Source organism: Salvelinus namaycush, chromosome 39 (assembly GCF_016432855.1).
Source record: "Salvelinus namaycush isolate Seneca chromosome 39, SaNama_1.0, whole genome shotgun sequence".
Classification (NCBI taxonomy): Eukaryota; Metazoa; Chordata; class Actinopteri; order Salmoniformes; family Salmonidae; genus Salvelinus; species Salvelinus namaycush.
The window spans coordinates 21,150,742-21,222,830 of record NC_052345.1 but is presented as its reverse complement, the minus strand read 5'-3'; the positions used below and the strand labels follow the sequence as shown (position 1 = coordinate 21,222,830).

The 72,089-nt window shown below is 40.0% G+C and overlaps 1 protein-coding gene across 1 annotated transcript; it reads right to left on the bottom strand.

Annotated features, from left to right (window-relative positions):
- Positions 1-15,607: 15,607 nt before the first annotated feature.
- Positions 15,608-61,617, bottom strand: LOC120033018 (zinc finger protein 850-like; the record flags this gene model as incomplete). Its single annotated transcript, XM_038979304.1, has 4 exons — positions 15,608-16,084; positions 26,858-27,285; positions 37,119-37,900; positions 60,770-61,617. Coding segments are annotated over 4 exons (2,535 nt in total), but the record flags the coding sequence as incomplete, so codon positions are not given.
- Positions 61,618-72,089: the final 10,472 nt, after the last annotated feature.

Below are 72,089 nucleotides of genomic sequence, written 5' to 3'. Positions count from 1 at the left end.
ATTAAGAGACAGAGCAAACGTAGCTAGCTAATACTGCCTGGTACCAGTGCTGGTGTAGGCCTAGATAAGCATGTTTGTGCAGCGGTATCTTATCAGAGAGGAGTAAGCAAAGTATGAATATGTTGGCTAGCTAGCCGGCTACATGAAGTAAGAAAACAACATGTAATGTAACATCTAATTAGGGTCAACTGGAAACACTGACCAACACTTTGGTTCCTACCATGTCTTCTTCTCTGAGGTTTATTGTCAGACTACACTCATCAGGTGTATTGCTGCCACCTACTGTACGGTGTTGTGAAAAATAACCAAAACGCAAAAAAAATTGGGATTAACAAATCATACTAATTACGTAAAATAAAAAATAATCACGAACCAAATTCACTCCATTACCCTGAATTTCAAACAAAAATGATACTTTTCAGATCCCTACACAGGTTCAGAAACCTGGGAGGGGTGGAACGTCATCATTCAGTACTCCCTGTAACATTTAGTCTGTGAAGTCCTGGAGATCCAGAAATCTATTTGCTGCCTTCACAATGATGTCTAGCTTCTTAGATGTTTTATTAGTTTATTATTAATGCAATTTATCATTGCGGCAGTGAGGGCAATGCAAACGCAACTTTGTTGTAGAAACTCCTCCAAGCTAATGTGGAAACTGCTAGTTTTGGACGAAGGTTACTAATGATTTATTAATGCAATTTGTCACTTGCTCTATAAACACAACAAAGCCCACCTTGTTCACTATTAGTGTGTTGGGATCCTTCTCCTGCATGGCTTCACTGCAGACTGTGGGACATCCACTACCATCTCCTCTACTCACTCCTTCAGATATTTTCACTGCCTTCTCATAGGACACCTGCTGGATGGGCCTGATCCTAGCTACTGCGACCTCCTTCATCCTTACAGGGCACTCCAGGAACTCGGGAATGTGATTCCCATCACAATTACAACATGCTTCACCTGACTATGACATATTTATTCCTTTGACAAACACTTGCCACATGTCAAAACTGCAGCGGCTTCTGTATATCTCACTTACCCAGGTTTTACATAAGATGGGAGAACCACTTCACCAAACCACAGTAAAACCTTCCGTCTATCATTCATTTTAATCAACGTGCGTCTACCTGAAATGTTTAACCTAAACCACACAAAGCTTTCTCCTTTTGCGCTGTTGACACACAATCAGTATCATACCGCTCCTGGTCACTCGAACCAATTCCACTTTACCCAATTCATCCTTCACCATCTTTGAGTCCGTTAACAGGTCACCCACAAAAACATCCTTGCTGATGATTCCCACTCCGACCCTAAACTGCTGTTCATTACTCACTTTAGCCCTTTTCACTCCACCGTTCTTCACCATCCTCCAATCAGTCTCAGCAACTGTACTCACGCCAAGAGAATCCCACAATCCATTGCTCCTCCAGTCATCCCTGGACTTCCTCGCTCTGTGCTGTGAAAGATGTGAGAGTTTGTTCTCAAAGTAGCATATATATTGTTCTCATTCCATCTGTATTGTTCTCATTCCATCTGTATTGTTCTCATTCCATCTGTATTGTTCTCATTCCATCTGTATTGTTCTCATTCCATCTGTATTGTTGTCATTCCATCTGTATTGTTGTCATTCCATCTATATTGTTGTCATTCCATCTATATTGTTGTCATTCCATCTATATTGTTCTCATTCCAGCATCTGTTGCTTCACCAACTTGTTATCCCTTTCGTCTGCACTACTTTCTGTCATTTCCCTTCCTGATTTCCCTTCCTGTCTCCACCATGCTCCTACTCTGTCAGTAATTCCTCCCTGGTTTATTAATTGGTAGTCAAACAACAATATATTCAAGGTGCTGCACATTCTATTCCAAATCTAGAATTAGAGTCGTCATTATGTTTCCATGATTTCAATAGTTCACCAGTTAACTAAGCCTATAATGTGGACACCAAGGATGTGGATACCAAGGCAGTTGAAGCTTAAACTGCTCCACTACAACCCCTTCGATGAGAATGGGGGCATGCTCAGTGTTTAGTCCCAGGGTCCTTAGCTTAGTGATGAGCTTTGAGGGTACTATGGTGTTGAATGCTGAGCAGTAGTCGATGAATAGCATTCTCACATGGGTGTTCCTTTTGTCCAGGTGGGAAAGTGCAGTATGGAGTGCAATAGAGATTGCATCATCTGTGGATCTATTGGGGCGGTATGCCCCACGGCTGCGGAGAGCGTGATCACAAAGTCGTCCGGGAACAGCTGATGCCGTCATGCATGTTTCAGTGTTACTTTCCCCGAAGCGAGCATAGAAGTAATTTAGCTCGTCTGGTAGGCTCGTGTCACTGGGAAGCTATCGGCTGTGCTTCCCTTTGTAGTCTGTAATAGTTTGCAAGCCTTGCCTCATCTGACGAGGGTCGGAGCCAGTGTTCAAGGGGTATATCAATCTCCCCAGGGTAGCAGTAATACGTTGAGAGATTTGTCCACAAAGGGTTACCCCTCCCATAGGTGGCTCATTATTGGGATTCATTGCTGATTCCTACCTGTAGTTCACTACGAAGTGTCTAGGGATACAGGTTAAGGGCCCTGTTGGAGATTGGTGGTTGGTAGTGGAGTCGAGGGAACAAGCAGGGTTGGACATGGCCATGTTATTATCCCACACAGTCTCTGTGGTTCATTTGAACCCCATTCCTGGGAATTAGATTTGATTGCAAATCGTCCCAGTCTGTTACCACAGAAGGGGTCCGTTTGTCCCATTTCCAGCAAGGTTACGAGGCGCTTTGTCATTTCGAGTCAGTTTATTTTGGTACTGTCCTTATGTAGCTTGTTTTTGGTCACAGAATGGCTGAATAAGTGCAACATTTTACCTGGAGCTAACTATGCAGAGCATAGCGCATGTGGAATGACTTTAGCTTCCCTCCAGGCCTGAGGGCACACACTCTCCAGTAGGCTTAAATTAAAGATACGGAAAATAGGAGTGGCAATATAGTCCGCTATTATCCTCAGTAATTTTCCATCGAGATTGTCAGACCCCGGTGGCTTGTCATTGTTGATAGACAACAATAATTTTTTCACCTCTTCCACACTGACTTTACGGAATTCTAAATTACATTGCTTGTCTTTCATAATTTGGTCAGATATACTTGGATGTGTAGTGTCAGCGTTTGCTGCTGGTATGTCATGCCTAAATTTGCTAATCTTGCCAATGAAAAAATCATAAAAGTAGTGGGCTTTGTGATGAATGAGCCATCTGATTCAGTACATTTTCTTACCAAAATTGTATGTAAGGTTCTCCAAAGCTTTTTACTATCATTCTTTATGTCGTTTATCTTTGTTTCATTGTGTTGTTTTTTTCTTTTTATTCAGTTTAGTCACATGATTTCTCAAGTTGCAGGATGTTTGCCAATCGGTTGTACAGCCAGACTTATTTGCCATTCCTTTTCCCTCATCCTTCTCAACCATACCATCTTTCAATTCCTCATCAATCCACTGGGATTGAACAGCTTTTACAGTGATTTTCTTAATGGGTGCATGCTTATTAGTAACTGGAATAAGCAATTTCATAAATGCGTGCAGCGTCTGGTTGCTCCTCATTACACACCACAGACCAGCAAATGTTCTTTACATCATCAACATAGGAGTTACCCGTTTTATTAAATAATTGAGACAAGATAGTCTAACCATCAGAAAAAAACTCTTCCTTAGCATTCTCCTCCCGCTGCTGCTGGCCTTCGTGAATTCTGACGTTATGCTCCTGAAGTTTCCAGTAATAGGCTACAACAGCAGTCGGCAACCTTTTCCATTTGTAGTGCCAATTTATCTGACCATTTCTACTGATCTGGTGCCAGTTATGATTTTCATATTCACATTTTACTGGAACAGTTTCATTAATTTATAATAGTAATAATATTTTTAATAGTCTTTGTATCTCAAAATCATTTTCTATGATTATTTCTACATTCTATCTAAATGAAAATTATACAAATCTAAATAACTTTTATTGCCATTGCCAACTATGTAAAAATAGCCTACATAAAGCCAACAAATAAAAACAGCTAGAAAATATCCAGATAAAAATAAATCACATTGGCTGCGCATGGCCTGTCTACATAGTTGATACAATGTTTCAAGTTCTATCACCTAGGTCGGTCTGAAACTTGATATAAAATATTCTGGGCCGTCAGAGTTTCCCGCGCCATTGAGTTTGGGACAGACACAGCTGTAGGCTATTTGTGTAAGGGATAAGAAGTAATCAGGTATTTTATGACATTTCCACTGGATCAGAGCATTACATTTTTCCCTTTCATGTTGAGTGGTTATAAAGAGTGAGAGCTGGAAATATTTTACAAATACTTTGAGGAACTATTGTCCTTCGCCAATTGATTTTAGTAAGACTTTGTTTACTTGCTGTTTGAGGTGAAGAAAAAAATAATTTGAGAAGCTTCACAAATCATTAGTGGTGGTGCGTAAATACTATCAGACATCCCCAAATGAGTGCATTTAGGTGCATCGCTCTCTGCATCGCTCTCTGCATCGCTCTCTGCATCCGATGCTCTCTGCATCGCTCTCTGCCCTCTGTTTGCTAAAACGCAATTTTGTTGCAGAAACTCCTCCATGCTAATGCGGAAATCCCTAGTTATACCAATACCATAGACCTACTGTAGGACCCATAACTTCACCTAACAACAACATAGACATACTGTAGGACCCATAACTTCACCTAACAACAATATAGACCTACTGTAGAACCCATAACTTCACCTAACAACAACATAAACCTACTGTAGGACCCATAACAATAACATAGACCTACTGTAGGACCCATAACTTCACCTAACAACAACATAGACCTACTGTAGGACCCATAACTTCACCTAACAACAACATAGACCTACAGAAAGGTGCCTATATTGGAGACCAAAAGTTGTCTGGCACACTGCTTGGGATTTCAACAACTTTAAAAACGTATTTCTAGCATACAATCGTCGATGTTACTACTAATGTGAAAACAAGACAAAATATGACTATTGTTGTTCACTTGACTGTCTTAAGACAAATGTCAAATAATTAACATTCATTACAGACGTCATTGTTTGTACAACATCATGGCTACGTAGTTGGCATCACCTTTTTACAGTAGATTTTTGCTGTTGTGGGCCTTAAACCATCTGTCTGACTTTTTTTTCACACAGGAGAGAGACGTGACTATCGTGGATCCTCTGGGGAGCCTCAACAACCTCATGATGCTGGAGAGGCAGAGAAGAGTCTCTCCACATCAAAACACCTCAAGAAACACCTGCAGAGATCCACAGGGAAGAAATTTCACTTCTGCTCTGACTGTGGGAAAGGTTGCACATCTTCATCAGACCTTAAAATACACCAGAGAACACACACAGGAGAGAAACCTTATAGCTGTGATCAATGTGGGAAGTTTTACTATATCTAGCTCTCTGACTTCACACCAGAGAACACACACAGGAGAGAAACCTCATAGCTGTAATCAATGTGACAAGAGATACTTTAGTAAAAGATCTCTGATCAAACATTAGAAAATACATGAAGGAGTTGTTTCATGATATCAGTGAAATGTCACAATGTAGAATGTTTTAACATTGTAGTAGGAGTATTTTAATAATGTCACAATGTAGAATGTTTTAACATTGTAGCAGGAGTATTTTAATGATGTCACAATGTAGAATGTTTTAACATTGTAGTAGGAGTATTTTAATGATGTCACAATGTAGAATGTTTTAACATTGTAGTAGGAGTATTTTAATGATGTCACAATGTAGAATGTTTTAACATTGTAGTAGGAGTATTTTAATGATGTTCTACCTTATCGTTTGCCCTGTTCAATTGATTGCAGCATGATATGGATATTAGCCTCAGGGGAAAATCCAGGCTCTGAATTGAAAGAGTATTATTTAACAAAAAGTTACTAACAAAAAAAGAGCTGTGTTACACTTACTGCGTTGGTGACCCACTTTAATCAAAATGCAGCACTTCAAAATGTAGCCAACTGTTTTCTATAAGTTGAAAAAGCTGCTTGTTTAAAAAAATACATGTAATATGATAATTGTTGCAGATGTTTGTGTATATACACACATGAAAGCAGTATAATAAATTGGTCTATAATCAATTTTATTAACAATCTGACATGACTCCAGTATTTCTTGACAACATTCAAATGCTAATTGTCTTTATTCCACTACTGAAGAAGCATGACTCAAATCACCTACTCATATTTCAAACATCCAGCCTGACAAAATATACATGTTTTATTATTCCAGCCTCACCCTTAAGTTAATTATTGCCAATACATGTTAACAAAGGGGTGTACATTTGGTTTTGATTTTCATATTTACAATTTATGTAACATTTAGTCATAATTATTTATGCAACCAGCTGACCATTTTTGGGTACATTTATATTGACAATGTTGCCCTGCTTTTAGAATATCAGGATTCATTCTCAGATGTGCCAACCCAAATGCATGACATTAGGGACTGGGCCCCGATCCAACAACATGCCTATCGAGTGAACCCTGAAAAGAGAGAGAAGCTCCGCAGTGAGGTGGAAAGTTACTACGGATATTGCAGGTGTTGGTTGGTGACTGTCTCAAGGGTGGGCAGTCAGCAAGTTTTGCGTTTAGCCAGTGCTTTGCCATGGATCACAATTTATTTTGTTCCAAGGGGACGAGAGTTTTAGAACTTAGTGAGTTTTAGGAAGAGTTCTAGAAGCTTGTGGGGGGAAAATATAGGATATATTTGTTGTCGTAAAGGGGAAGGAGTTGTAGGCTTTGGTTTTTCCCTTTATGTTTTGAGGTTGGACCTTATCACTATAGCTCGTTAGCACGTAGGACGGACGCACTGATTGGTGTCACCTCGTTAGTCAGTATGTGTTACACCTGTGCTGGCTTGTCCATCTCGTTGGTGGGAAGGTGTTTCACCTGAGCTGGTCCAGGTTCTATTTAAGAGTGTCTGGCCCAGTGCTCCAGTTGCTTGATAGATGTGGAGAGTCAACACCTTTAGTTGCGCTACCTTTTTGGTTTGCTTCCTGTCTTTAAGTTTGTTGTGGGTTTTTCTTTTGTTTCCCTCTTCTTGGGTAGATTTAGTGGGTTTCATGGTGGGTGTCTTTTAGGTCCCAGTTGTTGTTACAAGTCAACTTTCAGTGGACACAGAGCCAAACTGCAACATTATGTTATAATACTTTTATTGCATCAAATGGTGTTTTTTTGCAACAGAATAGAGGGTTCTTAGAATTATTGTGTCTGTGTTCTACTGAGGATGGGCCTCTGGGAGATAACACTGACAGAAGATTTACAATGTCTTTTGGGTGATAAAACCTAAAGAGACCGCATTCCAGAGCATGAGTTAATGTTTCTGTTCTATATGGTACCAGGGAGAGATGAACCCAGGGCCAGACCCTGGTCTCTACACAAAGAGTACTGTTTTTACAGCAGATACTGTCTGCTGAGAATTATAAGTATCTTTCATACAAATCTTAACCTTGTGACCCGTTCTATACGTCTATTGTTGGTCATGTAGGTTGAAAGGGGTGTATCTTGGCTGTAAAAGACCTTTGTACTTTTGTCTCGTGGCTCTCAACGAATCATCTGGGGGTGATTTGTCGACCAGCCATCATTATCGTAGAGCACTCAATTGATTCACTTTATATGTGCGTGGTCTTGACCTGCTCCCTTATTAATAAGTGAATAAAGAGTTAGTTTAAGAATAAATCTGACTTGTGTGATAAGTTTGTCTCATTTGATATGAAAGAAATTAACCACATTTGGCGATGGGGATGTTAATCTTCACTTGGTGACCGCTCCTGACGACCCGGGTAAATCGTGCACAAGGGATCCCTCAAACATGGGATCTCAGGGAGACCACACTTTGGGAACGGAGCAGATGGTCCCACCTTTGATCTGAGAGGCAGTGAGCCGAGTCGATACAAAATCTCAAGACTTTTTTTTTTTTTAAGAGGTGAGCGAAACACGCAAAGTGTAGTAGTTAGAAATGCCTCGTAGGCTCTGAGTGTGTGTGAGGGGGGCACCTTGGAGGTGTAAACAGGTCCCAGTCAGGAGGCTCTGAGTGTGTATTCCTGTATTTTCCCAGTATGGGAGGAGTTGCTAGATTTATTGAATAAACCTTTTTCCATAAAGTTAGAGTGAACCAAGGTGGCTGACCAGCTGTTGATGTTGAAGAAGCGTCCCGTCCACTAGATTATACGTCACAGTGGCAGAATCACCTGAAAGACGCACTTCGCCATCTGCTGACTGGAGTTGGTGTCTCAACGGCTCCCTTTGAAAACGGGTGATGTGCCGTCAGAAACATTTATTATAGTGTAAAAATGTACTACAAAGTGTAGCTAAATAGAATAACTTTGGTCACTTTGGTCTTTGGTCACTTTGGTCACCCACTCAGCCCGTGACGTCCAAGGACGTCGAATTATAGGTGATATCAGGTCTGTCTGTTGTGGCCGCTATTTCGCCCCAAAACAGTCATCACAAATGTGGCTTTGTATAACTATGTAAATGTCTCTCGGACAAGGTGCATTTTATCAATATACACTCTAAAAAGTAAAGGTTCCTGGAGTATTCTTTAGGGGTTCTTCAAATTGAAACTGTGGGGGAACCCTTAAAAGTTATTTGAAGAACCTTTTGTGGGAACCCCTAAAAGTTCTTTGAAGAACCCCTTATCATGGTTCCTCAAAGAACCTTTTGGGGTTAATTTTTTAAACTCCCTGTCCACCCTCCCTCCATTATAAAAACATATTTTAATAATAACAATATTGACAATATTGATTTAAATAATTCATTGTTTATTTAGTGGCACCACAAAAGTGAATTAATATTTACCAAACAATTTACCAAACAAAATAAATTACAAAATTGCAACATTTCTGCAGACATGTCAGACCATAATAAATAATACATTTACTTTGTATTGTGCTTTTCATGACATTTAAATATATAAAATAATGATGTACAATAAAAACAACATACATTAAAAATGAATCATAGGTAAACTAACAATATTGTAGACTTGATGCTAAATACAGATTTTTCAGCTTTAGTGTGTATATCGTATCCACTTAGTTATGTTAGGATGTTTGCCATCTTTATGACCAGCCCTGGTAACTTCACCCCAACTTCTCTTATCCCCAGAACACAGTAACTTAACAACATAAGTGTTTTTCTGACATTTTTGGGAAATTTAAGGGAAAATAAAAAATACAGCCCTAGCAGAGCCCATAGACCCATGGGGACGTCCTCGGGGGCGTGGATGTTCTCCTCATCAAAGGCCAGCCGGATTTCACTCTCATGGTGAAATGGATTTCCACCGATGTGCAGTAAAGGAGTGAAGAGCGGTGAAATCTGTGTCAACAAAAGTAAGAAAAGATTAATACACATACAAATAACAAAGAACATAACAAATGTTCAGCTGTAGTTTTATATAAGCATGCACACCGATGTTTATGAAGAAACAGATGATTGGTGCATAGGCATACCTTGTCACGGACATAAAGGTCACTCGGGTCGTCATTGAAGAGGGAGGGCAAGAGCAGAATCGCTGCTGTGGTCTCCAGTCCTAGTAAAGTAAAGCAATGATCTTACGACACTTGATCATTTTATTACAAAATATATTAGAGAAAGGGAAGGAATAAGAGCAAATACCTCTTCTGTATTGTCCTTCAGGGACTGTCAAAATAGCAGGATGATGTCCTCAACCCTGCTTCGCCTCTCGACCTCTGATAGTCCTTGAAAAATATTTTTGTCTACATCCATTCCATGGACTTGATTCATTTCCGAGAAGATCTGAAAAGATCATTTGTACACATTGTATGCTAATAGATTTCAGTTTGTATTGACTGCTATGTAGGTTAAATGTACACTTCAAATGCAGCTGTCCTACAACATATCTGTACCTTCTTCTTGATCCCAATTGCATTGTGTCCATGTTCTGTCCTATAAGAATTTCAAAGGAAGAGAAAATGTGTCAAAGAATAGTCTTACAAGCATTAAGACATATATATATTTATATATATTAAATAAATATTGAAAGATAAATGGCATCGACATACAATTGAATGCAAAATAGAAGAACATATTGGAGAAAGCACTAGCCAATACAATACTGCCATACAGTAACAGTACTGCCATACAGGCCTAATATCACATTTCAAGATATCTTTGTACACAAATTGTTCAATATTTTATCAGGCTGACTTGAAAGATTATACGCAACATTTTGCTGCGTGGCAATACTGTGTTTGGATTCTGAAGGGCATTTGTACAAAATAGGTAGTCTAGACACTGTATTAATACCATTATGCATTTGAATCCCATCTACAGCTACCATCTAAGCTATTAATTTCCCTCCACAAGGGGGCGTACATGTAACGTTTCCAAAATGGGATAGTATTGTACATGTAACGTTTCCAAAATGGGATAGTATTGTACATGTAACGTTTCCAAAATGGGATAGTATTGTCCATGTAACGTCTCCAAAATGGGATAGTATTGTACATGTAACGTTTCCAAAATGGGATAGTATTGTACATGTAACGTTATGCCCCCTTAGTTAATAGTATTGCATGCTGTAGCAGGCTATATAAAGAGGAAGACCTCCATTGACGATTCAGTTCGTTGTAACATTTCGTCTGGACAGGTCACCGTCCTTAGTTAGTTAGTTAGTTAGTTAACGTTAGCTAGTTCATTCTCACAAAAGTGAGAACTGCTCTAGATTGGAAACTTACGTTAATGAGTGTAAAGCCATGTTGAATTTATGGAAACGATATACAATATATTGGAAATAATATAGTTGAGGGAAATAATCCAAACCTAGTTGTGCCTAGTTAGGACATAACGTTATCTAGCTAGATAACGGTAATGTACTGTAGCTCATACAACGCCGACGGTCAAAAACGGCTTTCTAATATTTACGGTAATTAACTATCGTAACATTATGGAAGCTATTTACAGAAAACCATAAATGTCTTCGTTATTCATTATTAGTATGTTATATTATTATAAAAATTATTTCGAGACATATTCAGAGCCAAACATCAACCCAACTTAAACTTTTTAACTTGTTGTCGCATCCAAACTTGTCACCATCGTTTTCAGTTGTAACTGCGAAGTTCCCGGAAGAAGTCCAGCAAAAACGGAGGTTCCTCGATGAACCCACCTTCTAACAAGTTCTTTGAAGAACCTTTTGGGGCTGTTTTTCATTGACCAAGAACTCTACGGTTCTAAGGGGATCCGAGAACAACTCCAGTTGAACCCTTCATTTTTAAAGTTGTAGTCGGCTCTATTTACTCTCAGATTCAAAACATGCTGATTAGCATCAACGATCAAGTCAGCTGCTGCTGCTCCAATACAGTATGAGGTGAGACGGTGAACTGACGTTGAACTGGACAGTCAGCTGCTGCTGCTCCAATACAGTATGAGGTGAGACGGTGAATCTGACGTTGAACTGGGCAGTCAGCTGCTGCTGCTCCAATACAGTATGAGGTGAGACGGTGAACTGACGGTGAATCATAATGATTAAGTTAATAAAAATTGATTTGTGAAACTGTTAAAAAATAGTATATGGCATATTAAATATATTACGCTATTGTTATCATATAGAAACATCATGAAATATTGTACATCATATTAGCATCAACATACATTATTGTTTCATTCAATTTCACATAATAAGGATATTTAATATTTAAAAGTACAGAAGTCAGAACTCATCACCTGCTATGTAAAAGAGACAGAAGAAGGCACAATGGTCAATGCTATCTGGGATCGTTGGGATATCCCTACCCTAAACCCTAACCTTAACCCTTTTAAATGTCAACTTCAACGGGCTAGGGACGTCCCAAGGATGTATCTCTACATGAAAATACATGATCTAAGTGATTGATAGTTGGTATTCAGCAGTCATAAAGCCTTATTTACTTTAATGAACTACTAAAATAGTGATTTTGTCAGACAGCATAGACAGCAGCTCTACACTTTATTGACTGACTGATCCAGTCATCCTTCCATCCCTCCTCAGCCTTCCTCTCCTCTGAAGACCCAGTGAGGGTGTAGCTCAGTCAGAGAGCTGTTGAGGGACTGGTTAGGAAGAACACTTCTACAGCCAGAGAGGTGAGAGGTCACACATGGTTTAGATGGTAAATATTTATGTCCCCTTAGCAGTTCATCACATAAGCAAAAGGTAATATGTTCCGTCATGCATGTTAATTTACATTAGTGCAAATTGTCCACTGATATGGGTGTAATTTCTCACAACTTTTGGCTGTATGAAAGTTAATTTCCCCTCGGGCACACACATTTCTTCTTTGATATTATAAAGGTAATTTGTGTCAAATGTACTTTTACCCACATCTCTTTCCATTGCTTATGGATATTTGGCCAGACTCAAATTCCAAACGCAATGCCCATCCTGGTAGATCTGAACCTAATGCAGCTTGGAGTGATCGGATGACAGAAGTCACATTTAGGTGCCAGGTGTAACTGAGGCCATAGATGCTCCATATCCATTACTTTTAATGTTTTATATAATATGACTAAATGTGTTTATTTTTGTGTTGCAGGGGCAGTCAAGAAATGGAACAGCAAGGCCACATGACATAAGCAGAGCTGTGGGAAACCACCTCAAGCTCTTGGTAGAGCCGGGGGTGGTGTTTACCACTCCACCAGCAGAGCTGTGGGAGACCACCTCAAGCCCCTGGTAGAGCCGGGGGTGGTGTTTACCACTCCACCACACCTTCAGCAGGCTGGAAAAGTGATGCTGTTTTTCATACTAAGCGGGACCAAGAGTCTGTTGATTGGTCATTGGGTTCATTTGTTGAAGTCAAATTAAGGTTTATTTATACAGCACATTTCAGACATGGATGCAACACAATGGCTTCACAGGAAGAAAAAAAATAAACAATATTTAGTACACAACAAACAGAAGATTAACAACTGAAAGACTAATGAACATTAAGGAAATTCCATTGATTAAAATATTAATTAGATGCAATATCCAACCCAAAATATAGGCTTGTTTTTTAGGAGGGGCTCTGAAAGACACTATGGGGGTGTCCACTGGAAGTTGACTAGTAACAACAACTGGGACACAAAAGACACCCACCATGAGACCCACTAAATCTGCCCAAGAAGAGGCAAACAAAAGAAAAACTCACACCAAACTTAAAGACAGGAAGCAAACCAAAAAGGTGGCGCAACTAAAGGTGTTGACTCTCCACATCTATCAAGACAACTGGAGCACTGGCCCAGACACTCTTAAATAGAACCTGGACCAGCTCAGGTGAAACACCTTCCCACTAACGAGATGGACAATCCAGCACAGGTGTAACACATACTGATTAACGAGGTGACACCAATCGGTGCGCCCTACGTGCTAACGAGCTATACGTGCTAACGAGCTATACGTGCTAACGAGCTATACGTGCTAACGAGCTATACGTGCTAACGAGCTATACGTGCTAACGAACTATACGTGCTAACGAGCTATACGTGCTAACGAGCTATACGTGCTAACGAGCTATACGTGCTAACGAGCTATACGTGCTAACGAGCTATACGTGCTAACGAGCTATACGTGCTAAAGTCCAACCTCAAAACATAAATGGAAAAACCAAAGCCTGTAAAACCTTCCCCTTTAGACAACAAATATATCCTATATTTTTGTATATTTTTGTTGGACAAGTTTGCTCACCACCAACAGAAAACAATTTCCATTTCACATTATAATCAACTACAATGCTTCACCTTCTACAATATAAACATGGTGTCTACTGGCTGTCAACAATGAAAAACAAGAAAAAACAAATTTCTAAATAATAATATACAATAATATTATTTTTTAAATCCTTTTTCTTTCAATAGAATCCTAAAACTAACTAGCTTCTAGAACTCTCGTCCCCTTGGAACGAGCCCAAACAAAACTCATCTCACGGAAAAACGTGCAGTAAACCCCCCCCCCCAAAAAGAAACTAAAATCTAATTGTATTAGTCATGTCTGATTTCAAGAGCAAACTCCTGCGAAATCCCAATATCCGTGGTAACTTTCCACCTTACTTCTCTCTCTCTTTTCAGGGTTCACTCGATAGGCATGTTATTGGATCGGGCCCAGTCCCCAATGTCATACATTTGGGTTGGCACATCTGAGAACGAACCCTGATATTCTAAAAGCAGGATAACAATTTCAATATAATTGTACCCATAAATTGTCAGTTTGTTTCATAAATAATTATGACTAAGTGTTACATGAATTGTAAATATGAAAATCAAAACCAAATGTACACCCCTTTGTTAATATGTATTGGCAATAATTCACTTAATGGTGAGGCATGGAATAATAAAACATGTATCTTTTGTCAGGCTGAATGTTTGAAATATGAGGTGATGAGTCATGCTTCTTCAGTAGTGGAATAAAGACAATTAGCATTTGGATGTTGTAAAGAAATGCTGGAGTGATGTAGGATTGTTAATAAAATTGATTATAAACCAATTTATCATACTGCGTCCATGTGTATAGGCTGCAAGTATGTTGAAATTAAGTCGTTTTCAAGTCACTGACAAAAGACATCTTTTCAACTTTCACTTTCAAATACAACCGAAAGTATATTGGACTTTGGGCATAGTCTTATTTTCAATGACATTTTGCTAGGTGGGATAGCCCCAATGTCAAAACACAGTTTTAACGTGTCCAAATAACCAATATGCAGAAACAGTTTGTGATATATTCAAAACCTAAAAGTAAAATGTGCTATATACACAAACATCTGCCACAATAATCATATATATTTTTTAAAACAAGCACCTTATAAACTGCACAAGCAGCAAAAACGCTGTTGTTTTGACAAGTAGCAATAAATCACTGATATCAATTAGGGGGGAAATCAGGTTGTATGTTCTGTTGAAACTAACACAACTAAAAAAACACATGGAAATGGGAGATATCTTTTACCTCACTGGTTAGAGGACAACCTGCAGAATAGTCAGCTACATTTTGGAGTGATGCATTTAAATTTAGGGGTCACTAAACAAAGGAACGCAACACTTATTTGTCATCACTCATAGATATCATGTTGAAATCAATTGTGCCGAGAGGAGGGAGATGAGGTTGCACATCCTGTTAAAACTAACAGCTCAAAAACCACACGGAATCTGGGAATAATGTTAAGATCACTGGTTAGATCACTGGTTTGTTAGTCAATTTTTGTTAAATCTCATAAATAGTACTCTTTCAATTCAGAGCCTGGATTTTCCCCCTGAGGCTAATATATATATATCATGTTGAAATCAATAGAACAGGGCAAACGATAAGGTAGAACATCATTAAAATACTCCTACTACAATGTTAAAACATTCTACATTGTGACATTAATTCATTTATATCATGAAACAACTCCTTCATGTATGTATTTTCTGATATTTGATCAGAGATCTTTTATCAGATTATCTCTGGTCACAGCTAAGAGGTTTCTCTCCTGTGTGTGTTCTCTGGTGTTGTTTGACTGAGTAAAACTCTTCCCACATTGATTACAGCTATAAGATTTCTATTATGTGTGTTTTCTCTGGTGTACAGTCAGCTGCCCAGATGTAACAAAACTCTTCCCACATTGATTACAGCTATAAGGTTTCTCTCCTGTGTGTGTTCTCTGGTGTATAGTCAGACTGCTAGATGTAACAAAACTCTTCCCACATTGACCGCAGATATAAGATTTATCTCCTGTGTGTGTTCTCTGGTGTGATATCAGGTTGGTTGACTGAGTAAAACTCTTCCCACATTGATCACATCTATAAGATGTATCTCCTGTGTGTGTTCTCCGGTGTACCTTCAGGTTGCCAGATGTAAAAAAAAACTTTAAACATTGATCACAGCTATAGGGTTTCTCTCCTGTTTGTCTTCGCTGGTGCACTGTCAGATCGCTAGAATGACCAAAACTCTTCCCACATTGACCACATATAAAAGATTTCTCTCCTGTGTGTATTCTCTGGTGTGATGTCAGGCTGGTTGACTGAGTAAAACTCTTCCCACATTGATCACAGATATAACGTTTCTCTCCTGTGTGTGTTCTCTGATGAATCTTAATGCCTGATGAGGTGAATCTCTTCCCACAGTTAGAGCAGCAGTGTTCTCTTCCCTGTGGGTCTCTGCTGGTGTTTCTTGAGGAGTTCTGATCTGGAGGGACACTTCTCTGCCTCGTCAGCATCATGATGTTGTTGAGACTCCCCAGAGGATCCACGATTGTCCCGTCTCTCTCTTGTGTGAACAACAAAGTCAGACAGATGGTTAAAGGCCCACAACAGTGGAAATGCATTGTAAAAGTTGATGCCAACAGCGTAGCCATGATGTTGTACAACAATTGACGTCTGTAATGAATGTTACAATTATTTGACAATTGTCTTAAAATGAGCAAGAAGTCATATTTTGTCTTGTTTTCACATTAGTAGTAAAATCGATGAATGTAGGCAATAAATAAGTTGTTGAACCCCTAAGCAGTGTGCCAGACAACTTTTGGTTTCCAATATTGGCCCCTTTCTGTGTTTAATAAAATTGCAGTACGAGGGCGATGCACACACAATTTGATTGCAGAAACACCTCCCTGCTAATGAGGAAACCGCTAGTTATGGATGTAGTATATCTGCCTGGAGCAAAAATGGTGAGCAAAGATTTTAGTTTTTCACAATGTATTCGGAATGTGAATGGGTGAAACTCAGGGGAGTAACCTCCATTTCCAGGTTGCTTATGAGTGCATTTCACACTACTTTGGATTATAATTGTAAGGCTCGTTTGAATGTCCTGATTAATATAATGTTTGTGTCATCATCGCAAATCAACCGCTTTGTAGTTAAAAAACACTTCAACCAGTAAAATGCTCTTTGGATTTTTCATCAGCCTGACAATGAGGGTTTGTACACTGTGTATGTCAAATTGGCCCATAACTTCACCTAACAACAACATGGACCTAGGATTAAAAATCATTGAACATTTCAGGTGAAACATGGAAACTAAAATCTCTGTCATGACATTTCATAACCAGATCATTTTGTGAATAATCCCACTAGGCTACTCTGTAATGTGTTGTCATTCTAAATGTCCTGAATAAGAAAATAGCTGTGTGTGTTGTACAATAGCCTATCCATCAAGGAACAGTTCTCTACACATTATGAGCTAGTATCTCCATTTCCAAACAGACTAACGAGACCCTACAGTAAATCAAGTAGACAATAACACATTATAAACATTCATTTGTTAGGGATGTTGGATCCAACGTGGTGCACGGCATAACTGTCTTTACCAGAGTAATGAATGAAGAAGCACTTTGGTTGTTGTTGCATGTCGTAATGTTTGTCATGTCACTGTCATTCAGAAATTTATTTCCTGGATCAGCTGATGATAGTTGAACATGTGACTGTAACTAAACAGCTACAGTATTAAGGTTGGAGTGTGCTAAAGCAGTGAGTAAATCAAACTTAGGGAGGAGGCTTCTGATGTTAACATGCATGAAACCAAGGCTTTTTCGATTACAGAAGTCAACAAATGAGAGCGCCTGGGGACACGCAGGGCCCGGGTTAACCTCTACATCACCCGAGGAACAGAGGAGTAGGATGAGGGTATGGCTAAAGGCTATCAGAACTGGTCGTCTAGTGCGTTTGGAACAGAGAATAAAAGGAGCAGATTTCTGGGCGTGGTAGGATAGATTCAGGGCATAATGTACAGACAGGGGTATGGTAGTGTGCGAGTACAGTGGAGGTAAACCTAGGCATTGAGTGACGATACGAGAGGTTGCATCTCTGGGGGTCACCAGTTATGCTAGGTGAGGTCACCGCATGTGTTGGAGGTGGGACAAAAGAGCTCTCTGAGGCATGTTGAGTGGGACTAGGGGCTCCGCAGTAAAATAAAACAATGATAACTAAACAACAGTATATAAGGCATATTTACATTAGAGAGACATAAAGCGAGGCATAAAGCAATCACAGGTGTTGACTGGGAGAGCTAGCTAAGACAACAACGGGTAAGACAACAGTTAATCAGCTAAGACAACAACGGGTAAGAAAATAACAACAAGTAAAATGTTGATGAATGGGCAGAGAGGGTCAGTTAACTTCTTCGGGGTAGGGGGCAGCATTTTCACTTTTGGATAAATAGCATGCCCAAATTCAACTGCCTGCTACTCATCCCCAGAATATAACATATGCATATTATTAGTAGATTTGGATAGAAAACACTCCAAAGTTTCTAAAACTGTTTGAATCATGTCTGTGAGTATAACAGAACTTAAGAATTTCATTGGGAAACCAGATTTCTAAGGGACTTATTTGCAGTTCCTACCGCTTCCACTGGATGTCACCAGTCTTTAGAAATTGGTTGAGGTTTTTCCTTTGTGTAATGAAGAAGTACGGCCATCTTAAATGAGAGTTACTTGAAGTGGATTGTTTTACCAGAAAAGTTGCATCAGTTTGTTTTCTTTTTGTATTGAACACAGATCATCCCGTCTTCAATTTGATCGATTATTAATGTAAAAAAATACCTAACGTTGTATTACAAAAGTAGTTTGAAATGTTTTGGTAAAGTTTACATGTAACTTTTGAGATATTTTGTAGTGACGTTGCGCAAGTTGGAAGCTGTCTTTTTCTGGATGAAACGCGCCAAATAAATGGACATTTTGGATATATATCGACGGAATTAATCGAACAAAAGCACCATTTGTGATGTTTATGGGACATATTGGAGTGCCAACAAAAGAAGTTCGTCAAAGGTAAGGCATGAATTATATTTTTTTATTGTGTGTCCCACCTACCCCAGAAAGGTTAACTACACACAGGGCCTGAGTTCCAGGCTGGGGCCAACAGATAAACAAAATGGAGAACTGTGATTAATGAACAGTCCAGCAGGCATCAGCTATGTAGCCAAGTGATCATAGCGTCCAGTGAACAGCAATATATGAACCAGGGAAGCCGTTAGGTAGTCGTTACTATGCTAGCCGGGAGACGCGCCTGGCTCGATGCTAACTGGTGCTAGCTTTGGGACAAGGGCCTCACCGACGTCTGGCAAAGTCCGGTTGAGGGCACATCGGACGGAATTGCGTCGGCAGACCAGTCGTGATGGATCGGCGGGGGTCTGTGTCGACAAAGGGTCCAGGCCAATTGGCAGAAAGGTATTGTAGCTGGAGTAATTTGTTTGCTAGCCGGGAGATGCACCTGGTTCGAGGCTAACTGGTGCTAGCTTCGGGACAAGGGCGTTAGCCACTATAGCCAATCCGGTGCAAAGGTCCAGAGCTTACGGCAGGAATCCGGTGATGTAGTGGCTTCTAGTCGTCTTAGTGAAGAGTCTGGGAGGCATCAGCTGTGTAGCCGAGTGATCATAGGGTCCACTAAATAGGCCGGGAGATGAGCCTGGCTCAAGGCTAGCTTCGAGGCTGGGCCACTCGGTGGCAGCTAGCCAGCTGCGATTATCTGGTGTAATGGTCCAGAGCTTACGGCAGGAATACGGTGATGTAGTGGAGAAAAACAGTCCGATATGCTCAGGGTTAGGTCAGGAATACGGTGATGTTGTTACAGTTTGGACTTAAATTGTCTTGAAAGTCTATGGCAAGACTTGAAAATGGCTTTCTAGCAATGATGACAGAACAGGAAGGATTTTAAAAATAATAATGAATATTCACATGAAGATCTGTCGCCTATTGGATGACATCACGACTTCCCATCAAGCCAACTCCTTGAAGGCCTTACTATGACACCACTCACTTCTTCTAGTTTGCAGTTCTTAAAAAATATATATATATTTTGCTCAAAACATTTATTTGTTTCCCTTTAGTGTGTTTGTACTTTACTGTATTTATACACTGCTCAAAAAAATAAAGGGAACACTTAAACAACACAATGTAACTCCAAGTCAATCACACTTCTGTGAAATCAAACTGTCCACTTAGGAAGCAACACTGATTGACAATAAATTTCACATGCTGTTGTGCAAATGGAATAGACAAAAGGTGGAAATTATAGGCAATTAGCAAGACACCCCCAATAAAGGAGTGGTTCTGCAGGTGGTGACCACAGACCACTTCTCAGTTCCTATGCTTCCTGGCTGATGTGTTGGTCACTTATGAATGCTGGCGGTGCTTTCAATCTAGTGGTAGCATGAGACGGAGTCTACAACCCACACAAGTGGCTCAGGTAGTGCAGCTCATCCAGGATGGCACATCAATGCGAGCTGTGGCAAGAAGGTTTGCTGTGTCTGTCAGTGTAGTGTCCAGAACATGGAGGTGCTACCAGGAGACAGGCCAGTACATCAGGAGACGTGGAGGAGGCCGTAGGAGGGCAACAACCCAGCAGCAGGACCGCTACCTCCCCCTTTGTGCAAGGAGGAGCAGGAGGAGCACTGCCAGAGCCCTGCAAAATGACCTCCAGCAGGCCACAAATGTGCATGTGTCTGCTCAAACGGTCAGAAACAGACTCCATGAGGGTGGTATGAGGGCCCGACGTCCACAGGTGGGGGTTGTGCTTACAGCCCAACACCGTGCAGGACGTTTGGCATTTGCCAGAGAACACCAAGATTGGCAAATTCGCCACTGGCGCCCTGTGCTCTTCACAGATGAAAGCAGGTGCACACGCACATGTGACAGACGTGACAGAGTCTGGAGACGCCGTGGAGAACGTTCTGCTGCCTGCAACATCCTCCAGCATGACCGGTTTGGCGGTGGGTCAGTCATGGTGAGGGTGGCATTTCTTTGGGGGGCCGCACAGCCCTCCATGTGCTCGCCAGAGGTAGCCTGACTGCCATTAGGTACCGAGATGAGATCCTCAGACCCCTTGTGAGACCATATGCTGGTGCGGTTGGCCCTGGGTTCCTCCTAATGCAAGACAATGCTAGACCTCATGTGGCTGGAGTGTGTCAGCAGTTCCTGCAAGAGGAAGGCATTGATGCTATGGACTGGCCCGCCCGTTCCCCAGACCTGAATCCAATTGAGCACATCTGGGACATCATGTCTCGCTCCATCCACCAACGCCACGTTGCATCACAGACTGTCCAGGAGTTGGCGGATGCTTTAGTCCAGGTCTGGGAGGAGATCCCTCAGGAGACCATCCGCCACCTCATCAGGAGCATGCCCAGGCGTTGTAGGGAGGTCATACAGGCACGTGGAGGCCACACACACTACTGAGCCTCATTTTGACTTGTTTTAAGGACATTACATCAAAGTTGGATCAGCCTGTAGTGTGGTTTTCCACTTTAATTTTGAGTGTGACTCCAAATCCAGACCTCCATGGGTTGATAAATTTGATATACATTGATCATTTTTGTGTGATTTTGTTGTCAGCACATTCAACTATGTAAAGAAAAAAGTGTTTAATAAGAATATTTCATTCATTCAGATCTAGGATGTGTTATTTTAGTGTTCCCTTTATTTTTTTGAGCAGTGTATATTAAGTCGTTCAAAGAGAAGCATGTGTTGATTGATTCGTTTTTAATGAGTGAGAAATTAAAACAAACTTTACACCCACTACATATTTTCATTGAACCATACTTCTGACATGGATCATTTTGACCCCATAGGCATATCTTTTATCATAGCCAAAATGTGATTTGTTCAAATTTTCATGACTTTGTCAATCAACTTGTTCTTAATAAATCTAAATCATGGTTTAGGGTTTCTGTATCAAAGTGGACTTTTAACAAATTAAAATCCTTTGGAGTCATTTTGACCCCAGCCAAAAGCACCTTTGATAAATAGGACATTTATTTCAAATCAAAATCAAATCACATTTTATTGGTCACAAACACATGTTTAGCAGATGTTATTGTGGGTGTAGTGAAATGCTTGTGTTTCTAGCTCCGACAGTGCAGTAATATCTAACAAGTAATATCTAACAATTTCACAACATATACCCAATACACACACATCTAAGTATTTGAATCTAGGTTTCTCTGTAGACATGATCCATCCCACCAGAGGGTGGAGGGGCTCCTGTATCAGTGGTTTTGACCAGATAGACTCCTGCAGACACACAGTATAGTGCCTCCCATGTACTCTCCTAAGATTGGACTTTTATATACCACATATCACATGACTGTGTTCCTGCCAAAGCAGCAACTACTCTTCCTGGGGTTTATTATGGATCCCCATTAGTTCCTGCCAAGGCAGCAGCTACTCTTCCTGGGGTTTATTATGGATCCCCATTAGTTCCTGCCAAGGCAGCAGCTACTCTTCCTGGGGTTTATTATGGATCCCCATTAGTTCCTGCCAAGGCAGCAGCTACTCTTCCTGGGGTTTATTATGGATCCCCATTAGTTCCTGCCAAGGCAGCAGCTACTCTTCCTGGGGTTTATTATGGATCCCCATTAGTTCCTGCCAAGGCAGCAGCTACTCTTCCTGGGGTTTATTATGGATCCCCATTAGTTCCTGCCAAGGCAGCAGCTACTCTTCCTGGGGTTTATTATGGATCCCCATTAGTTCCTGCCAAGGCAGCAGCTACTCTTCCTGGGGTTTATTATGGATCCCCATTAGTTCCTGCCAAAGATGCAGCTACTCTTCCTGGGGTTTATTATGGATCTCCATTAGTTCCTGCCAAGTAAGGTCAGGGAGCGTGCCAGCCTGTCTGAACCGCCCCTTTCCAGCAAAAGTTATAAATTATGGGTTATGAATTAACACATTCCCTGCGAGCCCAGGCATTTCAATACATTCAGGATTTCTTACGGTCCATGTGCAATATGCATATGATCCTTGCAATTATTCAAATATTTTCAAGTACATTTCATGAGAGCAACATGATAATTAATAATTTCTGAACAACCATTTTTTATTTAATGTCTATTAAGAATATCTTATCAACTTTATTTCACTTGGTGATGTTTCATTATAGAGAACATAACATGACAATACATGACATCTAAGTAGCTGAATATGATTATGGACTAACAGTCTAACAGTTTGAAGGACACAACTCATGTTATTCTGGTTAAACAGTCAGAGACTAGTTGATTATGGACTAACAGTCTAACAGTCTGAAGGACACAACTCATGTTATTCTGGTTAAACAGTGAGAGACTAGTTGATTATGGACTAACAGTCTAACAGTTTGAAGGACACAACTCATGTTATTCTGGTTAAACAGTGAGAGACAAGTTGGTAAAGTTGTCTGGATTTTATTTTTTTTACAATAAGGAAATAATATGTCATGTTTTACTCGTACCTCAGCCAGCATTGTGAATGGTTAGGAAATAATATGTAATGTTTTACTCGTACCTCAGCCAGCATTGTGAATGGTTAGGAAATATTTTTTCAGATTTTACTCGTACCTCAGCCAGCATTGTGAATGGTGTCTGATGCAGTGACAAACTAGACCATGGCAGTAAATCTAATACTTATGTGTTTTTAGTCATGCATGAAAGGTCTGGGGTGGTTCTGTGGTTATAAGTTACTGACCTTGGAATACATTTCTGGCCATGCTGGCAGGGTCTGAATCAAACCCAATGTCCACCTAGCACACTGGCAGGGTCTCAATCAAACCCAATGACCACCTGGCACACTGGCAGGGTCTTAAATGTCCACCTGGTACACTGGCAGGGTCTGAATCAAACCTAATGTCCACCTGGCACACTGGCAGGGTCTGAATTAAACCCAATGTCCACCTGGCACACTGACAGGATCTGAATCAAACCCAATGACCACCTGGCACACTGGCAGGGTCTGAAATGTCCACCTGGTACACTGGCAGGGTCTGAATCAAACCTAATGTCCACCTGGCACACTGGCAGGGTCTGAATCAAACCCAATGTCCACCTGGCACACTGACAGGGTCTGAATCAAACCCAATGTCCACCTGGTACACTGACAGCGTCTGAATCAAACCCAATGTCCACCTGGCACACTGACAGGGTCTGAATCAAACCTAATGTCCACCTGGCACACTGGCAGGGTCTGAATCAAACCCAATGTCCACCTGGTACACTGACAGGGTCTGAATCAAACCCAATGTCCACCTGGTACACTGACAGCATCTAAATCAAACCCAATGTCCACCTGGCACACTGACAGGGTCTGAATCAAACCCAATGTCCACCTGGTACACTGACAGCATCTGAATCAAACCCAATGTCCACCTGGCACACTGACAGGGTCTGAATCAAACCCAATGTCCACCTGCTACACTCTGGGCTATACTTTGTTGTCTCTTTCCATGAAACATGGATGCCAACTTAAAGTGCTTGGGAACCAAACAAGTCTTCAGGCAAGGTTACTTATGTGGTCAAGTAAAATTACTTTCAAGCACTACTGAAGTAGTTGTTTTGGGGTATCTGTACTTTATTTTACTATTTTTATTTTGGACAACTTTTACTTTTATTTCACTACATTCCTTAAGAAAATAATGTACTTTTTACTCCATACATTTTCCCTGACACCCAAAAGTACTCGTTACATGTTGAATGCTTAGCAGGACAGGAAAATGGTCCAATTCAGCACTTATCAAGAGAACATCCCTGGTCGTCCCTTCTGCGTCTGATCTGACAGACTCACTAAACAGAGAACATCCATGGTCGTCCCTACTGTCTCTGACCTGACGGACTCACCAAACACAAATGCTTCGTTTGTAAATTATGTCTGAGTGTTGGTGTGCCCCTGGCTATCCGTAAATAAAAAAACAAGAAAATTGTGCCACCTGGTTTGCTTAATATAAGGAATTTGAAGTGATTTATACTTTTGATACTTAAGTATACTTAAAACCAAATACTTTTAGACTTTTACTCAAGTAGTATTTTACTGGGTAACTGTCGATTAAGGTATCTATACTTTTACTCAAATATGACAATTGGGTACTTCTTCCACCACTGATCATGAGTCTAATCTGGTCTCCTTCAACATGGTCAGCCCCATTATGAGTCTAATCTGGTCTCCTTCAACATGGTCAGCCTCATTACAAGTCTAATCTGGTCTCCTTCAACATTGTTAGCCTCATTATGGGTCTAATCTGGTCTCCTTCGACATGGTTAGCCTTATTATGAGTCTATAATATAAGCCAATACTAATCCATCATGTCTGCATTGGACACGCCTATGGGCCGGCAGGTAGCCTAGTGGTTAGAGCATTGGGCCAGAAACCAAAAGATTGGTGGATCGAATCCCGAGCTGACAAGGTAAAAATCTGTCGTTCTGCCCCTGAACAAGGCAGTTGTTCCCCGGTAGGCCGTCATTGTAAATAAGATTTGGTTCTTAACTGTCTTGCCTAGTTAAATAAAGCTTAAATTAATAAAATAATATTTAAATGTAGCAGAATTAAATACCCACAACATTCATTCTGTGGGTACTAGATTGACTCAGTTCGCAGACTGTCAGCCAGACATTGATTGTGCAAAATCAGACTAAATTAGAGTAACAACCAAATAAAACAGAAAAACAGGGAATGTTCATTGACCCAAAAAGACACTATACTTCACTCTGTGAATCACCACTTTATTTCATATCATAAAGAACACCTGTGGAAATGGGCCGTGGATTTAGACATCCATCTGACTCCAAAACAAGACATGACTGAATAGTTGAATAGTGTCTAATCCAAATAATCAGCACAATGGCAGGTGTTAGTGCAGGGCTGGAACAGAAACCCACACACCCAGTAGCAAGATCACTAGCAGCAAGGTTGGCTATGCATTTTCTAGGTCTGTGAATGGTTGCTTTAACAGTATTGGTGTAGTCATACAACTTATTCTAACAGTAAACCAATAGCATATTCAGAGCATTTAGAAAGTTTTCAGACCCCTGGACTTTTTACACATTTTGTTACGTTACAGCTTTATTCTAAAATGTATTAAATAATATTAATCTACACACAATACCCCATAATGACAAAGCAAAAACAGAAATTCCTTATTTACATAAGTATTCAGACCCTTTGCTATGACACTCGAGATTGAGCTCAGGTGCATCCTGTTTCCATTGATCAACCTTGAGATGTTTCTACAACTTGATTGGAGTCCACAATTGGTAAATTTAATTGATTGGACATGATTTGGAAAGGCACACACCTGTCTATATAAGGTCCCACAGTTGACAGTGCATGTCAGAGCAAAAACCAAGCCGAGAGGTCGAAGGAATTGTCCGTAGAGCTCCAAGACAGGATTGTGTCGAGGCACAGATCTGGGGAAGGGTACCAAAAAATGTCTGCAGCACTGAAGGTCCCCAAGAACACAGTGGCCTCCATCATTCTGAAATGGAAGAGGTTTGGAACCACCAAGACTCTTCAAACAGAGCAATCAGGGGAGAAGGGCCTTGTTCAAGGATGTGACCAAGAACTCGATGGTCACTCTGACAGAGCTCCAGAGTTCCTCTGTGGAGATGGGAGAACCTTCCAGAAGGACAACCATCTATACAGCACTCCGCCAATCAGGCCTTTATGATAGAGTTGCCAGACGGAAACCACTCCTCAGTAAAAGGCACATGACAGCCTGCTTGGAGTTTGCCAAAAGACACCTAAAGGACTCTTAGACCATGAGAAACAAGATTCCTTGGTCTGATGAAACCAAGATTGAACTCTTTGGCCTGAATGCAAAGCTTCACGTCTGGAGGAAACCAGTCACCATCCCTACGGTGAAGCACGGTGGTGGCAGCATCATGCTGTGGGGATGTTTTTCAATGGCAGGGACTGGGAGACTAGTCAGAATCAAGGGAAAGATGAACGGAGCAAAGTACAAAGATGTTTCTACAGATGAAGCTCATATCCATATAAAACTGAAATCAATAGAACAGGGTTCTACATTGTGACATCATTACAATACTCCTACTACAATGTTAAAACATTGTGACATTATTTCATTGATGTCATGAAACAACTCCTTCATGAATGTATTTTCTGATGTTTGACCAGAGATCTTTTACGAGAGTATCTCTTGTCACATTGATTACAGCTATAGGGTTTCTCTCCTGTGTGTGTTCTCTGGTGGACAGTCAGATAGCTAGATGTAACAAAACTCTTCCCACATTGATCACAGCTGAAAGGTTTCTCTCCTGTGTGTATTCTCTGGTGTATCTTCAGACAGTTCCATGTAGTGAAACTCTTCCCACATTGATCACATCTATAAGATTTCTCTCCTGTGTGTGTTCTCTGGTGTGCTATTAGGCTGCTTAAATGAGTAAACCTCTTCAAACATTGATCACAGCCATAAGGTTTCTCTCCAGTGTGAATTCTCTGATGTATTTTAAGGTTTACTGAAGAGGTGAATCTCTTCCCACAGTCAGAGCAGCAGTGAAGTTTCTCTGCAGTGTGTATTCTCAGGTGTAGTTTCAGTGAATCTGATTTTAAGTAACTCTTCCCACAGTCAAAACAGTGGTGACGTTTCGCTGGTGTAAAATCTTGTGTAGATTTGGTGAGCCTGATCTTGAGAATATCTTCCCACAGTCAGAGCAGTGGTAAGATTTCTTCCCTGTGGGTCTCTGCAGGTGTTTCTTGAGGTGTTCTGATCTGGAGAGACTCTTCTCTGCCTCTTCAGCATCAAAAAGTTGTTGAGGCTCCCCAGAGGATCCACGATAGTCCCGTATCTCTCCTGTGTGAACGACAAAGGAAACCACTAGTTATGGATGTAGTATATCTGGTAATGAGGAAACCACTAGTTATGGATGTAGTATATCTGCTAATGAGGAAACCACTAGTTATGGATGTAGTATATCTGGTAATGAGGAAACCACTAGTTATGGATGTAGTATATCTGGTAATGAGGAAACCACTAGTTATGGATGTAGTATATCTGGTAATGAGGAAACCACAAGTTATGGATGTAGTATATCTGGTTGCAGAAACTCCTCACTGCTAATGAGGAACCCACTATTTACCAATATCAATTTTAGTTTTTCACAATGCATTCTGAATATTACAGCGAAATTTGCGTCTATATATGGAAAAATACACGTTACAAATGTTCAACCAATTGATTGGTAGAAACAACAGAAGACTCTTGGTTGGCCAAGATTTATTTTAGTTGGGGACAGCACTAGAACATAATTTTCGGGCTCCCGAGTGGTGCAACGGTCTAAGGCACTGCATTTCAGTGCTTGAGGCGTCAATACAGACCCTGGTTTGAATCCAGGCTGTATCCCAAAAAGCCGTGATTGGGAGTCCGAAAGGGAGGCGCACAATTGGCCCGGCGTCGTCCGGTTTTGGCCGGTGTAGGCCGTCATTGTAAATAAGAATTTGTTCTTAACTGACTTGCTTAGTTAAATAAAGGTTACACTTTAATTTTTTTAATAAAACATACAGAGCATTCAGAGAGTTCAGACCCCTTCCCCTTTTCCACATTTTGTTAAGTTACAGCCTTATTCAAATGTTTAATGCCCGTCCAAGAGACTGCAACTGAACAAAAACGTTTTCAAATAAAAACTATTCCAGAAAATGTCAAAGCGTATATAACGCCCGTCCAAGAGACTGTCGACCAATCGTGTTCACATTGTCATGCTGAGACACACAGTTCCTAAGCTAATTCTCACTAAAATCCCTTTTTAAAGTCAGGGAATGAGTCGAGAAACATGCCTATTTTCCTCGAAAGTACGAAATGTCACGATTGAAAATCTATATTACAGAGAAGTAAATTCTCACATCTTTGAAAATATTTGTAATGTGGTGCTTCTTGTTCACGGAGGGTAATTCATGCTAATGTCATTTTTTTAAGCTGTTAAGAATTTGTTCTAGTTAAATAAAGGTTCAAAAAAGTGTTTTATGACAAACCGTTTTCTACAAATCCGTCAAGGCACCAACTTTGAGAATGTTCTAAAACAAAGTTTTCAAACCAATTCATGAATGTAACTGAATCTAGGTATGTTTCACCTTTAATGTAATGGAATCTAGGTATGTTTCACCTTTAATGTAATGGAATCTAGGTATGTTTCACCTTTAATGTAATGGAATCTAGGTATGTTTCGCCTTTAATGTAATGGAATCTAGGTATGTTTCACCTTTAATGTAATGGCGTGAAAAAAGAAATGGATGAATATTATTCAATGACTTATCAACAGATCTAACAATTTCACCTCCACAGGAAATCTACACTGGCAATTCTAGAATATACTATATAGCCTCAAAACCTGGTTAAACTATAATTATGACATCATGGATGAATTCTAGAATATACATATAGCCTAGAAACCTGGTTAAACTATCATTACAACATCATGGATTAATTCTAGAATATACTATATAGCCTAGAAACCTGGTTAAACTATAATTATGACATCATGGATGAATTCTAGAATATACTATATATCCTAGGAACTTGGTTAAAAAACTTCTTGTCAATAGGGGGGCGCTGTTTTCACTTTGGAAAAAATCGTGCCCAAATTAAACTGCCTCGTACTCTATTCTAGATCATACAATATGCATATTATTATTACTATTGGATAGAAAACACTCTCAAGTTTCTAAAACTGTTTGAATTATATCTGTGAGTAAAACAGAACTCATTTGGCAGCAAACTTCCATATAGGAAGTGAAAAATCTGAAAACGAGGCTCTGTTCCAGGGCCTGCCTATTCAACTGGCTTATATTTATCGATATGCATGCACTTCATACGCCTTCCACTAGATGTCAACAGGCAGTGGAAGGTGGAATGGGGTGTCTAGCTTGATCTGAGGTCGAATAAGAGCTTTTGGAGTGACAGGTCAGCCATTTTGTCAGTTTTCCAAGGTGCGCGAAGGACCTCGACATTGTCTTCTGAAAAGCGTTCGGTATACACGGCGAATATCTCCGGCTCTGATTTTATTTGATACATATTAGAAAAACATCATAAAGTAGGTTTTTTCAACCGAGTTTTATCAGTTTATTCAACGTTTATTGGGACTTTTGGAGTTTTCCGTTCTTTGCGTCAAGAGAGGATGGGAATGTTAGCAACCTTGGCTAGCATTGTGGCGCGAATTCGACAGAAGAAATGGACATTCTAAAACCAAACAACGATTTATTCTGGACCAAGGACTCCTTGTACAACATTCTGATGGAAGCTCAACAAAAGTAAGAAAACATTTATGATGTTATTTCGTATTTCTGTGTCAAATGTTGACTCCTATTCTCCGCCATTTTGGTGAGCGCTGTCTCACAATAACCCATGCTGTATGTCGTACTAAAGTTATTTTTAAAAATCTAACACAGCGGTTGCATTAAGAATTGGTGTATCTTTCATTTGCTGTACAACATGTATTTTTTAGTAAAGTTTATGATGAGTTCTTTGGTCAGATTAGGTGAGTGTCCAAAATATCTCCGGACATTCTGGGAAAATGTTGCTACATATTCACAATGTATAACCACGATTTGCAGCTCTAAATATGCACATTTTCGAACAAAACATAAATGTATTGTATAACCCGATGTTATAAGACTGTCATCTGATGAAGTTGTCCAAAGGTTAGTGATTAATTTTATATTAATATATATTTTATTGCTGGTTTTTGCGAAAGCTACCTTTGCGGTGGATAAATGTGGTTGTGTGTTTGGCTATTGTGGTAAGCTAATATAATTCTATATTGTGTTTTCGCTGTAAAACACTTAAAAAATCGGAAATATTGGCTGGATTCACAAGATGTTTATCTTTCATTTGCTGTACACCCTGTATTTTTCATAAATGTTTTATGATGAGTATTTATGTATTTCACGTTGCTCTCTGTAATTATTCTGGCTGCTTTGATGCTATTTTTGATGGTGGCTGCAATGTAAAACTATGATTTATACCTCAAATATGCACATTTTCGGAAAAAAAACATAATTGTATTGTATAACATCTTATAAGACTGTCATCTGATGAAGTTGTTTCTTGGTTAGTGACTAATTATATCTCTATTTTGTCGGTTTTGTGAAAGCTACCTATGCGGTGGAAACATGGTGAAAATATGCGGTTGTGTGTTTGGCTATTGTGGTTAGCTAATAGAAATACATATTGTGTTTTCGCTGTAAAACATTTTAAAAATCGGAAATGATGGCTGGATTCACAAGATGTTTATCTTTCATTTGCTGTATTGGACTTGTGATTTCATGAAAATTATATTATATGATATCCCTGTCGCGTTAGGCTAGGCTATGCTAGTCAGCTTTTTTGATGAGGAGGATCCCGGATCCGGGATGGGTATTAGTTAAACTATCATTATGATATCATGGATGGCCAGTCCTTGTATTCATAGTGTAGTGAATCCAGGGGGTAGCCCTGAGCTGAACTCAAACCTGGGTCCAGTGACTGTCAAGTCAACACCTTATAACTGTTACGCCAAGATGTCTGAACTTCTTGACGAGGTCGCTGGGTGTTGGGTTACGGTTTCTACAATAGTTTTCTCTATGAATTTGAGAGTGGTTACACTTCTTCTTCCCCCATCCCTCAGCTGTTCACCAAACCAAGCCTCTGGGCAGCCATTTTGTTGCTGTTTAAAAAACCCACACAACCCAGAAATCTGCAGTTCAAACAATAACAAATCTGTCATTCCACCACTGTTTTGGTAATAAAATGATTATGGGGTTGGAGAAATGTAACTACTCTCAAACTCATAGACAGACCTACGGATGCAACGACTGACCATCCATGACATCAACATTATAGTTTTAACCATGTTGAGGCTATACAGTGTTGATTTACATTGTTTCTAAACATTAGAGTAAAAAAAGCTTATTTGGGGTTCTGATGGGGTACAACAGTTGAAATAAGCTCATGAAGCATGTGTTATTCTTCAAGAATCAATGGCTATAAATAAATAATTTAAAAGTAACAACATGGATGTAGCAATTGCAAATTTCCACTTTAACACCAAACATCAGTTCAACAACTGCAGAGTTGGTGCCTGTATTTAATTAAGACAGTACTTACTAGTGTTAATCAGGGAACGGTTTCTCAAAACCATCTTATGGCTAAATTCATCGTTAGAACCATTGAATGCCTTAAGATGCGTTTGGGAAACCGGGCCCAGAAATCCAGTTTCCTCCTCTTCTTCCTCCTCCTTTTTCGATGTAACAGTCATCTCTCCCTCCTCCTCTTTCACTCCATAAACTGCATCCTCCTCTCCTTTTACTGTAACATCCTCCTCGTTCACTCTGAACGTGTCTTCCTCTTCTTTCACAGTAAAGGCCTCATCCTCTACTTCTTGTTTTACAGTGATATCCGCCTCTTCTTTAGCAGGGGAGTAGCTTAGTGACCGCATGGTCGGGGATGTTAGCTAGGATAATGCTAAGTTAACTAGCCCGCTAGCTGAATAATAACAACACCGTAAATATGAAATTAAATCGGATAACTAACTAGACAACAGAAGTGGGTTTAAAACACAGTGGCTAATATACACTAAAGCGTCTAAAGAGCTGTATTGGTTCGGCTATTTTGTCTAGCAAGCTACCGAGGTGTCTGCCTAAGTGTTGCTGCTGTTGAAAGAAGCGTTCCGTCCACTAGATTATACGTCACACTGGCAGCATTGCCTTAAAGTCGCAGACCGCCATCTGCTGACTGGAGTGGGTAACGCAGTTGAGTAAAATGTATATTATAATGTTCAGACAAAAGGTTCAAGGGTAGGAACTTTCTGAATTGGAATTATCCCTCTACACCCTTTACACACGTACTGCACTGGAATTATCCCTCTACACATAAACTGTACTGGAATTATCCCTCTTCACCCTTTACACATGTACTGCACTGGAATTATCCCTCTAAACACTTTACACATGTACTGCACTGGAATTATCCCTCTACACCCATTACACATGTACTGCACTGGAATTATCCCTTTACACATGTACTGTACTGGAATTATCCCTCTACACCCTTTACACATGTACTGTACTGGAATTATCTCTACACATGTACTGCACTTGAATTATCCCTCTACACATGTACTGTACTGGAATTATCCCATTGGCTGGCAGAAACTTGCTGTTTTTTGTTTATTGGGCCATCAAAGCTGGCTCAGTGATTGGTTACATTTCAGTCACATGTGCATAAGGGAGAGGGGGTGTCTGATGTCTGCAGGTCAATGCAACTGAGAAATATGATCCTTGTAATTATTCTCTGTGAATATCAGCAGTGGTAATGATTGTGAAATATTTAGTTCATTTCATCAGAGCAACATGATAATTAATGATTTCTGAACAACCATTTTTTATTTAATGTCTATTTAGAGTATCTTATCAACTTTATTTCACTTGGCGATGTTTCATTAGAGAGAACATAACATGACAATACATGACATCTAAGTAGCTGAATATGATTATGGACTAACAGTCTAACAGTCTGAAGGACACAACTCATGTTATTCTGGTAAACAGTGAGAGACTAGTTGATTATGGAGTGGGGATTTTTTTACAATTAGGAAATAATATGTCATGTTTTACTCGTACCTCAGCCAGCATTGTGAATGGTTAGGAAATAATATGTCATGTTTTTCTCGTACCTCAGCCAGCATTGTGAATGGTTAGGAAATAATATGTCATGTTTTACTTGTACCTCAGCCAGCATTGTGAATGGTGTCTGAGGCGAATACAGACCAGGGCAGTAAATCTAATACTTAGGTGTTTTTAGTCATGCATGAAAGGTCTGTGTTGGTTCTGTGGTTATAAGTTACATCTCTGGCCATGCTGGCAGGGTCTGAATCAAACCCAATGTCCAGTGGGATTGATCTGTTTCATCCATTTGTTTGTTTCAGTTTTCAGTAGTTGAATCCTTTGACGTATTGTTGATTTCAACATTTTTCATTTTCAACAAATGAACTGGGTTGGTTGAAAAGTGACACTAAACGTACATACCAGGCACTATTTTGACATAGTGGAAGATATACTGAATTTATACTGTTTTTTATACTAAGATGGACCAAGAGTCTGTTGATTGGTCAGTCATTGGGTTAATTTGTTTTGCAATATGTTCAAATCAAATCAAGTTTTATTTATACAGCACATGTCAGACATGGATGCAACACAATGGCTTCACAGGAAAAAATATATAAAAAACAATGAAAATAAACAGAAATATTTACTACACAACAAACATAAGGGGATAAAAAACAGAAGAATAACAACTGAAAGACTAATGAGCACCCCAAGGAAATGTCATTGATTCAAATATTAACAATTGGATGCAACATCCAACCCTAACAAGATGGACAAGCCAGCACAGGTGTAACACATTCTGACTAACGAGGTGATACCAATCGGTTCGCCCTACATGCTGTGGTGGAAATTCTACCCATAATCAATAATGAGGAGAGGCAAAATTAATAATCAATCAAGGTTTTACTTTTATGAAAAGACTTGTTATAACAAGGAGGCTTGCTTCTGGGTTATATACTATCTCAGGATAGGTGCAACCTCAGAGACGACGTACAATGGTTCCCGAACACCAACCCCACACATCCTGTGCCAGACCTTGGGCCCCAAATACAATCTCCGCCTAAAAGGAGGTGACTGAGGCACAGACACTGTGGAGACAAGTGATTGGTTCCCCATTACTCACGCCTTCCCTTCACATGGTTTGCAATAAACACATAGTTCACATATGGAAACAATGTTTCCTTCTGATCTCCTTTGCCTTACTCCCTGCTGATATTATGCCTAGCAACAGGGACATGTGATCAATGCTGATATTCTGCATAGCAACAGGGACGTGATAGATATTGATATTCTGCATAGCAACAGGGACATGTGATAGATGCTGATATTCTGCCGAGCAACAGGGACATGTGATAAATGCTGACATTCTGCCTAGCAACAGGGACATGTGATAGATGCTGACATTCTGCCTAGCAACAGGGACATGTGATAGATGCTGATATTCTGCATAGCAACAGGGACATGTGATCGATGCTGATTTTCTGCATAGCAACAGGGACATGTGATAGATGCTGATATTCTGCCTAGCAAGAGGGACATGTGATCAATAAGCCTGACTTCTCCCCTCTCTGGACCCAAGGTGACTGAGGCCCCATTTGAGGGAGGAAGTGCAGCTGCCGACACCAGAGTCAGAAAGGAGACATTCTAATAGCAAGAGGTCAATAGTTCATATCAGCATATTCTGCAGATAATACATCTTAATTATCTATGTTACTTAGCTAATTCTGATTTCTCCACCACAATCTTTCCCCAGAAACAGGCTCCAAAACAACAGCCCTGTTACTGGTGTGCAGGATATAACCTTTACTCTGTGGAGGATCAAGAGGAACCAGTCAGTGTCTGTCATATTCTTGGCTGAGTGTCCGAACATCATGGGTTCATTCTACACACCCAGAACAGTTAGAACAGGCCTCTATCAACAAACTGTTCTATGTTATAGGAGTTAGGTTCTTTAGCACATATAGCTCGTTAGCACTGTGGGGCAATTTTCTGTTAAACCTTACTAATGCTTGTGTAGTAAAATATAATTCTTTAAGCCAAGGCATTGGGCTTGAGATTGTTAAAGTCCAACCTCAAAACATAAATGGAAAAACCAAAGCCTGTATCACTTTCCCCCTTAAGACAACAAATATATCCTATATCCTCACCACCAACATAAAACAACTTCCATTTCATATTAAAATCAACTAAAATGCTTCACCTTCTACAATATAAACTATGTCTACTGGCTGTCAACAATTAAAAACAAGAAAAAACAAATTTCTAAATAATAATATACAATCTTATTAGTTTTATCCTTTTTCTTTCTAGAATCCTAAAACTAATTTTGACATGATAATCAACTACAATGCTTCACCTTCACCAATATAAACATGGCGTCTACTGGCTATCATCAATTCAAAACAAGAAAAAAAAGTAGTTTCTAGAACGAGCCCAAACAAAACTCATCTCCAATACGAAAAAACATGCAGTCATAATAAATTGTGATCCATGGCAACACACTGGCTAAACGCAAAACACAAACATTTTGAGTGCCCACCCATGAGACAATCACAAAGTTGTCCTTAACACGGACATGTCTGGTTTCAAGAGGAAACTCCTGCAATATCAATAGTAACTTTCCACCTCACTGCGGAGCTTCTTTCTCTTTTCAGGGTTCACTCGATAGGCATGTTGTTGGATCGGGGCCCAGTCCCCAATGTCATGCTCTAGTACATTTGGGTTGGCACATCTGAACATGAACCCTGATATTCTAAAAGAAGGGCAACAACGTCAATATAATTATACCCAAAAATTGTCAGTTGATTGCATAAAAAATTATGATTACTAAATATTACATGAATTGTAAATCTGAAATATCAAAACCAAATATACACCCCTTTGTTCATATGTATTGGCAATAATTCACTTAATGGTGAGGCATGGAATAATAAAACATGTATATACACAAACATCTGCAATAATCATATTACTTGTATTTTTTTAAACAAGCACCTTATAAACTGCACAAGCACCAGAAACACTGTTGTTTTGACAAGTAGCAATAAATCACTGATATCAATTAGGGGGGAAATCAGGTTGTACGTGATGTTGAAACGAACACAACTAAAAAAACACACGGAAATGGGAGATATCTTTTACCTCACTGGTTAGAGGACAACCTGCAGAAGACAGTCAGCTACATTTGGGAGTGATGCATTTAAATTTAGGGGTCGCTAAACAAAGGAACGCAACACTTATTTGTCATAACTCATCGATATCATGCTAAAATTAATTGTGCCGAGAGGGAGATGAGGTTGCATGTCCTGTTTAAACTAACAGCTCAAAAACCACACGGAATCTGGGAGTAATGTGTACATCACTGGTTAGAGGACAATTTGTAGAAAACAGCTAGCTACATTTTGAAGTGTTGCATTTTGATTCAAGTGGGTCACCAACATGGTAAGTGTAACACAACTCCTTTGATGTTAGTCATTTTTTGTTAAAACTCATGAATAGTACTCTTCCAATTCAGGGCCTGGATTTTCCCCCTGAGGCTAATATCCATATCATGTTGAAATCAATAGGACAGGGGACAAATGTTTAGGGTTCTACATTGTGACATCATTAAAATACTCCTACTACAATGTATAAACATTCTACATTGTGACATAATTTATTGATATCACAAAATAACTCCTTCATGTATGTATTTTCTGATGATTGATCAGAGATCTTTTATCAGAGTATCTCTTGTCACACTGATCACAGCTATGAGGTTTCTCTCCTGTGTGTATTCTCTGGTGTTGAGTAAACTGGCCAGATTGACCAAAACTCTTCCCACATTGATCACAGCTATAAGGTTTCTCTCCTGTGTGTGTTCTCTGGTGCACTGTCAGATCTCCAGATTGACCAAAACTCTTCCCACATTGATCACAGCTATAAGGTTTCTCTCCTGTGTGTATTCTCTGGTGTTGAGTAAGCTGGCCAGATTGACCAAAACTCTTCCCACATTGATCACAGCTATAAGGTTTCTCTCCTGTGTGAATTCTCTGATGTTGAGTCAGATGGCAAGATTGACCAAAACTCTTCCCACATTGAACACAGCTAAAAGATTTCTCTCCTGTGTGTGTTCTCTGGTGTAGAGTCAGAGAGCGAGATGTAATAAAACTCTTCCCACATTGATCACAGCTGTAAGATTTCTCTCCTGTGTGTGTTCTCTGGTGTAATGTCAGCTGGCAAGTTTGACCAAAACTCTTCCCACATTGAACACAGCTATAAGGTTTCTCTCCTGTGTGTGTTCTCTGGTGTACAGTCAGATGGCCAGATGTAGTAAAACTCTTCCCACATAGATCACAGCTGTAAGATTTCTCTCCTGTGTGTATTCTCTGGTGTTGAGTCAGATGGCAAGATCTACCAAAACTCTTCCCACATTGATCACAGCTATAAGATTTCTCTCCTGTGTGTATTCTCTGGTGTTGAGTCAGATGGCAAGATTGACCAAAACTCTTCCCACATTGATCACAGCTATAAGGTTTCTCTCCTGTGTGTGTTCTCTGGTGAATTTTAAGGCCTGATGAGGTGAATCTCTTCCCACAGTCAGAGCAGCAGTGAGTTCTCTTCCCTGTGGATCTCTGCGGGTGTTTCTTGAGGTGTTCTGATGTGGAGAGACTCTTCTCTGCCTCTTCAGCATCATGAGGTTGTTGAGGCTCCCCAGAGGATCCACGATAGTCCCGTCTCTCTCCTGTGTGAACAACAAAGTCAGACAGATGATTAAAGGCACACAACAGCGGAAATCCACTGGAAAAAGTGATGCCAACAGCGTAGCCATGATGTTGTACAACAATTGATGTCTGTAATGAATGTAATGATTATTTGACATTTGTCTTAAAATGAGCAAGAACAGTCATATTTTGTCTTGTTTTCACATTAGTAGTAACATCTAAGCTTGTTGACTTTAAATAAGTTATTCATGTCGTTGAAACTCTAAGCAGTGTGCCAGACAACTTTTGGTCTCCAATATAGGCCCCTTTCTGTGTTTAATTGCGGCACGAGGGCGATGCAAATGCAATTTGGTTGTAGAAACTCCTCCCTGCTAATGAGGAAACCACTAGTTATGGATGTAGTATATCTGCTAATGAGGAAACCACTAGTTATGGATGTAGTATATCTGCTAATGAGGAAACCACTAGTTATGGATGTAGTATATCTGCTAATGAGGAAACCACTAGTTATGGATGTAGTATATCTGGTAATGAGGAAACCACTAGTTATGGATGTAGTATATCTGGTAATAAGGAAACCACTAGTTATGGACGTAGTATATCTGCTAATGAGGAAACCACTAGTTATGGATGTAGTATATCTGGTAATGAGGAAACCACTAGTTATGGACGTAGTATATCTGCTAATGAGGAAACCACTAGTTATGGGTGTAGTATATCTGCTAATGAGGAAACTACTAGTTTTGGGTGTAGTATATCTTGTAATGAGGAAACCACTAGTTATGGATGTAGTATATCTGCTAATGAGGAAACCACTAGTTATGGGTGTAGTATATCTGGTAATGAGGAAATCACTAGTTATGGATGTAGTATATCTGCTAATGAGGAAACCACTAGTTATGGATGTAGTATATCTGGTAATGAGGAAAACACTAGTTATGGATGTAGTATATGTGCTAATGAGGAAACCACTAGTTATGGATGTAGTATATCTGCTAATGAGGATACCACTAGTTATGGATGTAGTATATCTGCTAATGAGGAAGCCACTAGTTATGGATGTAGTATATCTGCTAATGAGGAAACCACTAGTTATGGGTGTAGTATATCTGCTAATGAGGAAACAACTAGTTATGGGTGTAGTATATCTTGTAATGAGGAAACCACTCGTTATGGATGTAGTATATCTGCTAATGAGGAAACCACTAGTTATGGGTGTAGTATATCTGGTAATGAGGAAACCACTAGTTATGGATGTAGTATATCTGCTAATGAGGAAACCACTAGTTATGGATGTAGTATATCTGCTAATGAGGAAACCACTAGTTATGGGTGTAGTATATCTTGTAATGAGGAAAACACTAGTTATGGATGTAGTATATCTGCTAATTAGGAAACCACTAGTTATGGGTGTAGTATATCTGGTAATGAGGAAACCACTAGTTATGGATGTAGTATATCTGCTAATGAGGAAACCACTAGTTATGGATGTAGTATATCTGCTAATGAGGAAACCGATAGTTATGGATGTGGTATATCTGTTTGTAGAAACTCCTCCCTGCTAATTAGGAAATCAGACACCAGACAACCTTCCTTTAGATGTTTTGGGGGAAACAATGTTACTATGGTTACTGTTGTTCCATGTTGTGAATGTTATCCAATGTGTTACTATGGTTACTGTTGTTCCATGTTGTAAATGTTATCCAATGTGTTACTATGGTTACTGTTGTTCCATGTTGTAAATGTTATCCAATGTGTTACTATGGGTTATAGCAGTATGGCCTAATAATTTGACATAAATTAAATTATGAATATTTTTGGTTGATACTTCAAGGAGTCTTACAATTCAAAATCATAAAGCCTAATTATCCTTGGTATAACCTTAAAACAGTACTATACTGGGGAAGCCCTTCATGTTGGAGTGTGTTTCTACAGTACTATACTATATAGTGTACAGTACTATACTATTACTATATAGTAATATCTCTCTAGGTCATGCCAGTAGGTTACAGTAGGATGTAACTCTCTAGGCCATGCCAGTAGACTACAGTAGGTTGTAACTCTCTAGGTCATGCCAGTAGGTTACAGTAGGTTGTATCTCTCCAGGTCATGCCAGTAAGTTACAGTAGGTTGTAACTCTCTAGGTCATGCCAGTAGGTTACAGTAGGTTGTAACTCTCTAGGTCATGCCAGTAAGTTACAGTAGGTTGTAACTCTCTAGGTCATGCCACTACATGACAATCACTACATGCAGTGCCCCACAGTCTGCGGTCAGCAAATAGACCCTTCTCAAATATATATGTTAAGTCACTTTTTGGAAACGGAACGGAGAAAACAAGGGGTAGCTTGCTCTCTACGTCGTCTGATTCTAGACATATCAGTCATCATCCTGGGCCTTCCGTTGAAGAGGTATTGACGAGCCAACTCTGAATATCCAAAATTAAAACACCGAAAATCCAAAGTGAATAACCAATTTAAGGCGGTACTTACTGGTGTTAATCGGATCTTCTACCTCCTCCTCTTCATCTTTCAATGTGACAGTAATCTCCCCTTCCATCTTCACTCCAAAAACTGCATCCTCCTCTTTCTCTTCTTTCACTGAAACGTCTTTCTCTTCTTCTTTCACTGTAACAGCCTCACCCTCTACTTCTTGTTTTACTGTAACATCCTCTTCTTCCTTCTCCTCTTTCACGACAATGTTCAGCCCCAGAACTTCTTTCTCCGTCCAGCAGACCCCCTCTTCTTTAACAGGAGGGGAGTAGTTTAGGGAGCTCATGTTCGGGGATGTTAGCTAGCTAGCTATCATTAGCGACTAGGCTAGTGCTAACTTAAACAGCCAGCTACTATAGCTGACTAATAAAAATAACGTAATATTAAATTAAATAGGTTAACAAGTAGATACGACAGAAGTGTGTCTCAAACACAGTAGCTAATATAGACCGAAAGCGTATAAATAGCTTGAATCGTTCGGCTATGTTGGCTAGCAAGCTACCGAGGTGGTTGACTAGCTGTTTATGAAGAACCGTCCACTAGATTATACGTCACGCTGGCAACATCGCCTGAAAGACGCACATCGCCGTCTGCTGACTGGAGTGGGAAACGCAGTTGAGGATCATATTTTATTTTCAGACAAAGATTATTGTAAATGGATTTATTTAAATAATACCATTATATTGAGACATACAAAGACAGGAATGTGTTGATTGATTAGTGAGAATAAAAAATGTTTACTACAGCACATGTAAGGCAGTTTCCTTAAGTCATACTACATCTAAATAAGTAGCCAGCTACTGTAGATCCATACTGCTCCTACATGGTGTAACAATACATCATCTAGATGTATATAATGAACAGACTAGGTCTATACTGCTCCTACGTGGTGTAACAATACATCATGTAGATGTATATAATGAACAGACTAGGTCTATACTGCTCCTACATTTTGTAACAATACATCATGTAGATGTATATAATGAACAGACGAGGTCTATACTGCTCCTTCATGGTGTAACAATACATAATGTAGATGTAGACTACCATTCAAAAGTTTGGGGTCACTTAGAAATGTCCTTGTTTTTTAAAGAAAATCTAAATTTTTCATTTATTTACCTGTTTTTGTTTTGTCATTATGAGGTATTGTGATGTCATTATGGGGCAATGTGATGTCTCATGGGGTATTGTGATGTCATTATTGGGTATTGTGTAGATTGATGAGGGGGAAAAAATGATTGAATCAATTTTAGAATACGGCTGTAACGTAACAAAATGTGGAAAAAGTGAAGTGGTCTGAATACTTAACGAATGCATTGCATATATAGGGGCAGTACTTAGTGACATCACTTCATGAAACAGGAGGTACAAATATATAACATAGATTCACAATATCAACATTCAATGTATCAAAATATATGACCAAGCTGGAAGTGGAAACGCCAGCCCAGCCACAATTCTAGAGGTTCACTGATGATCAACCTCCTCCTTCACATCTGACTCCTGATGATCAACCTCCTCCTTCACATCTGACTCCTGATGATCAACCTCCTCCTTTACATCTGACTCCTGATGATCAACCTCCTCCTTCACATCTGACTCCTGATGATCAACCTCTTCCTTCACATTGACTCCTGATGATCAACCTCCTCCTTCACATCTGACTCCTGATGATCAACCTCCTCCTTCACATCTGACTCCTGATGATCAACCTCCTCCTCCACATCTGACTCCAGTGATCAATCCAGAGCGTCTTCTTTTTTGGGGAATCCCGATGGACGACGTCATCCAATAGGCCGTCATCACCACCACCGCCAACAAGTTAATTGTCATTCAGGTTATTAATGGGAAGAACATTAGCAATATGTCTTGTCTGGTAACTTGTCTCATTCAATGGATTAACATTGGCAGGTGCACAGGGAGAAACCCCATTTTAAAAAACTCAGTTGATCTTAAACTGCAGAAAAACTTTTGGAAGTCTTTAACTGCATCAAAGTCTGTGGCCTGTGATGTTGGGACAAATGATAGTCCCTTATTATACAAGAGACAAAATTCACAAATTCTACAGCACAACGGCAGAGTCATGTCTTAAGTGTAAAACTAACAATGACTCAATAATCCTTCTGGGAATGTTATGACGTCATAAAGTTATGGGCGGAGTAAGAAAGTTGGCTGTCAGAAGTACAGTTATACAATGTTAAATTACTTTTAATCTGTCTGTCTGTATATTTCAAAACATGGCATTTGAGGGTGCAGTGAGATACCCCAGAGTTTGACGATACTTTTCTTGTCAATCATCTTAAAAATTATACTTAATTAAACCTGGAAATCAACCACTCCTCTGTTGTTAATTCAATAGAAAGGTCAAATGCTTTATTATCTAAAAGTTTAAAGTGAGTGGGCAACAGAGAGAAATAAAATGGTGCTGATGCGGGCGCTGGAGATGGGGGTGTGTTCTAGTGGGTCTGGGCAGGTGTGATGTAGTTAATGGAGATGGGGGGGGTGTTCTAGTGGGTCTGTGCTGGTGTGATGTAGTTAATGGAGATGGGGGTGTGTTCTAGTGGGTCTGGGCAGGTGTGATGTAGTTAAAACCTTTTCTCAATAGGGGGGTGCTGTTTTGTCTTTGTAAAAATTCGTTCCCAAATTAAACTGCCTCGTACTCAATTCTTGCTCGTACAATATGCATATTATTATTACTATTGGATAGAAAACACTCTCTAGTTTCTAAAACCGTTTGAATTATATCTGTGAGCAAAACAGAACTCCTTTTGCAGCAAACTTCCTGTCAGGAACTAAAAAATCTGAAATCTGGGGCTCTGTTCCAGGGTCAGTTTATAAATCTGCATGTAATCTATGAGTCGACATGCACTGCATACGCCTTCCCCTAGATGTCAGCAAGCAGTGAGAATTGGAATGGAGTTGCTAGGTAGATCTGAGGCAGTATAAAGGCTCATGGAACGGGTGGTGCAGTCTTTTCAACGTTCGCAAAGCAGACCTCAGGATGGCATTCTGAAAAGCTCTCTTTATAGGCCTTAGATATATCCGGCTCTGATTTTATTCGATATAGGTTTTAAAAACATCATAATGTAGTTATTTTAAACCGAGTTATATCAGTTTATATCAGTATATTGCGATTTTCGGAATTTTCTTAGTGCTGCGTTATAGTGAGTTGGACACGTCTTCGCCACATGGCTAATGTTTACTGCTAATTCCAAAGTTGAAGGCGACAATCTACAACCGAGCAACGATTCTTCTGGACAAAGGACAACTTGCACAAGATTCTGATGGAAGCTCATCAAATAGTAAGAACTATTTATGATGTTAATTCGTTGTTCTGTTGAAAAATGTTGACCTACTATTCCGCCATTAATTTCGGTGCGGTCTCGCTTTAACGCACGCTGTATGTCGTAGTAACGTTAATTTTAAAAATCTAACACAGCGGTTGCATTAAGAACTAATGTATCTTTCATTTGCTGTCCAACCTGTATTTTTTAGTCAAGTTTATGATTAGTTATTGATTAGATTAGGTGCCTCTCCCAAGATTTCTCCCGACATTTTCTTTGCAGCTTGGCTACTATTCTCATTGTATAACCACGATTTGTGCCGCTAAATATGCACATTTTCGAACAAACAATATATGTATTGTGTAATATGATGTTATAGGACTGTCATCTGATGAAGTTTTGAGAAGGTTAGTGAAAAATGTAATATCTTTTGCTGGTTTATTCGCTATCGCTAACGTGCATGAATCAATGCTGCTGTGTGGTTGGCTATTGTAGTAAGCTAATATAATGCTAAATTGTGTTTTCGCTGTAAGACACTTAAAAAATCTGAAATATTGTCTGGATTCATAAGATCTTTGTCTTTCATTTGCTGTATGCTGTGTATTTTACATAAATGTTTTATGATGAGTATTTAGGTAATTCACGTTGCTCTCTGTAGTTATTCTAGTTGCTTTGGTGAGAGTTGTGATGGTGGCTGCAATGTAAAACTATGATTTATACCTGAAATATGCACATTTTTCGAACAAAACATATGCTATACAATAAATATGTTATCAGACTGTCATCTGATGAAGTTGTTTCTTGGTTAGTGACTATTTATATCTTTATTCGGTCGAATTTGTGATAGCTACCTATGCAGTAAAAAAATGGTGGGAAAAAAAAGTTGTCTCTTTTGCTATAGTGGTTAGCTAATAGAAATACATATTGTGTCTTCCCTGTAAAACATTTTAAAAATCAGAAATGATGGCTGGATTCACAAGATGTGTATCTTTCATCTGGTGTCTTGGACTTGTGATTTCATGATATTTAGATGCTAGTATTTACTTGTGGCGCTATGCTAGGCTATGCTAGTCAGCTTTTTTACTGATGAGGGTGCTCCCGGATCCGGGATTGTGTGCAACTAGAAGTTAATGGAGATGGGGGTGTGTTCTAGTGGGTCTGGGCAGGTGTGATGTAGTTAATGGAGATGGAGGTGTGTTCTAGTGGGTCTGTGCAGGTGTGATGTAGTTAATGGAGATGGAGGTGTGTTCTTGTGGGTCTGGGCAGGTGTGATGTAGTTAATGGAGATGGAGGTGTGTTCTAGTGGGTCTGGGCAGGTATGATGTAGTTAATGGAGATGGAGGTGTGTTCTAGTGGGTCTGGGCAGGTATGATGTAGTTAATGGAGATGGAGGTGTGTTCTAGTGGGTCTTTGCAGGTATGATGTAGTTAATGGAGATGGAGGTGTGTTCTAGTGTGTCTGGGCAGGTGTGATGTAGTTAATGTTTGTATGCTGTTGTAATTTGTATGTGTATGTTTATAAAATATCAAATGAAATATATGTTTTAAGTCCCAATGCAAAGTTACACCTTATTACATTAAACCAATCAGAATTCAAAAGAATGCCAAAGTCAGGTGTGAAGTAATATGGAGGACCAGCCTATTCCCTATGATGTAAACTACAACAGAAATAACTTAAAATGTATAACTTCATATTAAACCAATCGTTTCCACTCATGACTTACGTGATTGAAGTAAACCAACATTTTGGAAATACATAATGCCATCTAACGAAATATCAAAGAATGTTATTAGCCAGCCAGCTAACATTAGCTATTTAGTCAACTAGCTATGGTCAGCGAGCTGGAGCCCAACTACCGGAGACCAGTTAGAACCCAACTAACAAAACCCAACTAAAACATAACTGCAGATCAAAAGAGACATACAGAATGATGACAGGGAAAATCTCCAAAATCCAAAATATAAAGATTACAGGTGTCAGTCAGCTAGTGCGCTAGCAGTAAGCCAAGGTTGTAAAAGTTACAAAACTCCCATAGTCTACTTCACAGAGAACATGCTGAAAAGTAGTGATGGGGAAACAAAGCTTCCTGAATCATTTGCTCTTTCGAGCCAATTGTGTCAAAAATAGGTTAATTACTCAAGGCTTTGAGCGACATAGAATTTAGAACAGCCACATTTTATAGATGAAGTGACACGCCGTAGCAGCGTAGTCATTATGTCATATATTAAACCACTGGCCGTGTTCGAGAGCATCAACTCCATGCTGCGTTGTGGGTAAACGGTGACTGGCTGACTGATTTATAAATAATAATGAGTAGTTAATTATGATGCAAGGTGATTTGTAGATCAGTCAGTTGGCGGTCGCCTGCAGTGTCGAACAAGCCCAATACCAAACCAATCAGGTGGTTGTTCGACGAAATTAAGCTTCAGACGTCATTGATGACGTGCTGCTGATAAAGTGATACAGCCATCAGCACACTGCTTTGAATGATTGTTTAGTGATTTGGACGCTTGGCTCGTAGCTCCGGTTTTTAACGTAACATATCGACAAGTTAAAAAACATAAAGGAGCAAGCAGGTTGATTTTCTCTTTTTTATTTGAGCCCACGGCAAGAAGTCACCAGAGCCTACCGTGCTAACGGGTTCCCACTAGATAACACAACCACACAGTTAATGAAAATCATGAGGTGAAGCTTGAGCTAGATATCAACCTATCGAGCTAGTGTGACCTTCCTGGTCCCTCAAGTCAGTGAGTCAACACAGGAAGGAGCAATGAATGGATAGTTCATTTATTTCCAAAGCTGCAGTGATGGGACACACACAGTACGGATGAATGATCAGTAGTGACGGGATATAAATAGCATTCCCACAGCAATTCTACATTAATCTGCCCTATAATATACTAACAAAAAAACTATTGAAATGTCTATCAAAGTCATTGTGATCGTATAGTGGATTTAACAATTCCTACTAATTCCTAATTTACTATAATAAAATAAGTACATTGTTTCCATGTGTCTCATATTCACAACATCAGAATAAACTGTCATCCATTTTACTATCAAAATATATCAAATTAACTACTCAATGTAATTGTGCGCCGCCCTATGGGACTCCCAATCACGGCCGGTTGTGATACAGCCTGGATTTGATCCAGGGTGTCTGTAGTGACGCCTCAAGCACTGAGATGCAGTGTCCGCTGCGCCACCCGGGAGCCCCAAAATCGTGTTCTAGTGCTGTCCCCAACTAAAATACATCTTGGTCAACCAAGAGTCATCTGTTCTTTCTACCAATTGCCCCATGTGTTTTTATAAAATCTCTATGTGCTGAACTTGTCTGATGCTCTAAGCATGCTGTTTGATTAAATAAATATGACACACAACCCGACCAGAGGGAGCCGGTCGTCAACACAACCCGACCAGAGGGAGCCGGTCGTCAACACAACCCGACCAGAGGGAGCCGGTCGTCAACACAACCCGACCAGAGGGAGCCGGTCGTCAACACAACCCGACCAGAGGGAGCCGGTCGTCAACACAACCCGACCAGAGGGAGCCGGTCGTCAACACAACCCGACCAGAGGGAGCCGGTCGTCAACACAACCCGACCAGAGGGAGCCGGTCGTCAACACAACCCGACTAGAGGGAGCCGGTCGTCAACACAACCCGACCAGAGGGAGCCGGTCGTCAACACAACCCGACCAGAGGGAGCCGGTCGTCAACACAACCCGACCAGAGGGAGCCGGTCGTCAACACAACCCGACCAGAGGGAGCCGGTCGTCAACACAACCCGACCAGAGGGAGCCGGTCGTCAACACAACCCGACCAGAGGGAGCCCCCCTCCCCCCTCTGCTGCTGGACTTCGTAAATTCTGCCGTTCTGCTCCTGAAATTTTCAGTAAAAGACTACACCAGCAGTCGGCAACCTTTTCCAGTTGGAGTGCCAATTTATCTGACCATTTCTACCAATCTGTGTGCCAGTTATGATTTTCATATGCACATTTTCTTGGAACAGTTTCATTTAATTTATAATAGTATCTCAAAATTATTGTCTGTGATTAATCTACATTCTATCTAAATCTAAATGAAAATGATACAAATCTAAGAGTAACTTTTATTGCCATTGCCAACTATGTAAAAAATAGCCTACATAAAGCCAACAAATAAAAACATTGCATTCTGCAGGTAGAAAATATCCTGATAAAAATAAATATCCTAGAAATCACATTGGCTGCACATGGCCTGTCTACAACAAACTTGAAACATTGTTTCAACTATCAACTGGGTCAGGAACCTCGGATAGCAAGCTTGCAACATTGTATAAAATATTCTAGGCCCTCAGTTTCCTGCTCCAGTGAGTTCTGGACAGACACAGCTGTAGGCTATTTGTGCAAAAGATAAGAAGTAATCAGTTATGTTATGACATTTCCACTGGATCAGAGCATTACGTTTTTCCCTTTAATGCTGAGTGGTTATCGAAAGGGTGAGAGCTGGAAATATTTTACGCAAATACTTTGAGGAACTATTGTCATTTGCAATTGATTTAGATTTTTGTGCATTTGATTGTGATTTTTACTTGCTGTTTGGAGGTGAAAAAATAGTTACTTTGAGAAGCTCCACAACTCATTAGTGGTGGTGCGTTAAGACAATCAGAAATACTATCAGACATCCCCAAATGAGCACATTTATAGGCCTACATTTGTGTGCAGTCCAGGTAGACTATTCCTAATGCTATATGCGTAATCAGGTGTGCGTCCTTACTCAATATTGACAGGAGTGTTTCAAACAAAAGACAATGAATAAATTGACAAAAATGATCCTCATTACCAGATATACTACATCCATAACTATCGGTTTCCTCATTAGCAGGGAGGAGTTTCTACAATCAAATTGTATGTGCTTTGCCCTCGTGCCGCAATTTTATTAAACACAGAAAGGGGCCTATATTGGAGACCAAAAGTCGTCTGGCACACTGCTTAGAGTTTCAACAACATGAATAACTTATTTCTAGCCTACAGTCATCGATCGATGTTACTACTAATGTGAAAACAAGACAAAATATGATTATTGTTGCTCATTTTAAGACATTTGTCAAATAACTTTAACATTCATTACAGACGTCAATTGTACAACATCATGGCTACGCTTCGATTATACCCTGATGAAGACAGCTTTGCTGTCGAAACGTTGGTAATTACATTTTTGCATCTGAGCTCCTAGAGTGTGCGGCTCCTTTAATTTTACGCTTTTGGCATCACCTTTTACAATGGATTTCCTCTGTTGTGGGCCTTTAATCATCTGTCTGACTTTGTTGTTCACACAGGAGAGATACGGGACTATCGTGGATCCTCTGGGGAAGCTCAACAACCTCATGATGCTGAAGAGGCAGAGAAGAGTCTCTCCTGATCAGAACACCTCAATAAACACCTGCAGAGATCCACAGGGAAGGGAACTCACTGCTGCTCTGACTGTGGGAAGAGATTCACCTCAGCAGGCATTAAAATTTATCAGAGAACACACACAGGAGAGAAATCTTATAGCTGTTGTCAATGTGGGAAGAGTTTTGGTCAATCTTGCCATCTGACAGTGCACCAGAGAATACACACAGGAGAGAAACCTTACAGCTGTGGTCAATGTGGGAAGAAATGTACTACATCTGGCAATCTGACTCTACACCAGAGAACACACACAGGAGAGAAATCTTACAGCTGTGGTCAATGTGGGAAGAGTTTTGGTCAATCTTGCCATCTGGTATCACACCAGAGAACACACACAGGAGAGAAATCTTATAGCTGTGGTCAATGTGGGAAGAGTTTTGGTAGATCTGGCTCTCTGACTCTCCACCAGAGAACGCACACAGGAGAGAAATCTTATAGCTGTGATCAGTGTGACAAGAGATACTCTGATAAAAGATATCTGATCAAACATCAGAAAATACATACATGAAGGAGTTGTTTCATGATATCAATGGATTAATGTCACACAGTAGAATGTTTTTAACATTGTAGTAGGAGTATTTTAAGGAATTTCACAATATAGAACCCTAAATGTTTGCCCCATTCAATTGATTTCAGCCTCGGGGAAAATCCAGGCTCTGAATTGAAAGAGTACTATTTATGTGATTTAACAAAAAAGTGACTAACACAAAAAGAGCTGTGTTACACTTACCATGTTGGTGACCCACTTGAATCAAAATGCAACACTTCTAAATGTAGCTAGCTGTTTTCTACAAATTGTCCTCTAACCAGTGGTGTACACATTATTCCCAGATTCCGTGTGGGTTTTGAGCTGTTAGTTTTAACAGGACGTGCAACCTCATCTCCCTCCTCTCGGCACAATTGATATCGATGAGTGATGACAAATAAGTGTTGCGTTCCTTTGTTTAGCGACCCCTAAATTTAAATGCATCACTCCAAAATGTAGCTGACTGTTTTCTGCAGGTTGTCCTCTAACCAGTGAGGTAAAATATATCTCCCATTTCCATGTGTTTTTTTTTGTTGTGTTCGTTTCAACAGCACCTACAACCTGATGTCCCCCCTAATCAATATCAGTGGTTTATTGCTACTTGTCAAAACAACAGCGTTTCTGGTGCTTGTGCAGTTTATAAGGTGCTTGTTTAAGTAATATGATTATTGTGGCAGATGTTTGTGTATATAGTACATTTTACATTTAGGTTTTCAATTTATCACAAACTGTTTCTGCATTTGGACTATTGATTTGGACATGTTTAAACTGTGACATTGGGGATATCCCACCTAGCAAAATGTTACTGAAAATAAGACTATGACCGACGTACAATATAAGTTTGGTTTTAGTTGAAAGTTGAAAATATTTTTTTTAAATTTCAACATACTTGCAGCCTATACACATGGACGCAGTATAATAAATCGGTCTATAATCAATTGTATTATTTAACAATCCTAATAAATTGAGTCATAAATGTAGGATATATTTGTTGTCTTAAGGGGGAAGGTGTTACAGTCTTTGGTTTTTCCATTTATGTTTGGATGTTAGCAAGTATAGCTCGTTACTAATAAGGACGCACTGATTGGTGTCACCTCGTTAGTCAGTATTTGTTACACCTGTGCTGGCTTGTCCATCTCGTTAGTGGGAAGGTGTTTCACCTGAGCTGGTCCAGGTTCTATTTAAGAGTGTCTGGCCCAGTGCTCCAGTTGTCTTGATAGATGTGGAGAGTCAACACCTTTAGTTGCTCCACCTTTGTTTTGGTTTGGGTTTGTCTTTTGTTTCCCTCCTGGGCAGATTTAGTGGGTCCTAGTTGTTGTTACTAGTCAATTTTCATTGGACACCCCCATAGTGTCTTTCAGAACCCCTCCTAAAAAACAAGCTAATATTTTGGGTTGGAAATTAACATTTTAATCAATGGCATTTCCTTAGGATGCTCATTAGTCTTTAAGTTATTGTTTTTTTATCCTCTTATGTTTGTGTACTAAATATTTGTTTATTTTCATTGTTTTTTCCTGTGAAGCCATTGTGTTGCATGTCTGTAATGTGCTGTATAAATAAAGCTTGATTTGAACATATTGCAAAACAATTTAACCCAATGACTGACCAAGCAACAGACTCTTGGTCCATCTTAGTATGAAAAACAGTGTCAATCCCACATTTCCAGCATGCTGAAGGCATGGTGGAGTGGTAAACACCACCCCTGGCTATTCCAGGGGCTTGAGGTGGTCTCCCACAGCTCTGCTTATGTCATGTTCTGTGGCCTTGCTGTTCCATTTCTTGACTGCCCCGGCAACACAGAAACACATTTAGTCATATTATATAAAACACTCAAAGTAATGGATATGGAGCATCTACAGCCTCAGTTACACCTGGCACCTAAATGTGACATCTGTCATCTGATCACTCCAAGCTGCGTTAGGTCTGGATACACAAAAGTCACAATGTGCTGCATTAGGTTTAGATCTGCCAGGATGGGCATTGTGTTCGGAATTTGAGTCTGGCCACCGAATATGCATAAGCAATGTAAAGAGATGGGGTGAATGAGTGGGGAAAAGTACATTTGACACAAATTACCTTCATAATATCGAAGAACAAATGTGTGTGCCTGAGGGGAAATTAACTTTCATACAGCCAAAAGGCGTGAGAAATTACACCCATATCAGTGAACAATTTGCACTCATGTAAATAAACATAGATGATGGAACATATTCCCTTTTGCTTACGTGATGCACCCCTGTACCCGTACACAGCCAATCTATAAATAGCACACCCGACTACCTCATCCCCATGTTATTACTTGCTCTTTTGCACCCCAGTATCTCTACTTGCACGTCATCATCTGCACATCTATCACTCCAGTATTCATGCTAAATTGTAATTATTTTCGCCTCCAGGGCCTATTTATTACCTCCCTACTCTTCTACATTTGCGCACACTACATAGATTTTTCAATTTTTCTTTTGTGTTATTGACTACGTTTGTTTACGTGTAACTCTGTGTTGTTGTTTGTGTCGCACTGAGAACTAAATGAGAACTTGTTCTCAATTGGCCTACCTGGTTAAATAAAAATGGGACAAATATTTACCATCTAAACCATGTTTTACCTCTCACCTCTCTGGCTGTAGAAGTGTTCTTCCTAACCAGTCCCTCAACAGCTCTCTGACTGAGCTCCACCCTCACTGGTTCTTCAGAGGAGAGGAAGGCTGAGGAGGGATGGAAGGATGAATGGATCAGTCAGTCAATAAAGTGTAGAGCTGCTGTCTGACAAAATCACTATTTTAGTAGTTCATTAAAGTAAATAAGGCTTTATGACTGCTGAATACCAACGATCAATCACTTAGATCATGTATTTCCAGGTAGAGATACATCCTTGGGACGTCCCTAGCCCGTTGAAGTTGACATTTAAAATGGTTAAGGTAGTGGTTAAGGTTAGGGTTTAGGGTGGAGATGTCCCAAGGATTCCAGATAGCATTGACCATTGCGCATTCTTCCGTCTCTTTTGCATAGCAGGTGTAAAAGAAACACAGACAAGACAAGTAGGCACGCAATGGATTATGGTCATTGTAGTTAATTACATTTTATGCGGTAAATTAAGTAGAACATTGGCCTGTTGGAAACTACAACTCTACTACATCACACAGTTCAGGCTGGGTCTGATTTATCTCTAGAGAAACTACAACTCCCTACTACATCACACAGTTCAGTCTGGGTCTGATTTATCTCTAGAGAAACTACAACTCTCTACTACATCACACAGTTCAGTCTGGATCTGATTTATATCTAGAGAAACTACAACATCACACAGTTCAGGCTGGATCTGATTTATCTCTGTGCAATGTTGTTTGGGAAAAATCTATGTTAACCTCTTTAAGTTTATATGACTTCTAATGTGTTGAAGGATCTCTTTAAGGTTGAGAAGTTTATGTGTATGTTTGTGTGGGTCTGTAACCACACACCCTCTCGACAGACAGGCCAAAGGCGCTCGGACCAATTCAGGGAACCAGGTCTAGAGTGACTTCCTGTTGTTTTGACACTTCACTGGAAAACTAGAATAACTAGCTGTTGCTACAGAACGAGACGACCAATTCACAGTTAGTCTGTGTCTCGTTCTCCACACACGTACACATACCAAGATCACGTGTTTTCTATATGCACAAGATAGTTTGACTATATAAGGCTTCTGAACTCCTTGTGTCATCGAGCTCTCGGCCTTCCACCTCAGAGTGGAGGGCTGACCAGCTACATTATTGCAATTCTTATCAAATAAAGGTTGATTGTTTGAATGTCAAAGTCTTTTCTTATTGGTTAGAATTTCCACCACAATGTGCAATAGGCTTTTTCAATACCAACAATGATAGACCAGACTCATAGTACAGAATGAATGACTGACTGCCCAGTTCAACATCAGTTTACCGTCTCCCCTCATACTGTATTGGAGCAGCTGACTGCCCAGTTCTACTTCAGTTCACCGTCTCACCTCATACTGTATTGGAGCAGCAGCAGCTGACTGCCCAGTTCAACATCAGTTCACCGTCTCACCTCATACTGTATTGGAGCAGCAGCAGCTGACTGCCCAGTTCAACATCAGTTCACCGTCTCACCTCATACTGTATTGGAGCAGCAGCAGCTGACTGCCCAGTTCACCGTCTCATCTCATACTGTATTGGAGCAGCAGCAGCTGACTGCCCAGTTCAACGTCAGTTCACCGTCTCACCTCATACTGTATTGGAGTAGCAGTTGACTGCCCAGTTCAACATCAGTTCACCGTCTCACCTCACACTGTATTGGAGCAGCAGCAGCTGACTGTCCAGTTCACCGTCTCACCTCATACTGTATTGGAGCAGCAGCTGACTGCCCAGTTCAACATCAGTTCACCGTCTCACTTCATACTGTATTGGAGCAGCAGCAGCTGACTGCCCGGTTCAACATCAGTTCACCGTCTCACCTCATACTGTATTGGAGCAGCAGCAGCTGACTGCCCGGTTCAACATCAGTTCACCGTCTCACCTCATACTGTATTGGAGCAGCAGCAGCTGACTGACCAGTTCAACATTAGTTCACCGTCTCACCTCATACTGTATTGGAGCAGCAGCAGCTGACTGCACAGTTCACCGTCTCACCTCATACTGTATTGGAGCAGCAGCAGCTGACTGCCCAGTTCAACGTCAGATTCACCGTCTCACCTCATACTGTATTGGAGCAGCAGCTGACTGCCCAGTTCAACATCAGTTCACCGTCTCACCTCACACTGTATTGGAGCAGCAGCAGCTGACTGCCCAGTTCACCGTCTCACCTCATACTGTATTGGAGCAGCAGCTGACTGCCCAGTTCAACGTCAGTTCACCGTCTCACTTCATACTGTATTGGAGCAGCAGCAGCTGACTGCCCGGTTCAACATCAGTTCACCGTCTCACCTCATACTGTATTGGAGCAGCAGCAGCTGACTTGATCGTTGATGCTAATCAACATATTTGAATCTGAGAGTAAATAGAGCCGACTACAACTCTAAAAATGAAGGGTTCAACTGGAGTTGTTCTCAGATCCCCTAAGAACCGTAGGGTTCTTGGTCAATGAAAAACACCCCCAAAAGGTTCTTCAAAGAACTTGTTAGAAGGTGGGTTCATCGAGGAACCTCCGTTGTTGCTGGACTTCTTCCGGGAACTTCGCAATTACAACTGAAAACGATGGAGACAAGTTTGGATGCGACAACAGTTAAAAAGGTTACGTTGGGTTGATGTTTGGCTCTGAATATCTCGAAATAATTTATATACTAATATAACATACTAATGAATAACGAAGACAAGTATGGTTTTCTGTGAATAGCTTCCATAACGTTTCTATAGCTAATTACCGTAAATATTAGAAAGCCGGGTTTGACCGTCAGGGTTGTATGAGCTACAGTACAGTATGGTTATCTAGCTAGATAACGTTATGTCCTAACTAGGCAGAACTAGGTTTGGATTATTTCCCTGAACTATATTCTTTCCTATATATTGTATATCGTTTCCATAAAGCCAACATGGCTTTACACTCATTAACGTAAGTCTCCAATCTAGAGCAGTTCTCACTTTTGTGATAATGAACTAGCTAACGTTAACTAACTAACGACGGTGACCTGTCCAGACAAGATGTTACAACGAACTGAATCGTCAATGGAGGTCTTCCTCTTTATATAGCCTGCTACAGCATGCAATACTATTAACTCACAAGGGGGCATAACGTTGCATGGACAATACTATCCCATTTTGGAAACGTTACATGTACAATACTATCCCATTTTGGAAACGTTACATGGACAATACTATCTGATTTTGGAGACGTTACCTGTACAATACTATCCCATTTTGGAAACGTTACATGGACAATACTATCCCATTTTGGAGACGTTACCTGTACAATACTATCCCATTTTGGACACGTTACATGGACAAAACTATCCCATTTTGGAAACGTTACATGTCCGCCCCCTTGTGGAGGGAAATTAATAGCTTAGATGGTAGCTGTAGATGGGATTCAAATGCATAATGGTATTAATAGTGTCTAGACTACCTATTTTGTATAAATGCCTTTCAGAATCCAAACACAGTATTGCCACGCAGCAAAATGTTGCGTATAATCTTTCAAGTCAGCCTGATAAAATATTGAACAATTTGTGTACAAAGATATCTTGAAATGTGATATTAGGCCTGTATGGCAGTACTGTTACTGTATGGCAGTACTGTTACTGTATGGCAGTACTGTATTGGCTAGTGCTTTCTCCAATATGTCCTTCTATTTTGCATTCAATTGTATGTCGATGCCATTTATTTAATATATTTATTTAATATATATATATATGTTTTAATGCTTGTAAGACTATTCTTTGACACATTTTCTCTTCTGTTCAAATTCGTATAGGACAGAACATGGACACAATGCAATTGGGATCAAGAAGAAGGTACAGATATGTTGTAGGACAGCTGCATTTGAAGTGTACATTTAACCTACATAGCAGTCAATACAAACTGACATCTATTAGCATACAAATGTGTGCAAATTATCTTTTCAGATCTTCTCATAAATGAATCAAGTCCATGGAATGTATATAGACAAAAGATAATTCAAGGACTATCAGAGGTCGAGAGGCGAGGCAGGGGTGAGGACATCATTCTGCTATTTTGACAGTCCCTGAAGGACAATACAGAAGAGGTTTTTGCTCTTATTCCTTCCTTTTCTCTAATGTATTTTGTAATAAAATTAGCAAGTGTAGTAAGATCATTGCTTTACTTTACTAGGACTGGAGACCACAGCAGCGATTCTGTTCTACCTCTTCAATGAGGACCCGAGTGGCCTTTATGTCCATGACAAGGTATGCCTATGCACCAATCATCTGTTTCTTCATAAACATAGGTGTGCATGCTTATATAAAACTACAGCTGATGGGGAGAACATCCACGCCCTCGAGGACGTCCCCATGGGACTTGGGGCTCTGCTAGGGCTGTATTTTTTATTTTCCCTTATATTTCCCAAAAATGTCAGAAAAACACTTATGTTGTTAAGTTACTGTGTTCTGGGGATAAGAGAAGTTGGGGTGAAGTTACCAGGGCCGGTCATAAAGATGGCAAACTTCCTAACATAACTAAGTGGATACGATATACACACTAAAGCTGAAAAATCTGTATTTAGCATCAAGTCTACAATATTGTTAGTTTACCTATGATTCATTTTTAATGTATGTTGTTTTTATTGTACATCATTATTTTATATATTTTAAATGTCATGAAAAGCACTATACAAAGTAAATGTATTATTTATTATGGTCTGACATGTCTGCAGAAATGTTGCAATTTTGTAATGTGTTTTGTTTGGTAAATTGTTTTGCAAATATTAATTCACATTTGTGGTGCCACTAAATAAACAATTAATTATTTAAATCAATATTGTCAATATTGTTATTATTAAAATATGTTTTTATAATGGAGGGAGGTGTAACGGGCTTCCTCCTTCTCTTCATCCGAAGAGGAGTAGCAAGGATTGGACCAACGTGCAGCGGGGTGTGAATTCATAATGATTTATTAAACAAAACAGAAAACACGACGAACACGAAACACTTGAGAATTTACAAAATAATAAACGCAGTCAACAGACCTGGACACGAACTTACATATAACGTGAAGAACGCAATAACAGGAAAACTGACTACATAAAACGAACGAACAAACAAAACCGAAAACAGTCCCGTGTGGCATAACATACACTTACACAGACACAGGAGACAATCACCCACAAACAAACAGTGAGAACAACCTACCTTAATATGACTCTCAATCAGAGGAAACGTCAAACACCTGCCTCTAATTGAGAGCCATACCAGGCAACCCAAAACCAACATAGAAACAGAAAACATAGACTGCCCACCCAAAACTCACGCCCTGACCAATAAACACATACCAAACAACAGAAAACAGGTCAGGAACGTGACAGGAGGGTGGACAGGGAGTTTAAAAAATGAACCCCAAAAAGGTTCTTTGATGAATCATGATAAGGGGTTCTTCAATTAACTTATAGGGGTTCCCACAAATGGTTCTTTGAATAACTTTTAGGGGTTCCCCCACAGTTTCAATTTGAAGAACCGCTAAAGGATACTCCAAGAAACTTTAGTTTTTAGAGTGTATATGGATAAAAGTTACCTTGTCCGAAAGACATTTACATAGTTATACACAATCCAATTAGGGATGACTATTTTAGGGCAAAATAGAGGCCACAACAGAGACCTGATTTCGCCCATAATTCGACGTCACTTTGTAGTACATTTTTACGCTATAATAAATGTTTCTGATGCCGCATCGCCCGTTTTCAACAGGAGTCGTTGGTTTTTAGAGGCAGTCGCTATTTAGCTTTTTGTCTGAAAGTATTTTCTCAACTGCGATACCAACTCCAGTCAGCAGTTGGCGATGTGCGTCTTTCAGGTGATTCTGCCACTGTGACGTATAATCTAGTGGACGGGACGCTTCTTCAACATCAACAGCTAATCAGCCACCTTGTTTCACTCTAACTTGCTAGGTTTAATTAATAAATCTAGCAACTCCTCCCATACTGGGAAGAATTACAGGTGCACCTTACTAGCTTATACTATATCATACATGGTCTTAACTAGTAAACACAGATTCTAGTTTTCATCCAGTTCACATAGATAGCTGGCTCGGCCCTCTTCACACCTCCAAGGTGTCCCCTCACCCCTCACTCAGGAATACACACTCAGAGCCTATTGCCTCGGCCCTGTTTACGCCTCCAAGGTGCCCCCCTCACACAGGAATACTCACTCACTCTTTTTTAAAACTACGTTTGAGATGTGGTATCCACTCGGCTCGCTGCCTCTCAGATCAAAGGTGGGTCCATCTGCTCCGTTCCCGAAGTGTGGTCTCCTGAGATCCCAAGTTAGAGGGATCCCTCGTGTACCATTTACCCAGGTCGTCAGGAGCGTCACCCAATGAAGAGTCACATCCCCATCGCCAAATGTGGTTAATTTCTTTAATATCAAATGAGAAGACAAAATTATCACACAAGTCAGAGTTATTCTTAAACTAAATATTTATTCACTTATTAATAAGGGAGCAGGTCAAGACAACGCACATATAAAGCGAATCAATTGAGTGCTCTACGATAATGATGGCTGGTCGACAAATCACCCCCAGATGATTTGTTGAGAGCCACGAGACAAAAGTACAAAGGTCTTTTACAGCCAAGATACACCTCTTTCAACCTACATGACGAACAACAGATGTATAGGACGGGTCACAAGGTTAAGATTTGTATGAAAGATACTTATAATTCACAGCAGACAGTATCTCATGTAAAAACAGTACTCTTTGTGTAGAGACGAGGGGCTGGCCCTAAGGTCATCTCTCCCTGGTACCATATAGAACAGAAACATTAACTCATGCTCTGGAATGCGGTCTCTTTAGGTTTTATTACCCAAAAGACATTGTAAATCTCCTGTTAGTGTTATCTCCCAGAGGCCCATCCTCAGTAGAACACAGACACAATAGTTCTAAGAACCCTCTATTCTGTTGCATAAAACAACCATTTAATGCAATAAAAGTATTATAACATAATGTTGCAGTTTTGCTCTCAATGTCCACTGAAAGTTGACTTGTAACAACAACTGGGACATAAAAGACACCCACCATGAGACCCACTAAATCTGCCCAAGAAGAGGCAAACAAAAGAAAAACCCACACCAAACTTAGACAGGAAGTAAACCAAAAAAGTGGATCAACTAAAGGTGTGGACATTCCACATCTATCAAGACAACTGGAGCACTGGGCCAGACACTCTTAAATAGAACCTGAAACACCTTCCCACTAATGAGATGGACAAGCCAGCACAGGTGTAACACATACTGACTAACGAGGTGACACCAATCAGTGCGCCCTACGTGCTAACGAGCTATACGTGATAGAGCTATTAGAGCTAAAGTCCAACCTCAAAACATAAATGGAAAAACCAAAGACTACAACCTTAAGAGAATGCTCACCACCAACAGAAAACAACTTCAATTTCACATTATAATCAACTACAATATAAACATGGTGTCTACTGGCTGTCAACAATTAAAAACAAGAAAAAATAACGTGTATTTTTTATTTTAATCAGTTCTCCCTACATGTCGTCTTCCTAAAACTCACTAGCTTCTAGAACTCTCGTCTTCCTAAAACTCACTAGCTTCTAGAACTCTCGTCTTCCAAAAACTCACTAGCTTCTAGAACTCTCGTCCCCTTGGAACGAGCCCAAACAAAACTCATCTCCAATTCGGAAAGTCAAAATAATGTGTGATCCATGGAACGCACTGGCTAAACACAAAACACAAATCTTTTTGACTGCCCAACCTTGAGACAATCAGAAACCAAGTGGTCCTCACCACGGACACAAGCACCAAAAACGCTGTTGTTTTGACAAGTTGCAATAAATCACTGATATCGATTAGGGGGGAAATCAGGTTGTACGTGCTGTTGAAACTAACACAACTAAAAAAAACACATGGAAATGGGAGATATATTTTACCTCACTGGTTAGAGGACAACCTGCAGAAGACAGTCAGCTACATTTTGGAGTGATGCATTTAAATTTAGGGGTCGCTAAACAACGGAACACAACACTTATTTGTCATCACTCAACGATATCATGTTGAAATCAATTGTGCCGAGAGGAGGGAGATGAGGTTGCACGTCCTGTTAAAACTAACAGCTCAAAAACCACACGGAATCTGGGAACAATGTGTACATCCCTGGTTAGAGGACAACTCTTTTTTTGTTAGTCACTTTTTGTTGATTCACATAAAATAGTACTCTTTCATTTCAGAGCCTGGATTTCCCCCCCGAGGCTAATATATATATATCATGCTGAAATCCATAGAACAGGGGACGTTTAGGCTTCTACATTGTGACATTAATTCATTGATATCATGAAACAACTCCTTCATGAATACATTTTCTGATATTTGATCAGAGATCGTTTATCAGATTATCTCTGATCACAGCTATGAGGTTTCTCTCCTGTGTGTATTCTCTGGTGTAAAGTCAGAGAGCCAGATGTAGTAAAACTCTTCCCACATTGGTCACAGCTATAAGGTTTCTCTCCTGTGTGTGTTCTCTGGTGTAATGTCAGATAGTCAGATCGAACAAAACTCTTCCCACATTGACCACAGCTATTAGGTTTTTCTCCTGTGTGTGTTCTCTGGTGTATTGTCAGATGGCCAGATCGAACAAAACTCTTCCCACATTGACCACAGCTATAATATTTCTCTCCTGTGTGTGTTCTCTGGTGTTGAGTCAGAATGCTAGATGTAATAAAACTCTTCCCACATTGACCACAGCTATAAGGTTTCTCTCCTGTGTGTGCTCTCTGGTGCACTGTCAGATCTCTAGATTGACAAAAACTCTTCCCACATTGACCACAGCTGTAAGGTCTCTCTCCTGTGTGTATTCTCTGGTGCATTGTCAGATAACTAGATTGAATAAAACTTTTCCCACATTGATCACAGCTATAAGATTTCTCCCCTGTGTGTATTCTCTGGTGTAAAGTCAGAGAGCCAGATGTAGTAAAACTCTTCCCACATTGATCACAGCTATAAGGTTTATCTCCTGTGTGTATTCTCTGGTGCAATATCAGGCTGGTTGACTGAGTAAACCTCTTCCCACATTGACCACAGCTATAAGGTTTCTCTCCTGTGTGTATTCTCTGGTGCACTGTCAGAGAGCCAGATGTAGTACAACTCTTCCCACATTGATCACAGCTATAAGGTTTCTCTCCTGTGTGGATTCTCTGATGAATTTTAATGCCTGATGAGGTTAATCTCTTCCCACAGTCAGAGCAGCAGTGAGTTCTCTTCCATGTGGATCTCTGCAGGTGTTTCTTGAGGTGTTCTGGTCTGGAGGGACTCTTCTCTGCCTCTTCCACATCATGAGGTTGTTGAGGCTCCCCAGAGGATCCACGATAGTCCCGTCTCTCTCCTGTGTGAACAACAAAGTCAGACAAATGATTCAAGGCCCACAACAGTGGAAATCCACTGTAAAAGGTGATGCCAACAGCGTAGCCATGATGTTGTACAACAATTGAAGTCTGTAATGAATGTTACAATTGTCTTAAAATGAACAAGAATAGTCATATTTTAGTAGTAACATTGATGATTGTAGGCTAGAAATAAGTTATTCATGTCGTTGAAACTCTAAGCACTGTGCCAGACGACTTTTGGTCTCCAATATAGGCCCCTTTCTGTGTTTAATAAAATTGCGGCACGAGGGCGAGGCACATGCAATCTGGTTATAGAAACTCCTCCCTGCTAATGAGGAAACCACTAGTTATGGATGTAGTATATCTGGTAATGAAGAAACCACTAGTTATGGATGTGGTGTATCTGGTTGTAGTAACTCCTCCCTGTTAATGAGGAAACCACTAGTTATGGATGTGGTGTATCTGGTTGTAGTAACTCCTCCCTGCTAATGAGGAAACCACTAGTTATGGATGTAGTGTATCTGGTTGTAGAGACTCCTCCCTGCTAATGAGGAAACCACTAGTTATGGATGTAGTATATCTGGTAATGAGGAAACCACTAGTTATGGATGTGGTGTATCTGGTTGTAGTAACTCCTCCCTGCTAATGAGGAAACCACTAGTTATGGATGTAGTATATCTGGTAATGAGGAAACGACTAGTTATGGATGTAGTGTATCTGGCTATAGTAACTCCTCCCTGCTAATGAGGAAACCACTAGTTATGGATGTAGTATATCCTTTTCTCAATAGGGGGTGCTGTTTGCACTTTGTAATAATTTCGTTCCCAAATTAAACTGCCTCGTACTCAATTCTTGCTCGTACAATATGCATATTATTATTACTATTGGATAGAAAACACTCTCTAGTTTCTAAAACCGTTTGAATTATATCTGTGAGTAAAACAGAACTCGAGTTGGAGCAATTTTCCTATGAGGAAGTGAGAAATCTGAAATCTGCAGGCTGTTCTGAGGTCGGTTTATTAATTTGCATGTCTTCTATTGGTTGAGATGCACTGCATACGCCTTCCCCTGGATGTCAGCAAATAGTGAGAATTGAAATGGAGTTGCTAGGCAGATCTGAGGCCTTATAAATGGGCTGGCAACGTGGGGTCCTCTCTTTTTTTCCTTCTCCATGACGCAAGACAGACCTCAGGATGGCCTTCTAGAAAGCTCCCATTATAGCCCTTAGATATATCCGGCTCTGATTTTATTCGATATAGGTGTTAAAGACATCATAATGTTGTTATTTTAAACCGAGTTATATCAGTTTATATCAGTATATTGCGATTTTCGGGTATTTATTTGTGCTGCGTTCTAGTGAGTTGGGCACGTCTGGCCCACATGGCTAATGTTTACTGCTAATTCCAAAGTTGAAGGCGACAATCTACAACCGAGCAACGATTCTTTTGGACAAAGGACAACTTGCACAAGATTCTGATGGGAGCTCATCAAAAAGTAAGAACTATTTATGATGTTAATTCGTTGTTCTTGTTCTGTTGAAAAATGTAAAACTCATATTCCGCCATTAATTTCGGTGCGGTCTCGCTTTAACGCACGCTGTATGGCGTAGTAACGTTAATTTTAAAAATCTAACACAGCGATTGCATTAAGAACTAATGTATCTTTCATTTGCTGTCCAACCTGTATTTTTTTGTCAAGTTTAAATTTAGTTACTGATTAGATTAGGTGCCTCTCCCAAGATTTCTCCCGACATATTGTTGGCAGCTTGGCTACTATTCTCATTGTATAACCACGATTTGTGCCGCTAAATATGCACATTTTCGAACAAACTCTATATGTATTGTGTAATATGATGTTATAGGACTGTCATCTGAAGAAGTTTGAGAAGGTTAGTGAAAAAATTAATATCTTTTGCTGGTTTATTCGTTATCGCTATTGTTGGCTTGAATCAATGCTGTTGTGTGGTTGGCTATTGTAGTAAGCTAATATAATGCTATATTGTTTTTTCGCTGTAAAACACTTAAAAAATCTGAAATATTGGCTGGATTCACAAGATCTTTGTCTTTCATTTGCTGTACGCTGTGTATTTTTCATAAATGTTTTATGATGAGTATTTAGGTAATTCACGTTGGTCTCTGTAGTTATTCTAGTTGCTTTGGTGAGAGTTGTGATGGTGGCTGCAATGGTAAACTATGATTTATACCTGAAATATGCACATTTTTCGAACAAAACATATGCTATACAATAAATATGTTATCAGACTGTCATCTGATGAAGTTGTTTCTTGGTTAGTGACTATTTATATCTTTATTTGGTCGAATTTGTGATAGCTACCTATGCAGTAAAAAATTGGTGGGAAAAAAAAGTTGTCTCTTTTGCTATAGTGGTTAGCTAATAGAAATACATATTGTGTCTTCCCTGTAAAACATTTTAAAAATCAGAAATGATGGCTGGATTCACAAGATGTGTATCTTTCATCTGGTGTCTTGGACTTGTGATTTCATGATATTTAGATGCTAGTATTTACTTGTGGCGCTATGCTAGGCTATGCTAGTCAGCTTTTTTACTGATGGGGGTGCTCCCGGATCCGGGATTGTGATGAAGTAGAAGATATCTGGTAATGAGGAAACCACTAGTTATGGATGTAGTTTATCTGGTAATGAGGAAACCACTAGTGATGATGTAGTATATCTGCTAATAAGGAAACCACTAGTCATGGATGTAGTATATCTGCTAATGAGGAAACCACTCGTTATGGATGTAGTATATCTGGTAATGAGGAAACCACTAGTTAAGGATGTAGTATATCTGGTAATGAGGAAACAACTAGTTATGGATGTACTATATCTGATTAGAGCAAAAATGGTGAGCAAAGATATTAGTTTTTCACAAACTATTCTGAATGTGAATTGGGGAACACTCAGGGGAGTAACCTCCATTTCCAGGTTGCTCATGACTGCATTTCACACTACTTTGGATTATAATCGTAAGGCTCGCTTGAATGTCCTGCTTAGTATAATGTTTGCTACAGTATTAAGAACCGCGTTAATGACAGTATCCATTTGGGTGTTGTCAATAAAGTTATGATTTTTTTTTAAAGCATCAGACAAGTTCAGTACTATAGTTGATTTTATAAAAACACATGGGGCGATTGGTAGAAAGAGCAGATGACTCTTGGTTGACCAAGATGTATTTTAGTTGGGGACAGCACTGGAACATGATTCTGGGGCTCCCAGGTGGCGCAGCGGACACCGCATCTCAGTGCTTGAGGCGCCACTACAGACACCCTGGATCAAATCCAGGCTGTATCACAACCGGCCATGATTGGGCGTCCCATAGGGCGGCGCACAATTGGCCCAGCGTCGTCCGGGGTAGGCAGTCATTGTAAATAAGAATTTATTCTGAACTGACTTGCCTAGTTAAATAAAGGTTACATTTAAATAAATTTAAAAAATTGTGTTTCATGACAAACCATTTTTTACAGATCCGTCAAGGCACCAACTTTGAGAAGGGTTTAAAACAAAGGTTTCAAACCAATTCATGACTGTAATTGAATCTAAGTATGTCTTGCCTTTAATATAATGGCATGCAAAAAAATTGGCTGAATATTATACAATGACTTATCAACAGCTCTAATAATTTGCCCCCACAGGAAATCTTCACTGGAAATTATAGAATATACTATATAGCCTCAAAATCTGTTTAAAACGATAATTTTGACCTCATGGATGGCCAGTCCCTGTATTCATAGTGTAGTGAATTCAGGGGGAGGCCCTGAGCTGAACTCAAACCTGGGTCCAGCAACTGTCAAGCCAACACCATATAACTGTTACGCCAAGATGTCTGAACTTCTAGACGAGGTCGCTAGGTTTTGGGTTACGGTTGCTACAATAGCTTTCTCTATGAATTTGAGAGTGGTTACATTTCTCCAGCCCCCATCCCTCAGCTGTTTACCAAACCAAGTCTCTGGTCAGCCATTTTGTTGCTGTTTAAATCCTAGGTTGCCCCTTTAAAAAAAGCCACACAATCAAATTAACCAATCTGCAGTTCAAACAATAACAAGGCTGTCATTCCACCACTGTTTAGGTAATAAGATGATGGATGGGGCTGGAGAAATGTAACTACTTTCAAATGCATAGACAGACCTATGGATGCAAGGACTGACCTTCCATGATATCAACATTATAGTTTTAACCATGTTTTAACCATGTTGAGGCTATACAGTGTTGATTTACATTGTTTCTAAACATTGGAGTAAAAAAGCTTATTTGGGGTTCTGATGGGGTACACCAGTTGAACTAAGCTCATGAGCCATGTGTTATATTCTTCAAGAATCAATGGCTATAAATAAATAATTTAAAAGTCCAAATATGGAATGTAGCAACTGCATATTTCCCCTTTAACACCAAACATCAGTTCAACAACTGCAGAGTTTGTACCTCTGTTTTTAAGACAGTACTTACTAGTGTTAATCAGGGCCCGTTCATCGTTAGAATCATTGGATGCCTTAACATGCCTTTGGGAAACCGAGCCCAGATATTCAGTTTTCTCCTCTTCTTCCTTCTCTTCTTCCAATGTGACAGTCATCTCCATCTTCACTCCAAAACATGCTCATAACCTAACTTAACTTACATGAATTGCAATTAACATCGGTGGTAAGCTAGCAGGGTGTAGAAGGGTGTAGAAGGGTGTATGTAGTCGTAGTTAATATTATTATTGTTTCTTGTTGACTATTTTATTTGAAATCATTCACGGTAAGGTAGTTATGTTGGATAAATTAAAACACATAAGAAGCCGTATGTATCTTACATTAAAGGGCCAATGCAGCCGTTTTTAATCTCAACATCAAATCCTTTCTGGTTAACGATGAAGTAGCTTCCTGGTTTTGTTTTCAAAAATGGCCACAGTCTGGGTGTTCACTCCCCCCACGGGTTACTATAGCAACACACATCACAACCCCACGGGTTACTATAGCAACACACATCCCCTGTCATTTATATCTTGTTTGTCAATTCTGATTGACATTAAAGTTGTGAATTTGCTAATCGATTGTTAAGGTTTTGTTGGTGACCCGCTCTTTGGTGGTATACACATCTTACAGTGTAGTTATCAATTCCTACATTAAATAATAACTTAATAATACTAATAATTCAACAATAATTAATAATAATAATAAATAAATAATAATTCAAGCATAAACATTCAGTAGAATGCTGCTTTAAAACCACGCATCAGTTCAACAATAGTTTGTGCTCCTGTTTTTAAGACAGTACTTACTGGTCTTAATCAGATCTCCTGTCTCCTCCTTCTGTTCTTCCTTCTCCTCCTTCAATGTGACAGTTAACTCTTCCCCCTTCACTCCAAAAACGGCATCCTCCTCTTTCTCTTCCTCCTCTTCTTTTACTGTAACATCCTCCTCCTCTTTCACTCTGAACGCGTCTTCCTCTTCTTTCACTGAAACGTCTTTCTCTTCTTCTTTCACTGTAACAGCCTCACCCTCTACTTGTTTTTGTATTGTGACATCCTCCTCTTCCTCTTTCACGATAACGTTCAGCCACAGTCCCTCTTTCTCCGTCCAGCAGACCCTCTCTTCTTTAGCAGGAGGCGAGTAGCTTAGTGAACTCATGGTCGGGTATGTTAGCTAGCTAGGCTAATGCTAACTTAACCAGCCCGCTAGCTGACTAATAACAACCGTGAAATATGAAATTAAATATTAAATATTTAATTAAATCGGATAACTAACTAGACGACAGAAGTGGGTTTAAAACACAGTGGCTAATAAACAAGAAAGCGTCCACTAAATTAAACGTCACACTAGCAGCATTGCCCTAAATCCCCAGACCTCCATCTGCTGACTGGAGTGGGTAACGCAGTTGAGCTAAGTGTAGGACGCATGAGTTTTTATTCACCAGTGTAACAGCACTTAGTTGTATTGAAGATCTGGTTACCTATAAGTACAAACAGTTATGCTTTTGCTTTATTACATATTTCTTAAACCACAATGGTTGGCTACGCTGGTTAGGCTAATAGCCAGTTGGCTAAATAGCTAACGTTAGCTGGTTGGCTACAGTGGGTAGGCTAATAGCTAGTTGGCTAAATAGCTAACGTTAGCTGGTTGGCTACGCTTGTTAGGCTAATAGCTATTTGGCTAAATAGCTAACGTTAGCTGGTCGTTTACGCTGGTTAGGTTAATAGCTAGTTGGCTAAATAGCTAACGTTAGCTGGTTGACTACAGTGGTTAGGCTAATAGGTAGTTGGCTAAATAGCTAATGTTAGCTGGCCGGCTAAGATACAGTTAAACAGTTATGCTTTTGCTTTATTACATATTTCTTAACCCACAATGGTTGGCTACGCTTGTTAGGCTAATAGCTAGTTGGCTAAATAGCTAACGTTAGCTGGTTGGCTACGCTGGTTAGGCTAATAGCTAGTTGGCTAAATAGCTAACGTTAGCTGGCTGGCTACAGTGGTTAGGCTAATAGCTAGTTGGCGAAATAACTAACGTTAGCTGGTTGGCTACGCTTGTTAGGCTAATGTTAGCTGGCTGGCTAAGATAACTGCATATAGCTAATGTTAGCTGGCTGGCTAAGATAACTGAATATAGCTAATGTTAGCTGGCTGGCTAAGATAACTGCATATAGCTAACGTTAGCTGGCTGGCTAAGATAACTGCATATAGCTAATGTTAGCTGGCTGGCTAAGATAACTGCATATAGCTAATGTTAGCTGGCTGGCTAAGATAAATGCATATAGCTAACGTTAGCTGGCTGGCTAAGATAACGTTTAGATAATAAAGCATTTCACCATTCAATTGAATTAACAACAGAGGATTGGTTGATTTCCAGGTTTTAATTAGTATAAAATTTAAGATGATTGATGAGAAAAGTATCATCCAACCATCGGGTATCTCACTGCACCCTCAAATGCCATGTCTTGAAATATACAGACAGACAGATTAAAAGTAATTTAACATTGTATAATTGTACTTCTGACAGCCAACTTTCTAACTCCGCCCATAACTTTATGACGTCATAACATTCCCAGAAGGATTATTGAGTATTTGTAAATTTTACACTTAAGACATGACTCTGTCGTTGTGCTGTAGAATTTGTGGATTTTGTCTCTTGTATAATAAGGGACTATCATTTGTCCCACCATCACAGGCCACTGAGTTTTTTGAACGAGACAAGTTACCAGACAGGACATATTGCTAATGCTCTTCCCATTGATAACCTGAATGACAATTAACTTGTGGGCGGTGGTCGTGATGATGTCCTATTCGATAACTTCGTCCATCGGGATTCCTCAAAAAAGAAGACTCTCTGGATTGATCACTGGAGTCAGATGTGAAGGAGGAGGTTGATCATCAGGAGTCAGATGTGAAGGAGGAGGTTGATCATCAGGAGTCAGATGTGAAGGGGGAGGTTGATCATCAGTGAACCTCTAGGATTGTGACTGGGCTGGATAGCCAGCTAACGTTAGCTGGTTGGCTACGCTTGTTAGGCTAATAGCTATTTGGCTAAATAGTTAACGTTAGCTGGTCGTTTACGCTGGTTAGGCTAATAGCTAGTTGGCTAATTAGCTAACGTTAGCTGGTTGACTACAGTGGTTAGGCTAATAGGTAGTTGGCTAAATAGCTAACGTTAGCTGGCTGGCTACAGTGGTTAGGCTAATAGCTAGTTGGCGAAATAACTAACGTTAGCTGGTTGGCTACGCTTGTTAGGCTAATGTTAGCTGGCTGGCTAAGATAACTGCATATAGCTAATGTTAGCTGGCTGGCTAAGATAACTGAATATAGCTAACGTTAGCTGGCTGGCTAAGATAACTGCATATAGCTAACGTTAGCTGGCTGGCTAAGATAACTGCATATAGCTAATGTTAGCTGGCTGGCTAAGATAACTGCATATAGCTAATGTTAGCTGCCTGGCTAAGATAAATGCATATAGCTAACGTTAGCTGGCTGGCTAAGATAACATTTAGATAATAAAGCATTTCACCATTCAATTGAATTAACAACAGAGGATTGGTTGATTTCCAGGTTTTAATTAGTATAAAATTTAAGATGATTGATGAGAAAAGTATCATCCAACCATCTCACTGCACCCTCAAATGCCATGTCTTGAAATATACAGACAGACAGATTAAAAGTAATTTAACATTGTATAATTGTACTTCTGACAGCCAACTTTCTAACTCCGCCCATAACTTTATGACGTCATAACATTCCCAGAAGGATTATTGAGTATTTGTAAATTTTACACTTAAGACATGACTCTGTCGTTGTGCTGTAGAATTTGTGGATTTTGTCTCTTGTATAATAAGGGACTATCATTTGTCCCACCATCACAGGCCACTGAGTTTTTTGAACGAGACAAGTTACCAGACAGGACATATTGCTAATGCTCTTCCCATTGATAACCTGAATGACAATTAACTTGTGGGCGGTGGTCGTGATGATGTCCTATTCGATAACTTCGTCCATCGGGATTCCCCAAAAAAGAAGACTCTCTGGATTGATCACTGGAGTCAGATGTGAAGGAGGAGGTTGATCATCAGGAGTCAGATGTGAAGGGGGAGGTTGATCATCAGTGAACCTCTAGGATTGTGACTGGGCTGGATAGCCAGCTAACGTTAGCTGGTTGGCTACGCTTGTTAGGCTAATAGCTATTTGGCTAAATAGTTAACGTTAGCTGGTCGTTTACGCTGGTTAGGCTAATAGCTAGTTGGCTAATTAGCTAACGTTAGCTGGTTGACTACAGTGGTTAGGCTAATAGGTAGTTGGCTAAATAGCTAACGTTAGCTGGCTGGCTACAGTGGTTAGGCTAATAGCTAGTTGGCGAAATAACTAACGTTAGCTGGTTGGCTACGCTTGTTAGGCTAATGTTAGCTGGCTGGCTAAGATAACTGCATATAGCTAATGTTAGCTGGCTGGCTAAGATAACTGAACATAGCTAATGTTAGCTGGCTGGCTAAGATAACTGCATATAGCTAACGTTAGCTGGCTGGCTAAGATAACTGCATATAGCTAACGTTAGCTGGCTGGCTAAGATAACTGCATATAGCTAATGTTAGCTGGCTGGCTGAGATAAATCCATATAGCTAATGTTAGCTGGCTGGCTAAGATAACATTTAGATAATAAAGCATTTCACCATTCAATTGAATTAACAACAGAGGATTGGTTGATTTCCAGGTTTTAATTAAGTATAATATTTAAGATGATTGATGATAAAACTATCATCCAACCATCGGGTATCTCACTGCACCCTCAAATGCCATGTCTTGAAATATACAGACAGACAGATTAAAAGTAATTTAACATTGTATAATTGTACTTCTGACAGCCAACTTTCTAACTCCGCCCATAACGTTATGACGTCATAACATTCCCAGAAGGATTATTGAGTATTTGTAAATTTTACACTTAAGACATGACTCTGTCGTTGTGCTGTAGAATTTGTGGATTTTGTCTCTTGTATAATAAGGGACTATCATTTGTCCCACCATCACAGGCCACTGAGTTTTTTGAACGAGACAAGTTACCAGACAGGACATATTGCTAATACTCTTCCCATTGATAACCTGAATGACAATTAACTTGTGGGCGGTGGTCGTGATGATGTCCTATTCGATAACGTCGTCCATCGGGATTCCCCCAAAAAGAAGACTCTCTGGATTGATCACTGGAGTCAGATGTGAAGGAGGAGGTTAATCATCAGGAGTCAGATGTGAAGGAGGATGTTGATCATCAGGAGTCAGATGTGAAGGAGGAGGTTGATCATCAGGAGTCAGATGTGAAGGAGGAGGTTGATCATCAGTGAACCTCTAGGATTGTGACTGGGCTGGCTAGCCAGCTAACGTTAGCTTGTTGGCTACGCTTGTTAGGCTAATAGCTATTTGGCTAAATAGTTAACGTTAGCTGGTCGTTTACGCTGGTTAGGCTAATAGCTAGTTGGCTAAATAGCTAACGTTAGCTATTTGGCTACGCTTGTTAGGCTAATAGCTATTTGGCTAAATAGCTAACGTTAGCTGGTCGTTTACGCTTGTTAGGTTAATAGCTAGTTGGCTAAATAGCTAACGTTAGCTGGTTGACTACAGAGGTTAGGCTAATAGGTAGTTGGCTAAATAGCTAACGTTAGCTGGTTTGCTACGCTGGTTAGGTTAATAGCCAGTTGGCTACAGTGGTTAGGCTAATAGCTAGTTGGCTAAATAGCTAACGTTAGCTGGTCGTTTACGCTGGTTAGGTTAATAGCTAGTTGGCTAAATAGCTAACGTTAGCTGGTTGACTACAGTGGTTAGGCTAATAGGTAGTTGGCTAAATAGCTAATGTTAGCTGGCCGGCTAAGATA